General features: G+C 35.3%; 9 protein-coding genes and 1 pseudogene across 12 annotated transcripts; 6 read left to right on the top strand and 4 right to left on the bottom strand.

Annotated features, from left to right (window-relative positions):
• Positions 1–8,288: 8,288 nt before the first annotated feature.
• NRT1:2 (nitrate transporter 1:2) lies at positions 8,289–13,266 on the top strand. Its single transcript, XM_048105349.2, has 5 exons — positions 8,289–8,498; positions 8,657–8,753; positions 8,995–9,212; positions 11,584–12,024; positions 12,091–13,266. The coding sequence occupies exons 1-5, from the start codon at positions 8,496–8,498 to the stop codon at positions 13,051–13,053; spliced, it is 1,722 nt and encodes a 573-aa protein (XP_047961306.1). The 5' UTR covers positions 8,289–8,495; the 3' UTR covers positions 13,054–13,266.
• A 37-nt stretch (positions 13,267–13,303) lies between these two features.
• Positions 13,304–15,242, bottom strand: LOC125206780 (aldehyde oxidase GLOX pseudogene; annotated as a pseudogene).
• Positions 15,243–17,275: 2,033 nt separating this feature from the next.
• LOC125205654 (uncharacterized) lies at positions 17,276–22,178 on the top strand. 2 transcript variants are annotated; one of them, XM_048104715.2, is made up of 11 exons: positions 17,279–17,531; positions 17,932–18,147; positions 18,461–18,538; positions 18,652–19,202; positions 19,709–20,344; positions 20,476–20,630; positions 20,752–20,963; positions 21,041–21,168; positions 21,247–21,488; positions 21,574–21,677; positions 21,742–22,178. In XM_048104715.2, exons 2-11 carry the CDS (start codon positions 18,057–18,059, stop codon positions 21,804–21,806), a joined length of 2,262 nt encoding a protein of 753 aa, XP_047960672.1. In that variant the 5' UTR covers positions 17,279–17,531; positions 17,932–18,056; the 3' UTR covers positions 21,807–22,178. The 2 variants fall into 2 exon arrangements, with proteins under 2 accessions (XP_088917132.1, XP_047960672.1); XM_089061006.1 differs by having other exon boundaries at positions 17,276–17,531; positions 21,574–22,178.
• A 3,243-nt stretch (positions 22,179–25,421) lies between these two features.
• On the top strand, positions 25,422–29,416 carry LOC125205655 (serine/threonine-protein kinase PBL34-like). Its single transcript, XM_048104717.2, has 6 exons — positions 25,422–26,358; positions 27,254–27,588; positions 27,683–27,818; positions 28,052–28,188; positions 28,271–28,394; positions 28,649–29,416. The coding sequence occupies exons 1-6, from the start codon at positions 26,175–26,177 to the stop codon at positions 29,167–29,169; spliced, it is 1,437 nt and encodes a 478-aa protein (XP_047960674.1). The 5' UTR covers positions 25,422–26,174; the 3' UTR covers positions 29,170–29,416.
• Positions 29,417–29,592: 176 nt separating this feature from the next.
• On the bottom strand, positions 29,593–31,585 carry LOC125205657 (mitochondrial outer membrane protein porin of 36 kDa-like). The gene is made up of 6 exons (XM_048104719.2): positions 31,428–31,585; positions 31,266–31,333; positions 30,692–30,802; positions 30,488–30,574; positions 30,166–30,374; positions 29,593–30,009 (listed from the first exon to the last, which is right to left on the bottom strand). Exons 1-6 carry the CDS (start codon positions 31,480–31,482, stop codon positions 29,703–29,705), a joined length of 837 nt encoding a protein of 278 aa, XP_047960676.1. The 5' UTR covers positions 31,483–31,585; the 3' UTR covers positions 29,593–29,702.
• A 397-nt stretch (positions 31,586–31,982) lies between these two features.
• Positions 31,983–33,684, top strand: LOC125205656 (pectate lyase-like). The gene is made up of 2 exons (XM_048104718.2): positions 31,983–32,279; positions 32,436–33,684. The coding sequence occupies exons 1-2, from the start codon at positions 32,089–32,091 to the stop codon at positions 33,559–33,561; spliced, it is 1,317 nt and encodes a 438-aa protein (XP_047960675.1). The 5' UTR covers positions 31,983–32,088; the 3' UTR covers positions 33,562–33,684.
• A 950-nt stretch (positions 33,685–34,634) lies between these two features.
• Positions 34,635–37,031, top strand: LOC125204745 (Cystathionine beta-synthase (CBS) protein). Of its 3 annotated transcripts, none has more exons than XM_048103469.1 (6): positions 34,635–34,715; positions 35,112–35,311; positions 35,390–35,832; positions 35,914–36,180; positions 36,268–36,440; positions 36,529–37,031. In XM_048103469.1, the coding sequence occupies exons 2-6, from the start codon at positions 35,140–35,142 to the stop codon at positions 36,809–36,811; spliced, it is 1,338 nt and encodes a 445-aa protein (XP_047959426.1). In that variant the 5' UTR covers positions 34,635–34,715; positions 35,112–35,139; the 3' UTR covers positions 36,812–37,031. The 3 variants fall into 3 exon arrangements, with proteins under 3 accessions (XP_047959426.1, XP_047959427.1, XP_047959428.1); XM_048103470.2 differs by having other exon boundaries at positions 34,646–34,715; positions 35,138–35,311; XM_048103471.2 differs by having other exon boundaries at positions 34,678–34,715; positions 35,132–35,311.
• Positions 37,032–37,722: 691 nt separating this feature from the next.
• Positions 37,723–40,531, top strand: LOC125204747 (UDP-galactose/UDP-glucose transporter 3). Its single transcript, XM_048103473.2, has 7 exons — positions 37,723–37,946; positions 38,344–38,441; positions 38,521–38,651; positions 38,821–38,851; positions 39,348–39,451; positions 39,637–39,758; positions 39,935–40,531. The coding sequence occupies exons 1-7, from the start codon at positions 37,843–37,845 to the stop codon at positions 40,341–40,343; spliced, it is 999 nt and encodes a 332-aa protein (XP_047959430.1). The 5' UTR covers positions 37,723–37,842; the 3' UTR covers positions 40,344–40,531.
• On the bottom strand, positions 40,501–43,966 carry LOC125204746 (transcription factor MYB124-like). Its single transcript, XM_048103472.2, has 12 exons — positions 43,165–43,966; positions 43,031–43,077; positions 42,877–42,933; positions 42,722–42,794; positions 42,507–42,562; positions 42,250–42,426; positions 42,067–42,146; positions 41,832–41,977; positions 41,564–41,709; positions 41,312–41,484; positions 41,118–41,236; positions 40,501–41,039 (listed from the first exon to the last, which is right to left on the bottom strand). The coding sequence occupies exons 1-12, from the start codon at positions 43,255–43,257 to the stop codon at positions 40,929–40,931; spliced, it is 1,278 nt and encodes a 425-aa protein (XP_047959429.1). The 5' UTR covers positions 43,258–43,966; the 3' UTR covers positions 40,501–40,928.
• Positions 43,967–53,665: 9,699 nt separating this feature from the next.
• On the bottom strand, positions 53,666–55,235 carry LOC125204054 (homeobox-leucine zipper protein ATHB-13). Its single transcript, XM_048102593.2, has 3 exons — positions 54,877–55,235; positions 54,271–54,641; positions 53,666–54,152 (listed from the first exon to the last, which is right to left on the bottom strand). Exons 1-3 carry the CDS (start codon positions 54,998–55,000, stop codon positions 53,880–53,882), a joined length of 768 nt encoding a protein of 255 aa, XP_047958550.1. The 5' UTR covers positions 55,001–55,235; the 3' UTR covers positions 53,666–53,879.
• Between the last annotated feature and the right edge of the window lie 3,551 nt (positions 55,236–58,786).

Below are 58,786 nucleotides of genomic sequence, written 5' to 3'. Positions count from 1 at the left end.
TATTAATATTGATTAATAATAATAGTATAAAGAGTGGGGAGAATGAGAGAAGGTATTATAATATCATTTTTGGTACTAGTTTTGTCAATGCCCAAAATACCCTTTATGACACAAATGGAAAAATGAATTTGTTTAGAGGGTATTTTGGGGTGAAAATTGCATTAGGTACCAAAAATGTGATTAATAGGTACCAAAAATGATATAAAATAAAGACCAGATACTGTTTATGTGCGAAAGTGAAAGATCAGGTACCGTTTATGTAGTTCACTCTAAATCTTAATACTTATAAATATTCTTAATATGAACTTAAAATTGAATTTTATTCCAAAGTTTCATAACAGAAGCAAATTGGAATATATTCCATCTCAAGATTCTCAACCAAAAATTACAATAAAAAAAAATAGTTTTAATGTTTACATATGAATGGTAATTTTCGTGACAAGCAACACGGCGGCGTCAATGGAGATCGTCACGTGGCGAACAGAAGACTTTTTTGTTTTCAATTTCTAACGGAAAGCGACATGGTGGAACCCATCTTCTATGTTTTAATGAATCCATTAACTACGGATTATGATTGATCGCTGCATATATATATTATCGTGTTACTTCCACCTCAACATACAATTTCATATATGCCTATATTGTTTGTCGATGTATACTATGCTTATTCTTATTTATAAATTATAACAATACGATTATATGTGCTGTCTAGCTCTGACTTTTGTTTTTCTGTCAGAAAATTTAAATTTACTCATAAGCTTATATATCTTATTTTATTAAAAATAATGTTTTGACTTATATTTCTAACAGGATGAATTACTATATATGGTAGAATACGAAAGCAAAAAATAGTTCTATAATGATTAAATACGGCTCTTAAAGATAACGGCCGCGAACCGGCCGCGAACAGAAGTTTCATTTTTCATTTTAGTCTGTCCATATATAGGACTCCTGGATATTTTTTTACTCTCTCCATCCCAATTAAATTGAGTTGTATTACTTTTTGGGATATCCCAACTAAATTGAGTCATTTCCTTTTTTGACAAAAAATAAAATATTCAATCACTTTTACTTTATTCCATCGCCTACTTAACTCTCTTTTTATCTTTCCTACTTTATTCATCTCTTCTACTTTTTCAACACAATTTCTTAATCTTCATGCCAAATTTTTTGACTCAACTTACTATAAAAATATAAATGGTAATAAAGTTTCAACTCATTTCACTCCCATTTCATTTAAAATTAATTTAAACAATTGAACTATATTCACCACTTTTTTTCATCCACCTTTTTAAATATTTTTTAAAACCCATGCTATTAGAAAATGAGACTCATAATAGCAGATGGAGGAACCATATACTCCTAAGTGATAAGTCACAGGTACGTATGAATATCTATATACTCCTACTCCATCCGTCTACAAATAGGAGTCATATTTCTATCCGACACGGATTTTAAGAAATGTTAAGAAAAATGGGTGGATGCAAGTTAGTGGAATAGTGGTCTCACTTGTATATATTAGTTTTAAATGAGTACGTGATTGGAATGAATTAATGGAATGTTGGGTCTTTTTATCATTTATGGTAATAATGAACCGAGACTCTTATTCATAGACATACTAAAATGGAAAAAACGAGACTTCTATTCGTGGACGGAGGGAGTAACTGATAAGACACAGATACGTATGACTAATCATCCATATATATTTATATACTTGTACATTATTTTAGAAAATGCTACTACTATATTAGAGGAATAGAAGACCAACCGACTAATCTAATTAAAATTATCGTTGCAGATGAGGCCGACAACTTCTGACTATTTTCATAATTTATTAGTTACTCATATTTCGGAGCATCAATTGACTAGAAGTACTAAGAAATTCACCTCTAACAAAAATAAAAATAATTCAAGAAGTCTTCATGCGTGAGCAAAGTACCTGCTAATTAAGTAAACATAATTAAAATATTCCAGAAACTATATAATATAACATGTATCGAATAAGAAACGAAATCGTGTCGTCGAGAGCTGGACTGTATCGTTTACAGCATAAATTAATTTAAAAAAATATGCATACTTTAACATTCGTTCCTCATAACATACATTAATGTGTACCTATTGATGTATAATCCTTGAGAATTTGGATTTCTTCAACCGCATAACAACTGAAAAATATATTTTCTATAAAAAGTCAATAAGAAAAAAGAAATTTGTTTACCGTTATTGAAAAATCAAAGGATATTTTAGTCATTTTAATTTTAAATGGCTAGAAAAATTAGTTTCGTGTATATAAAAACAAAACACAGTAGTAGTATTTTTCACTTTGGGTTCTATCATAATTTTAATATCCTATGAATGTTGTATAATTGGTTGCCGTATTATGCGAGTAGGTTATACAGAAGTTCAGTTAAATTAATATAAGTTATTTGAAAAAATATTATATACTACTCCCTCCGTCTCGGTTTAGGAATGTCAAGTAGTTAAGGTATGAGTTTTAAGAAATTGCTGAAGTGTGTAATAAATGAAGTGGGATGGTGGAGTGTGTAATAAATGAAGTGAGTTAGTGGAAAGTGAGATGGTTTGAATTTTGGATTTTTCTTTTTTTTTATTTTTTATTTTTATGTAAATAATGACATTTGGGTGTAATTTTGATGAATAATGAGGTAAAATTTTATGTCCAAATATGGAAGATTCTAAGATCATGTTTATCAGCAACCACTCAACCCAACCCAACCAACCACTTTTTCAATATTTTATTAATTTCTATCTCTTCCACATCATCAATATTCATCCAACCCAACCATTCATATTTTTAAAGGTTTATCAATGACCACCCAACCACACTATTTTATATATATACATTATTTTTTATGATAATATTATTACTTGAAATATTTAATCTTGCAAAATTATAAAAAAAATACAATAAATGACAAAATAAAAATAAACAAATAAAAAATTAAAACTATTTTATTGAAATATGCAATTGAAGATATGTAATTGGTGCTCAAAACATATGGTGAAGAATAAACAATACTAAAAAAACAAGAAATTATATCAAAGAAGAAGAATTATATATGGAGAAAAATGAAATTTTTTTGGTATGTAAAAGTATAGCAAATGTGGTCTCTATTTGTAAAGGATGAAAAATCATAAATTTTGGTATAATTTTTATAATTTTTTAACATAAAATGTAAAAGATATTTATATTTTAAATAAATTATTTTTCAGCCAATGAGATTATACCATTTGACACTCTCATTGGTTGAAATGATAAATGAGGAAGGAGACCTCTGGTCTCATTTCACCAACCGGCCGACCGAGGTCCAAGTGAGAGAGAGGTCACCATTCTAAATTTTTTTAATTTTTAAATGGAAAACTATGACATGGCACCCAACTAGGTCGTTGATAAACTTAGTCTAATGTGACTCCTAAACTGAGACGGACTTTTATGGCAAAATGTAACTCTTAAACTGGGACGGAGGGAGTATAAATCTATTTTTTAAGTAGATTGTGAAGTGTATATTTTTAACTTTGTATTTGCAGAAATGAAAGACAAGATTGGAGACTAAAATAGTACTAAAATGTTAACCATATTACAAGGTAGTTATCAGTTGAGATTTCCAAATCTTAATTCAAATTAAAAATGCTCGGTCTCTGTTGAAAATGATAAAAAAAGAATAATTTTCTTGAAAGTTTTTTGCAAGTTTAATCTAAATAAATTGACAAAAAGTTGAATGGAATCCCATGTGACACTTATTGCGTGTGACTGAGTGTGACTAAATTTGAGACTTCAATTTCACATGTTTGTCTTTTTTCATGAAATTTTGAAAAATATATAAATATTAAACTCAGTAGTAAATCTACCTCTCAAAATCAGAAGACGAAAATAGGATCTATTGAGTTAACTTATAATCTAATAGTGCAACTAATCATTACTCGACTAAAGACAATAGTATGCTCTACTTCATAATAATTATTTGGTACGTCTTCTATTAATTAGCTTTGATGACTTAGATATATATAAAATATTATTTACGGCAGAAAAGTTGGATTTATGTTTGATTCGAAGGAATCACTCGACCGTTTTGAACATATAAACTTTAGACAATTTTAAGTGTTAATTTGAGAATAAAATGAAATCGATAAAAAAATATTACTCTTGTCTAAAAAAGACCTTTTCTTGTGTAACTAGATCATGCATTAGAGAGATAAACTGGTTTTGCATAGCTATGTTAGATGAAGATCAACAGGACATTGGTTGGAGCAAGTATGGGGCGATGAGAAAATCGACTTCAACTAGTTTACTGTTGAGATCTGCTTCAAGATTTATGAGATTTACAACTTTCGACACCAAGTGATACTTGCGGCCAAATCTATGCAAGTGTCGCTTATATGAGTGTGGCTTGGATTTGTTGTATGCTCTTGTCACCCAAGACTAGCGAGTTAATTAACATTGGTATGACAATTTCTTAGGGCGTCACTTTGTAAATTGGTTAAATCTTCTTGGATTTTTAATTACTCCACCTAGTTGCAAATGACAATCTTTTATGTGGGTTGTAGCGCCCAATTCCTATTGTCAGCAATATTTTGTTATGGTAGGTGGTGCCCAAGTCAGGACAATTAATGGTTTAGTTTTTGCTTTCATTCATGGGTTGTTTTTTTTTTTTTTTTTTTTTGTTACTAATGATCATCATATTTTTGTTTGAAGAGTTTGTATTGTTTACTATGTTAATGTCCCTTAATTAGATTTGTTATATGTTGTAAATTCAATACCTAGCTTTATCGGACCTGATATTAGTTAAATGATTTTCGTTGGTCCTGATATCGCTATTAGTTATCTGATTTTCGTTGGTAATTCTATTGTTGTACTCCTAGTTATACTGTCACCTTATATAGATTATGCTCATTTTTTACTCATTAAGAAAACCAATGACTGAATTAATTATATTTTTTTTAATAACGTGAAAATCTTTTCAAAATTGACCAATCATGAGCACACTCATTACTCAATTCCTTATTTTTTGAACATATTGTTAAGCTGTCATTTTAGGTATAGCTTTCCAACACTTCACTAGTAGAAAGGCAAGCAATATAATGACTTATCTAGATGGTATAGCCGTATAGGTTATTAATTATATAGATATTGCTTACATCTTTCTTTAAGATGCTACCTATAAAATTTGATATGACAATTCGTCTGCCCAATACTACAATTTACCTATTTTAACAAAATTATTCAGCCCGTGAAACACACCCAAGTCAAAACTCGAAATATCTCTAACAAGAAATACCTACCCAATCCCCTTTAATTAAATTAAACCCGACCTAATTACATGGAGTAGTAATTAATCAAATATCTTCTTTATGCATGCGAAATAAATGACATATAGTGGAAATCGCCCTAGCTTATTAAACTAACTTACTAACATAGCTAATTTCAACATTTTATAAATCAAACGAACTTATATATAAAACGGCTTTAGCTTAATTAAAATACTGTATCTACGGTCGCTTTTCCCACAGTTCTTGCCCAATAGCAAGATTTGCAAGTGATGGGCGGCTTAAATATGTAGGGTTTAAAAGCAAAGCTTTTGAACCTACTTGATCTAAAAAGATCTTTACTTTAATACAATCAAGATTCCATCTTGTGTTCCTTTTTATCAATACCTTATTACCTTCGGCATTTCCTTTTCTAACTTTTGTTTTTTTTTTTTATTTGTTTTTCTTTTTAAATTTTGGCGCAAAAAACGAGAGATCAGTCGTATACCCGTGACGTATATTGCTAGAGTATTTAATAGCTATTAACGCATGCGGTTTGGATTTTTTTTGTCCGTCCTAATATTATGTACGGTTTATGTTTGACGGAATGTGCGACGCGGAAAAATGTCGGTTCATAAATGCACCGATGGACACGGGTGGACTTAAAACACCTGCTAAGTAGTTTTGTACACTTTATAAGATAAATATATAATGTACAGAGTAGTTTTTTTTACAAGAAACTATTGAATATGGATGGAGGAACCGAGGAAGTATTATAAATATCGACCCTAGAATGATGCCCATGCACCTCATTAGTGAAATAAATTTGTAAAAATTAATGAAAAATATCTAATTCTTGTAGACGAACCAAAAGTATAAAACTAAAACTATTGAATATTTGAATGTGGATGGAGGAAGTATAATATATAGCGACCTTTAATATTTTACGTGTAAAACAATTGATTCATAAATTAATGCACAATTCACGTAACTAATTAGTGACAATGAAGGATTCATGTTATCTCTCATTATAAACTTTATTTTATATTAAACCACTCGCACACATACAAGGTGCGAGTTCAAATATTCCTGCATAGCATATTAACTATTCCAAACTTTTTTTTGTCTTTTTTGATTTTAAGCATTTTAATTATTCTTTTATACATTAAAATTTTTAGCTTTTCTATTTTCTTGTAAAATATTTAATCTTATTTTAATCCATTTTTTTTTATCTCTTCTCAACTTTTAGTAAAGCATTTTATTTTTATTTTTATATTTTTTTCCCCTAATGTACTCAACTTTTTGTCTTTGGATCTTTAAAAAACACAAACTTGCAAAAACTGAAATAAAATTTTCATAATATATAAATATAAGAACCTCCATTTTAAAGAGATATAAGTAGATTAGTATTCATTTTGTATATGGAGTACAATAAAATGTGGACTCAAATTACTATTAATTCTTTATCCTCCATAATCATCAAGGATTCCTCCTTGTGATAAGTCAAGATTAATCTAAAGAGGTCCTGATGCAACGCGTGTCCTAAGATTTAAAGAAACAATTCCTATTTATTAATATGTTCATCTATAAAACTAAGGCAAGTTGACTGAGCTATCACTTATTTCAACGGGGCCAAATTTCTGCGATAGAACTGATTCACAATATGCCATAAATAAGGGCATCAACGCTTTCACATTTAATATCCATTTTATTTTGGTCAAACGTCACAAAGGTATCATAACCTCTTTTTCTTAATTACAGATTTACAGTAAGGATTTGATGCTCCCTTTAATCAATTTCATCTCTTCTCCACTAGAAAATTCTTATCTCCTATATTAATACATAGACTTTTGCAATTACAAACATACAAAAATGTGTATTAGTATGTTATAAACCAAATTATCGTCAAATTGGGTAAAAGTTAGCGAATATGATACTATAGATTCATAAATAAAATTCTATGATGGAACAATACCCATTAGGCCATTAACTGTATATATATGAAGAAATTATCTTTTTGTGATTCATATTTTTGTCACAACACATATAAGCATGCCCGAAAGTGAAATACCAATTCACAAATGAGCTGTATGCTATAAAACATAATTAATTAGTTGAGTTAAATGTACTTTTTAGAATCTTTATAAAAGAGGTTAATTTCATTACATTTTGACTTTAATGCAGCCTAAGCAATGCTGATAAGTAATTTCTAATTAAATCCGTCATCTTTCAAGTTTACGCCTAATAACTTAATTTAGTGTTCTGGATGCCACCACAACAAGGATGGAGTTTTTCTTGGGGGTAAAATATCGATAGTGGAGGTAATTAATTAGGATTGGGATATACATAAACACCGACTATTCTCGATAAGAATTTAATTATTTAACAAAATTGGACATGATACTAAAATAGTGATGAAATTTGTAGAGTATATATTGGAAAAACGTACATTGTCATTTTTTCCTGATTTTTTCTATATATAACATGTAAATACTTGACAAACACCGAAAATTTTGGCCTTTCCCACCACTCAACTTAATTATTTGGATAAGACATCATTGTTACTAGCTATCTCATTTGAATCACTTTAGTAATTTGGATAGTATTTTTGGGAATAATTATCATTCAAAAAACAACTAGATAAATGGACCCTCAATCAAATGGCCAACAAGATGATTCCACAAAATCTTTAAATTTTTATCTTAAACTATTTCATTTTTATATAAGTTCAAAAGTATCTCGAGTTCGATCTCACTATTATTATTATGATGTTTAATCTAATTCTATTTTGTGAATAAAATTATTAGACAGATTGATTACCTGTTATACTGGAAATAAAATTCAAATGTATCCTAGTGACACGTGAGAAAGTGTAAATCATGGGGGGGTTTAAAAATTTATTGTATAAGAGGTTGTGGACCACCAAAATTACACAAAAGGAATTTGCCATGGTGTGAACACTAGTCCACAAATTTAAATGTTATTTGCATCTCATCACATTATAAAAATGATTTCTAGGAGATAGAAATTTGCTTAAAGGGACTTGGGCCATCTTCTTGAGTTGGACCCTTTTTCCCTAATTTCTCAAAAATCATCTCTCCACCTGATTTCCTTCTCACCTTCTCTCTTAAGTCTTATATATACATACACACATATATAACTCTCCATATAGAGGATCGATCCTTCCTTCCAACTCTTTCAACTTAGAGTGCACAAGAGAAGAGAAATAAGTAATGGTATGAGTCCCCTTTTTCTCTCCCAAAATGTTTTAATAAAAAAATGAATCCCTTTTTTTCATACTTGTTCACTCGGACAAATCTATGCACTGAAAATCATAGTATGATGATTTTGTTCAATTTATGTCGGAATCTAATGATTAATAGATGATGAGCAGGAGGTGGAGAACACGTGGCATGGCTATGTTGATTGGAGAGGAAAACCAGCTGCCAAACACAGACATGGCGGCATGCTTGCTGCCTCCTTCGTTTTGGGTACCTCTCTCTCTCTCTTTCATACACACACAGAAATACTGTGAAAAGGGATGGGAATTCTCTCATGATCTCTCAACCAACAAATTGCTTTTTAGCGGTTGTAAAACTTTTTCTTTTATTGAACCCAAAGATATATAGGAAATTGTGATTTTTTTTTTTGTGACATGTATTTTTCTACTGTATAATCAATCACCTCATTACTGCATGTATTTTTCATTTTATGAATAAAAAATGTGGGCAGTTGTGGAGGTGTTGGAAAATTTGGCGTTTCTGGCGAATGCGAGCAACTTGGTGTTGTACCTTGCGCAATACATGCATTTTACGCCGTCTGGATCGGCAAACGCCGTTACGAATTTTATGGGAACGGCGTTTCTGCTGGCGCTGCTTGGCGGCTTCTTGTCAGATGCCTTCTTCACCACATACCAAATATTTTCAATCAGTGCACTCATCGAATTTCTGGTAATTTTGTCTCCTTTTTTATTTTATTTTGTTCTAAATGCTAGATAAATTTAATTTCGTGATGTCACAAAATTTAGCTGTTTAGGAGTTGTCTGTATATCAATTAACGCCCACCGAAATCAATTTTTGTTGGGAAATGTGAAGAGATTGGATATAGCTTAGTAGGGAGTAGTATATTTCGAAAATAAATGCTACTCCATTTCATTAATGTGTATGGTGCCTTTGTGTCAAATTGCCAACATAGTAAATATAATTTTTTTTTTCTTTTACATGAAAGATTTGTGATTATATTTAGGAATTGGTATTGGTGCTGCTTTTATATATGAATTAAATTTAATTCATGAATCTTGTAAATTAAGTAATTTGCAGAACAAATTCTTTGAGGAAAGTTGGAAAAATTGTTGTGACAGCACTTGGCAACTTGCTATGCTTTCTTAATTGGTTGCAAGTGATTTTTGTGCAATCTTTATTTTCTTTATTCTTTTTCTATACTTTTGACTAATTTGTTTTTAAATTTGAAACCGCTTTTATTTTTTTATTTAAAAAGTTGAAGAACGACCAAAGTTTGTGATCTTTTGTTGAATAAATCGATAATGAAAACTGTTGAGAACATTTATGGTATCCTACTCAACTACAATTTCCGGCTATAATAAAAAAAATTTCTACCCAAATTAAAATTTCATAAAATATTGTTCTTTTTCACTAATTTAATTTGTCATAAAATATATTTCTTTTTCATAAAATATTGATTTTTACTATTGAATAATTGCATGAGTTTCATAAAATTGTGATGAAATATCTCGTTATTTAGTTATGTTTATAGATGGTGTTAGATGTTTAGAAAAACAAAGGTTAACTAGTAATCTATGACCATAACTTCTATGAATTTTAGATTGATATACTTTATTTATTTTTACTTGATTTTACTTTATTTATATAGCACCAAGTTATTTTTCCTTTCAAGTTATATACTGTATTAAGAAAGACCTTAATTTTTTATTTATCTTGAAATTATGTTTGTGCATCATAAAAGTTACCCCTCTTCCTAATAAATTCCTATTAGAAAAGTAATAATCATATTAGCAATAATCCATGTAAGTGTTGTTTTTTAGAAATCTATTTTTGTAGTAATACGTTTAGAGATGTGAAAGTATAATTTAGCATTACCTTTTATTTAAAATAAACTGAAAGATGATAAATAAAAGCGGCGAATGGCATTCATTAATTGCATGCAATGCATTTAGGTACAACTAGGATTAAAATTGACCCTATCTTTTTCTTATTTTATATTTTAGGTTTGTCACATTAAGACAAAAAGACAAACTTCATTTTCTCGACCCTTGATTTGAAGTTTGAAAATATTTTGCTTCCCAATATTAACATTTATGTGCCATAAAACCTAATCTCTTAACCAATGTCTTCTCGCCACTAGTCCATAATATCTTCACATTCCCTATGCACCACGTAATTCAGACATTTCTCTGACTTTGAGAAAATTTGAAAATCACTTTATCATAAATAATGCTAATTACATGCATTAAATGTTTTAGAATGCAATTTCTTGATTGGTTCATAATTTATAAGATAGCGTTATTAATTTCATGAAAGTGTTTTTTGTGCACACGTGGCTCTCACTCAGATGGTTGTTAGATTACGCCACGCGCACGTTGTTTGGTGACATGTACATGATGTTTATGTATCAATACTCATAAATACATGTCATGTTGTGTAATGTATTTTATACTTTTATTTTAATAATTATGAAATTTATCATGCAAAATTTTGTAATGATATTCTGTGGCACCTATTATAAGTGATATGTGATGACAACGACGTGTACGTGTACATGTCATCGATACATATTATTAACATACTGATAACACCAACATAAGTCATTTGTATACATGAATAAAGATAGTATTTAGTACACTAACAAAATCTATATAAATTCATGCTATATTATCTCTATCAAAGAGGGTCAAGATAATTTTTCTTAACTTGATGACCAGCATTTAGTCTACATCACATTTCATATTGACAAAGATTAAAGATGCATTATTGTGTGTACTATCCCATGGTATGTATAATATGTGCTGCTTTTTTCTTCTTTTTTTTCTTCTTTTTATCTCGACAAGAATATGTGCTTACTTTTATATAAAAGCAAAACTCCACTTGTAGTAGTTTAAAATAGGCGTACCGCATATTAAAAATAGTTGCCATTTGAAGCCCAAAAGAATTACCTAAGTACCAGTTGAAATTCAAAAGGTTATAGTCCGTAGATTTTGTTGTATTTGGACCTTTAATTTATTGTTATGTCTTTCTTAGTGTTACTTCTATCTTTAATATTGTTGGTATTTGCCAATGTGAACAGGGCCTAGTACTACTCACTGTGCAAGCACAATCAAGCTCCTTAAAACCACCAGAATGTGAGGCCGGAAGCCTGGATTCGCCTTGCCGGCAAGTTCATGGTGCTAAGGCTGCAATGCTCTTCTTAGGCCTCTACTTGGTGGCTCTAGGCGTTGGTGGCATCAAGGGCTCGTTACCTCCCCACGGGGCAGAGCAGTTCGACGAGAGCACCCCACAGGGAAGGAAGCATAGATCCTCCTTTTTCAATTACTTCGTATTTTCCCTGTCGTTTGGTGCCCTCATCGCGGTCACCCTTGTCGTTTGGATCGAAGATAACAAAGGCTGGCAATGGGGGTTCGGAATCTCCACACTCACAATATTGTTGTCTATTCCAATCTTCCTAGCTGGCTCCAAATTTTACAGGAACAAGATCCCTCAAGGAAGCCCTCTCACAACAATATCCAAGGTAACATTTTTTTTGACAAGTCCATCCATGAATCATGATTATAACTAACTAAACTGTGTGCAACAGATACTCATAGCCTCCTTGCTCAACACGGGCACGACTAACGCGGTCACAAGCATGGCTGCGAGCCCTTCTCCTACAACACTCCACGACGGAGAGAACAACAAAGAGACAACAGAGTCACCACTAATATTCGACTCTCCATCTCAGAGCCTCAAGTTCCTCAACAGAGCAGTTGAGAACAAGCCAGCTTGCACCGTGCTGAAATGCACGGTGCAAGAACTGGAACAAGTGAAGATTGTACTAAAAGTCCTCCCAATCTTCGGCTGCACGATCATGCTCAACGCCTGCCTCGCTCAACTCTCCACCTTCTCGGTCCAACAAGCCGCCACCATGGACACGAAAATCGGTTCCCTAAAGGTCCCCCCTGCCTCCCTCCCTGTATTCCCGGTCGTCTTCATCATGATCCTCGCACCCCTCTACGACCACACCATCATCCCATTCGCTCGCAGACTAACCAAGTCCGAGTCAGGGATCACCCATCTACAACGAATTGGTGTCGGCCTAATCCTCTCGGTAGTGGCAATGGCCGTGGCCGCGCTAGTGGAGATCAAACGCAAGAGAGTAGCGACCTCCTCAGGGCTGATCGACTCGACCAAACCCCTACCTCTAACGTTCTTATGGATCGCGTTCCAGTACCTATTCCTCGGATCAGCCGACCTCTTCACCCTAGCCGGACTACTAGAGTTCTTCTTCACAGAGGCGCCTCCCGCCATGAGATCCCTAGCGACGTCCCTCTCTTTCGCATCGCTAGCCGTCGGATACTACCTAAGCTCTGTCATCACGTCGATTGTCAACAATGTGACAGGCGATTCAACCCACAAATCTTGGCTCTCAGGCAACAACATCAATCGTTACCACCTTGAGAGATTCTATTGGCTCTTGTGTGTGCTTAGTGGCTTGAATTTCTTGCACTATCTCTTTTGGGCTACAAGGTACAAATACAGATCCGTTGGATCAAACAAGTAGCATTTTCGAACAAACTCAAATTTTGGTCATTTTGTTTAGAGTATGTAAATATGAATCCAATGACTTGCTTGAAGCAGTGAAGGAGATCATTTTACATACTCTGACTTTTTTTTTTTTTTTGCTTTTGTTAATGTTGCAAATGTTTTCATTTAGCACTTGTATAATAATCAGTTTCTTGATCTTGAAATGGAAATTGATTCGGCACATTGTTGAGTTCCCTGTTATTTATGAAATGAGCATTATAAAAAACAATACTTTTTATAAAAATTTAAGGGAAAAGGAGAAGCAAGATGGCAGTGAAATACAACATGAATTTTCTTATCATCATCTTCCAAAAATCGGCAGAAACAAAATATTTCCACATCAGTCCTCCTACTTTTACATTTTACTCATTTAGCACCGGCTCAGCTAATTCTGAGCCAAACGCTATGACATGGTACGCCCTGGTGCACCACAAACAGCATATAATAACCCGGCGGGGCAACATTGGCATTTGGCGGCGCGCGCACGGTGACCTTATAATCGAAGGAAGAGAGCTGTTGCACGTTCTCAATGTACAACACGAGCAGCCTCTGATTCATCGCGAACGAGTGCGTGGTGAAGGAGGGGGCCACCATTGTCACGATGCACCTCGCCACATCCTGAAACAGCCCCAGCCCGAAGCTGATGGCGAATTGCTGACCGTACGATACGACCCCGTCTGCGGGCCCCTCTATCGACAGGATCGAAGGGCGGAGGTGCGAGTACGCCGCGCCGAGATACGGCGGCGCGAACGCCTCCAGGCTCAGCTCCGTGGGGTACTCCACGCCTGTGAAGTTGTACCTCACGTGCGGGTTGCTCCCGCCCACTAACACGCTGCCATCTGGCAGCAACGTGGCTGCTGAGTGGTACAGCCTCGGGATCGTCGTCGGGTTGAGCACCGTGAATCTCCGGGTCGGGTCTGGCTCGTCGGGTCGGTACATCACCGGATTCAACACCGGGTCAGACGCGCACTCCCACCCGGCTGAGCCCCGGGCCGCTCCGTTTAGAATGATCACATCTCCGCTTGGGAGAAGCAGCATGTCGGCCATGACCCGACCCATCGGCATGTCCTCCATCTCCCACTTCGGGTCCGGATCCGTGACCCGGATCCTCCCGCATGATTTTGCCGCCAAATTGAATATACCTCTCATTGCCTTCAAATACGATCCACCCCACGCGCCGCCGCAAACCATCACATCCACCGCCACAGAATCGTTCCCCCCCGTCAGCTTCAGCGGCAGCATCGCGGAGGATCCGGTAGCCGGATACGACCTCTTCTCGGCGGGAATCGGCGGGAATTGTCTGACGATTCTGTTATTGTTGTAATCTAACAAAACGGAGCGGCGGTTAGCGAAGACGAAGAGGTTTCCGTCGGGCAAGAGGTGGAGGAAGGGGTAAAGATTATTCTCTTCCTTGGGATCGGTGGTTTCTTTGAGGAACGGAAACCTAACGGTGGCGGTGAATTCATTTTTGGGGAAGAATTCGTAGCTGAAAGCTCTTCTCCCGCCGAGGATGATGATGCGGCCGTCCGGTAAGATTTGATCGGAGGCGTACCATCGCTGGACGGTCAAATTCTGCTTCAGCTCGATCCAATCGCACTGGCCGTAGGTGCAGGGCATGAAGAGGCGGATTTTGTGATCGCCGGCGTGGTATCCGCCGGTTTGGATTAGGGTTCCGTCAGCGTTGAGGGCGCCGGAGGAGCACCAGACGTCGGTCTGGACGATGAGCGGGCGGAAGGTGTTGGTGGTGACGTCGTAGAGGAGAGAATGCGCGGAGCAGTCGACGGGGACGGCCTCGTCGTTTCCGCGGCACTCCCCCGGCGGGAGGGTGAGGTTGGAGAGGCCGAAATCGGTGCGGTCGAAGATGATGACTTTGTTGTCGTAGAGAAGCTGCATATGCATTGCGGATACGCCGATTGATTGCTGGAGAAGCATCCACTCGCCGCCGCCGGGGACGGTGGAGTAGTGGGAGATTTGCTGGCGGAGGAGGGAGGTGGAGGAGTAGTTGCGGTGGAGTTGGGATGACGTTGGAGGGTGGAGAGAGAGGAGGATGAGGAGAGAGAAGAGGGAATGTAGAGAGAGATTCTTGGCCGCCATTGAAGAGGTTTCTTGAGGCTTGTTTCTTGATTTTGATCACTGCAAATATTGTGGGCGGAATTCATGGTGAATGGAAATCCTAAATTCAAGATTGGCTATATCGTAATCTATTCCTTTTGGAATGATTTTGTCTATAAATATAATCGTGTTATTAATGTGAGTTATTTTTTGTGTTGCGATTCCCTCACTGTGCGAAACTACTTCAAAATTCTTTATTACTATAATTGATTCTAATATATGAGAATTGACATCATTTCGATATCAAATTCATTATTACTGCATAATTGATACTGTGCATTAAAGTGAAAAATAGCGATAATATCAAGGCATGCATGCATGCATAAAAGTAATTCAGTGTGAACATCCAATAATATTTAAGTGATTCAATGCAAAACATCCCTTTCTCTCTGATTCAAAGAGTGTGGTCTCACTAGCATAGAATTTGTCGATTCTTAATTAAATGATCAGAGGATTATATGGGGAATAGTCCCTACTTCTGTCAATGGATATCCTTGATCTAATAAAAAAAAATCCTTTAATTATCTTCTTTTTAAAGTTTTATGGAGTATTTGTATGATAGAATTTGTATTGTATATTTTCATCTTTAATTGGACATTAATGTGGTATATTTCCATCACTATATTTGAATTAGACCAGATCCATCTTGTTCTGCATATGCGAGTAGCTATGAAATATACTACTATATGGATTAAATTAGCTTATCACATTTTAATTCATGATAGTTGTACTTTAACTAATTAATACTCTGTATATTTTTATCGTTGATACATAAATCAAAATTTTAGAATAGGTGTTAAAGTACTACTCCTTCCGTCCCAAGATAAGTGACTTGTATTCTTTTTTGGGTGTCTCACTATAAGTGACTTATTTCCATTTTTAGCAAAAAGTCATCTCTCTTACTTTATTCTCCACCTACTTTATTCTCTCTTCTCTCCTCTACTTTTCCCTCTCTCATACTTTACTCTCTCCACTTTAACTTATTTAAATACCATTTCTTAAATCCCGTGCCCAAAAGAAGTAGGTCACTTATCTTGGGACGGAGGGAGTATCATTTATACATGTTCAATAAAAAAGTTTCTAAGTTTTTTGATCGAACTATGTACCGAGAATAATTTTTGCATCGGATTGGTTGATTCATCTGCATAATTCCATTAAACAATAAATAAGTTCTTTAATAGTATACTAGCTAAGTTTATATGTTTCACCACCAAATATTTGCATATAATGTTATTTTCGATGAGTATCAAGTATCAACAAAGGGTAACACGAATTTTTAATATGTGTTCGGTATACGAAATAAGAAATGAAATGGAATTATAATTTAATTTCAAATTCTTTTTTTTTTGTTTAAAATTATATACTCATGTTGTTCAACTGTAACTGGGACATTTTTAATTCGACACATGATTTTATGTAGAATTTTTTTTAAGTAAATAGAGAAAAAAAAAAGAGAGATAAAAAAAAGAAGAGAGAGTGAGTATTTAGAAATGTGTCATTTGAGTGAGATATTTTAAAAAAACTTGTCACTTAAAATGGGGCGGAGAGAGTAGTATGTGTGTGTGCATGCACAGTTCGTATAGTGTGTAGTATGTGAGCAGTGTGTGTAGCATATGAAGCCGCCTAATTTTATGTTATAATTATATGGAATTCCAATTATCTAGTTATGATATGAAATTCAAATTGTGAAATTGAGAAGAATTATTAATTGTAATTCAATTTCAAATTCAAATATTTTGAATACCAAACATTGAATTTGGAATTGAAAACTTCAATTTCTACCTACTCAATTCCATAATATTGAAAGAAATGTTAGTAATTTCAAACAACCTTACCACGAATTGAAAGAAATGTTAGTAATTTCAAACAACCTTACCACAATGTGATCGAGTTTAATCAACTTTTTCCAATTATTCTCAATTCCCATGCATGTTATCTCTAATTCTGTTATTTTCTTCGTTTAAACTTCAAAACCAAAAATATCGCCTCTAGCTAGCTTAAGAAAATAGCATTGTTTGCATGATAAAAAAAGAGAAGTTCTACCTTGTAAACAATAATTGATTACTCTCCTTAGAAACGTAAGACATAGAGGAATTTTTGGAAGTATAAGAACGACAAATTCTATTTTTAGCAAACCATAACAAAAGTATAGAAATATTTCCCCTATCAGAAACTAACTGGAATTGGAGAAAAATATGTCCACATTTCAAATTTGTTAAAAAATTAAATAATTAAATTGCAGTGAGCTCCGGCGATTCACCGTTATCCGGCGAACTTGTGAAAATCCGGTTCATTTATCGAACCGCATCGCCCGCCGTTTACGAAGCGCCAGCTTCACACGAGGTGAGAATGTTCTCGATCACTTTTGATTTTCGCGATCAATTGCAGCCTTCAATTCTCTTTGCTGCATGCGACTTAATTGCCTAATTGAATTGTAGAAGACGTATATCACTTAGTTTGTGCCGATTGTTGAATTTGGTTACTTTCTGCGTGATTTTTGATGTTGCTAATGTAGGTTTTAATGTGTGGAAATATATTTAGCTCATTGATGATTTAATTTTGGGGAAATTATAGTTTTTTTATGTATATTGCACCCAGCGCTTTGGCAAGTGAGAAAACTGGATGAAATTTCATTTTTACAATGAGAATTTGAAATAGAATGTTGGATTTAAATGTCGAGTTAGAGTATTCCAGTGTGTGTGTTTTCTGTCGTACAGTTTGTGAATTTGTGTTGGTGTTGCAGTAAGCATTTTGGTGGAGAATTCATCTTTCGCAGCGTTTAATGACCAGAGCTGAATTGTTCTTTAGTAAAAGGATAATGTATTGGGAGATTTAATTGCCAAAGATACATTTCCATAGAATGGCACCATGGAAGGTCTAAGTGGAAGGGGTTGCTTTCAAATTGATGGCGATATTGATATCCCTGAAGATGACGGATTGATAATCATTGCAGAAGATAGTATGGTCTCTTGCTTGATCTTAATCATTTGAATTAGTCAGTTATTCGTAAACTATTATAATACATGATTAGCAGTAAAATCTTCTTTAAGCTTAAGTTCTCTGTTTCACTAAGTGAGAAATAAAAGGATATATGAAAACAAGAGAGGATTAGGAATTTAGAATGTAATGAATTTTGAGCTATAGTTACTCTGAATGTTTCTACATCAACTTTCATTTTCCATATGATGATTTTGTTAAGTTCGGTTAGTTATTTCTTGCAAACATTAAAATACTTCTCCATACGGTTTTAACTACTATTTTGCTTTTCTCAGGAGAATCCCCTGACAATTGGCCAGACGTAGTGGATATACATTCCTACCACACTTTAGATCGTAACTTTGTTCTTGCTGGTATCTGTTCAATTTTTTAATCCTTTATAAGTTATACTAACATATTTCTAGTTTTCTCAGTTACGTTCAATATGTTGGTTTTGATTATAAACATTTGTCCATGTCCTCGGAAGGTGAACAGGTCCGATTATTAATATGTTTGTCTCCAAATAAGCGTGGTTCAGACACTTTTAGGCCTTCAGAGAATGTGGTTGGACAAAGGTCCTCAAGAGAAAATGAAAAGTTTGTAGGAGGTACGAATTCAGTTTCGCATTCACAGTATGCAAGCACTGAGAAGCCGAAAGATAAAAATGGTGAAGCTAGAGAGAATCCTCATTCACAAAAGAATGCCTCAACTGGTGAATCCATGCCTGAAAATGATGATCAGAGGAAACACACTGATCAGTTGTTACAAAGATTTAAAGATTCTCATTTTTTTGCTCGAATTGCGGAGTCAAATGAACCTCTTTGGTCTGAAAGGAGTGCACAAGAAGCATGTTTCAAGTTAATGGAGACTTGTAAAGAAAAGTTGATAGGAGATTCTTCAGATACTGCACAGACTCTGAAGGACAAGAATCCTACTACGAGTGTTGTGATTGACAGAGGAGAATTGCATTCCCCCACATCTGGGGGAGTTGCCCGGGGTGCTGCCAAGTGTTGCTCCCTTCCAAATGGAGAGATAGTGGTATGTTTTTCAGAACATGAAAAAGAGTTTATAGTATTTTGTCTTCTATTTTTTATTTTGTATCCTAGGAAGGTTATAGTTGCCATTGTTATTTCGGGTTTTAGAGGGGTACAGAAATGATACATGTTTCCTAGTCTTGACCATGCAAATTTGCAACCACAATACTATGGATTAACCATTTCTATTGGTTAACATTCTCATTAAGGAAATGTATGATATAGCAGATACATTATGTCTTCTTTGGTTTACTAGATAAACAATATTGTGGTGTTTTAGGATCAATCTAACTGTAAATTGTAAAATGAAGTACATAGAAGACATTGTGGCGTCTAACTAGAAGCTGTGATGAGGTGTATACCTTTGTGTAGCATCTGTATACTTTTCTGCTAGTCATGTCTTACATTATGTGTTATGGTTCGTTATGAATCGTCTTTTATTTTTTCTAAAATAATTTTCCTTAAGTTCTATCTGTGACTATTTTCTGTTTCATGTTTGGAAGGATGCAGGTGATTTTACAGGTAAAGGTTGGGGTTGAGTTTATGTCGGATCCGGTCATCGAAATACTTCAGCTCGACAAATATCATGAAAGAAAATCATTTTTTGAGACTCAGCAAGTTCAACCTTCTTTTAATAAAGATCCTTATAAAGAATTGCTAAATTGGTTGCTTCCTGTGAATAATGCTCGTCGATCTTCTGCTCGTCCTTTATCTCCCGAGTCGAATTCCAGTCCCTGCCCAAGCATGCGGAACTCAACCTCAAAACGCTCAGTGTCTGTATCTTCTGCCTCAGAGCTTTTTTCTTTTGGTCATGCTAGGAGTTATTCTATGTCCTCACTTCAGCTGAATAAGGGACTACCAGAAGCTGTGACGAAAACCAGTGCTAGATCAAGCTCTGTCCAAGAAGATCAGTATCAGTATTCATTTAGGAGTTTTAATGATATTGAGAATAGTGGACATGAAAAGCTACTATCTTTCCGTGGTGTGCCATTAGTGCCCGAAAGATTTTCCATTCAGTGTGGTCTGGAAGGGCTTTTTACTCCTGGAAGAAGGTGGAGGAGGAAATTTGACTTGATACAGCCGCTGGAAATTCATTCCTTTTGTGTTGATTGTAACACAAATGATCTTCTTTGTGTTAATGTAAAGGTGTGAAATCTTTCGTCCTCTATTCTTCACTCTCTCACATATCCCTCATTGCGTCTAGTTAGTTTAGTGGTGATGAGTTTGATCTCTTGCGGATTGAATTGAACGCAATGATATCTAAAATGTTTTTGCAGAATGTTTCTCCTGCATATGCCCCAGATGTAGTGGTGTTCATAGATTCGATAATGGTGGTTTTTGATAAGGTCTCAAGTAGCGGACCACCATTACCTTTACCGGTTACTTGCACTGAATCTGGGAATGACTACAGTTTACCGAATTTAGCACTAAGGTTTTTGTCTGCTTCACATCTGAAATTTGAGTTCTTGCATCTAGTGGATGATCAAACTTACTCTCAGCACTTGATGTCAAATTTAATGATATCGTCATCTTTTTATTTGAATTTTTTACAGGAGAGGTGAAGAGCACTCTTTTATTCTCAAACCAGTAACAATGTTATGGAAGGATCCAAAAGTTCAGACCCATAGTAATTTGAGACGGCGTCGCACATCAACTCGAGCTGCTAAATCGTGTCCGCTCCCCTTATTCAATACTGAGTGGAAATATAGCGAAGCACCTGCTGTTCAATATGCAGTTCTTGTATCATGTCGATGCAACTATACTGGTATAAAGCCTCAAACTCTGTAATCAGAATGGTGAAATGTAAGAGTCTTTCTTAACAGTATTTTCCCATATTTGTAGATTCAAAGCTGTTCTTTCGGCATCCAGTCAACTGGAAGCCTCATTTTGCAAGAGATCTCTTGATCTCTGTTGCATCTGATACGTCGAGCCGAACAGTTGCATCTCATGGAACTCATCTACCAGTTCAGGTATGCATGGATTGTAGCATTTTCCCTCTGTTATAAACTTATAAACCACAAACTTCATCTCAAGTGGCTCAATTTCAGGCTGTATCTGTTCAAGCATCGAATATGACGCTTGATGATCTGACATTGACAATCATGACTCCAGCACCAGCACCAGCACCATCAAAATCACATTTGAGTTCATTTCCAAATCAGGTTAAGGTCACAAAAGACAGACCACGAGCAGATTCTATTAGTAACCAACTTGCGCCCTTATTTGATGTGACTCCGAGCAGTGATCTGAGCTGCACGCACTTGTGTATGCAGACTAGAGTTCCACTAGGGTATGCTACATTATACTTTCTAACCTTATGCTATTGTTTTCAATTTGTTGAAAACGCCTTCAGAGTTGGTTAACCTGTGCACCAGATGCGTTCCTTCTCAATCCACCGTGGCCGTCAATCTTGAATTACTCCCTATGACAGATGGAATAATAACTCTTGATTGCCTACAAATCGGTGTTAAGGAGAAAGGTAGTGACTTCTCAATCGTGTTTTCCATTTGCTTTATGATTAAGCTTTCATTTGTGTACGACAGGCTGTGCATATAAGCCAAATCACGCGTTGAAGATTGTTGCAGCTTCATCCGCTCCTCTGTTATAACGTAAGATTAACTAAGTTTGTTTGTGCTGCTATTGTGGTGCTGGTCTCTTAACTGCCGTTGTTGCACTCGCGATCTCGACTCAATGTACGAGCTGATTTGAACTAACCGGCATAAATAATTAGTACTAGCAAAACCCTTTTCTTCAGTCGAGTGGTTTATACAGTATCAAGCGACACTTGGTATGAATGTTTTAGATCTAAGTCAGTGTGTGCTCTAAAAGTTCAGCATTTCTTTCAATATTAACATAGTCACAATGTGTAAATTTGATGTAATGCACATGGAATGGGATGATTTGCAATATTTCCTTATAACTGGGGGAATGCTTTGCAATATTTCAATTAGAGGTCAAGATGATGAAGAGATTTGTGACATCTCTACTTTAGATATAGTTAGAGAAACTTTCGCAACATGATTCATATGGTGCAATCACTAAATTCAAGGATTATGAGATCAAATCTCCAACAAATTTCTACATGGAAACACAACTTGCTTCTGCATCACTCATAGTCCAACCTCATTTAATTAGGTGAATCAACAACTGCAGCTCTGACCTTTTTGGCAACATCATGCCCAATTAAAAATTATTGTCCGTGCAAATAAATGAGCACGACCCTCTGTAAGTCTGTATCTATCAATCATGAAAAGTAACACTTCATCGGTATATAAACAATAAACTTGCACAGTTATGATGTTTTAAAAGTCAGTACCACAAGCTACTTTTCAGATTTACTATCATATTTATTGTTGGGTGAGGGAGGTATCAGAAATGACTAATCATGAACTGATTTTTTGTTAGTCTGTTAATTGTTGTGATGGTGCATTTTCGGAAAAAAGAGGATTATTGGGTCACAATAGTCAAATTGTGGAAGCAATTGTGGTGCATTGCGTAGTGATTTTCTCCACTTAATCTTTTTTATTGAGACAATTCAAGTCTTTTGTACTGATGAAAAGCAACCATTTCGAACTTGGGAGTTTTCAATTAAAGTGGTTAACTGGGAAATTGCATCACACCAGAAGCTAGTTCACTCTTCATCATTAATGTAAACTATTTTGTCACGATAATTTATATACTACTCCTAGTACTTATTTATAAATAAACATGATCAATTGCATAAAATAACAGTACTTTGAGTTTTACTCATTTTTCGATTTATAATATAATTTTAAATCTTGACATAGTAATTTTAAATTCCTATTACCGGTCGATCGAAGTCTGCTTGAACTTCGATAAAAGTTAGGCCATGTCAAATTGTAAAACAAAAAATTAAGTGAAAGTGATGTATATGTATTTATATAATACTACTATGTAAAACCAGTGTTATAATTCATTTGAGACTGAAAAAGAAGGGAAAGAGTAAGCCAAATTGAGGTTAACATTATCAACTTTTTTCTATAATTAAAGTGGGATGTGGACTATCCAATTATGAGATTTGGAACTCATATAATTAATTACATGAAAATAAATTCTTATTTTTTCTTAACTAAAGAAATTAGAAGATCGTAAGTTATATCAACAAAATAAATTACAATATAATCAAGGGATAGAGTTGTCTAATCATTAGTTAATCAAAATAAACAACAAATTCAACTCACTTCACATCAGCCAGACATTCATCGAATAATTAATTCAGGATGCATGTATGTTGTGATATGTTTAATAGAGTATAGATTTGTGTATTGATAATAGTATTTAACTAGCAGAGACAATCGCATTATTTAACTAACCCTAATCCTATCTGAAACACTGATTTGGCCAAGTAGAATAAGACCGGAATGATTCTTCTTTTTTTCTAGGAAGTAAAATTATAAAATTAAATGAAAAAAGAATTTGTATAAATCCAGGCGCACTCACGCGCGTGAGGCAGCCAATTTCTAAACGGGTGACACGTCATCCATATAGTGGGTCCCGCCTATAATTCTCTCACATGCCCGAGCTGCCCTTCAACTCCACTTCCCACTCCGTGAAAACTAACCGCTCAATCCCCCCGAAGTGTTTTCCTTTCCAATTTTGCCCCTCACTTTTTCCCCACTCCTTTGTTTGGTTGGAGAGAAAAAGTACCGAGTTATAAATGATTTTTTTTCTATCTACATTATCCACTTGAATTTGAATGAAGTATAATAACATACCAATATAGTCACTTTTTTACTTCATTTTCCAACTTTTTTTGGTACTTACAGAGCTAAAAACTTAATACAATACTTACTCAAATATTACTCTCATCTGTCCGCAAATAGAAGTCCCATTTTTTCATTTTAGTCCGTTCGCGAATAGGAGTCTCGGTTCACTTTTATCATAAATGGTACTCCCTCCGTCCCACAAAAGATGTCACACTTGTGGGACGGCACGGGATTTTAGAAGGTTTTGTTTTGTGTGTTAAATGGGGAGAGAAAATATAATTTTTATATTTATGTGAGAGAGAACTTTTTCCAAAAAGGGAAATGTAACATCTTTTGTGGAACAAACTAAAAAGGAAAGTGTGACATCTTTTATGGGACGGAGGGAGTATTAGGTCCCACCTTCCACTAACTCATTCAACTTACATTTCATTTAAAACTAATATAAACAAGTTGGACATTTATTCTACTCACTTTTTCTCATTCACTTTTCTTATCATTTCTTAAAACTCGTGTCGCCTATAAATGAGACTCCTAATGGCGGACGGATGGAGTATTTGTTAAGAGAGTTCAAATTTTGTCTTTCATTGTAGTAGTGCTACGTTAAATTAAACAAACTTTTTTTGTTGTTATTGTTGAGATATACTATGTGTATTTTTTATGTGAAAATGTTATTTCCTCGCTTCAAACATAAATATAAATAGAGAAACGTAATTTCACACATCGATATGTAATTAAGGATGAAAAACATCCACTGATAAAAAGGATGAAAAACTACTACTATAAAATTAAAGATGATAGCTATTGTAATTATGAAAAAGAACAGATAAGACATAATAAGAGTAAAATAAAAGACATGGTAATAGGTATGGCTTCCCATTCTCTAAACAAATTTGTTTAAACAGAGAGAATTATAGGATGCCTAAATGTATGTATCCAATATTCCAATATTTTAGTACTTATACTATTATCTATTACTCCCACTCCCCTATTATCATGATATAGGAGTAATTAACAACGTCAATTGTCGTTATATATACAAACACAAAATAGACTATAACATATCGATAATATAAGATTATATTATTACTATTTTTGTCTACAATCTCTTTGGATAATCAACTGAGTCTTGACATATTTCAGTGTATTTAAATATGAACTAAAGTAGTACATTTACATCACAGTGTATTTAACGAAATTAATAACATAGGACAGATTTAATCACACCCTTTTCCATATTCCTTCCAAAAATCAAATAAGAAAAAAATTAGAAAAAGACAAAACAACGTTTACTATTTGTTTCGTTTAGACAACCTGAGGGCAATTCCGGTATTAAAAGTTGCTGCCCGTATTCTCCGGGCAGGCTGGGATTTGCTTTATTAGTCTTAGATTCTATACAAAAAGCAACAAACCGATTATTCACACATTTTTCTGTAATATACTTTGCTTTTCTGTTTCATAACATTATTAAATTATTATTATTATTACACATCACACAACCAAACAAGTTAAGAATTACACTAATTTTAATTGTGAATGATTACTACTAGAATAACATATACTCCATTAAATTTACATTTCTATTTTTTTCTTCTTTCAGCAATTGAATTTGGAGCTGTCAAATTTTGTGTTTGGAATGCCTTTTTAGAAGAGGAGACATTTCTGGGGTGGTGGCACTGTTTCATTTTTATATACGGAGTACTCGTTTTCTTTATTTTTCCTTTTCCAAGTGAGATTGTAATCACTACTGCTATTATTTTTACCACTATTTCAACTTGATTCCAGCTTTGCTTGTTGCATAGTGCAAACTTCTCTTTTTCATGTATGTGATCTGCAATCACTGAGCTCTTCGTACCCCCTTCCCTCTGTGGGATTTTCAGCTCATATTTTCAACTGGTTTTCTCCAATTCTCCGATTTTTTGTTGTGGGTTTGAATTTGATAGGGGAAAAATCGTTTCTTGGAGGTAGGAGGAATATTCTGGTAATCTTTTGTGGTGTTTGGCTCGAGCTGCTTTTTGAGCTTCTTTTGTCCCCAAATTCTAATTCTTTTGGGGGATTTTAGAACAAGGAAGATATTGTTAATTGGAGATTTGGGTTTCTTCAAAAGTGGTCTTTGACTTAATTTCTGAGATGCGTATGAGTTGTTTGCGGTGATTCTGTGGGATTTGGATGATTTTGGAGTAGTGTTCAAGGGGGAGTTGGGAAATTTGGGAAATCTTGGAAGCTTTTGATGATTTTTGCTTCTGTGGAAGATGGGATTAGCTGATGATAGCATAAAGGTTGAATCTTTGGGTGTTGAGAACTCAAAGGGAAGGAAGAAGGGAGGTGATGATGCTGTGAAGGAGACTGGCTGTTGGATTAAACTGAGGTTTATTGGCAGCTGTATTTCTTCAAGATCTAAAGTTGATAACTCTCTTAGTGGCATCAGCACTCATGGTAAAAAATCCCCCCTTCTCTATTGATATAGTAGTTATATTCTGGTTGTTATTTAGTCCAATTTTAACTTTTTTGTTTCATATCTGTTTAGTTGATTTTGTGCTCCAGAGTTGTTTCTTTGTGATGGGCTTGTTTGTGATCACAATAATGTGTTTGGAGGGGATTGTTTTTGGTAGATCATTATTAGGTAGATTTATTGTTTTTGGTACTTTGATGTGAATCTTCTTGTGGGGATATTAAGGAGGTGGGAGTAGGAAGAGATTCTGTTAGCAACAATTTAGGTGGAGTGAGTGAGGGAGCATGATAAGAGCGTTGGCGAATGTTGGGAGTGTTTAGTCCTAGTTTGTTCATTAAGCATGGGCGCGGAGATAGAATTAGGTATGCAATATGTATAATGTATGTTGAATTTTTTAGTGGAATAAGTGGTTTTGTTTGAAGAATTATGTTCATATGAGGAGTTTTAGGGATCTTTGGTTGCCTTTATTGGGACATTAGTTTGGCCGATTTTGTAAATGAATGATATACGGAAAATACGAGTTTTGAGATTGACTTTAGGATTCATTGTTTATATTCAAATATATCTATGGAAAGGCCAGACTCTATGAATTCACACGCACGCGCGCGCGTGTGTATAGAAGTCGGTCCAAAATGCAGCTCTTGTTCGTGAATGCAGAATGCTTTTATCATGTTCTTCTAAGTATTATTTAGTAAACTATGCTTTAAAACTCTTGTTGTGCCTCAATTGTTCTGTTTAAATAAATATGGGATCTTGCAATATATGGTAAATCTAAATGATCAATCGTCAGAGTACCAGTTTAGGCTTTATTTTGATGATGCTGTTTGTCATCTATTATGGTATTCCATTAATCATTTTTTCATCTGCCAATTTGATCAGAAAGTAAATCTACGAATGGGACAAGTGTAGATAAGCCGGTTGCCCCGGTAATCCCATCCACCACCACTAGCAATGCCGAGAGCAATTCTTCAAGCAGCAAACTCGAAGAAGAACTCAAAGTTTCTTCCCGGCTGCGTAAGTTCACGTTTATTGACCTTAAAATGGCAACTAGGAATTTCAGACCAGAATCTCTCCTTGGCGAGGGGGGCTTTGGTTGTGTATTTAAGGGGTGGATCGAAGAGAATGGCACAGCTCCAGTTAAACCTGGGACGGGACTAACAGTTGCTGTCAAAACCCTGAATCACGACGGACTTCAGGGTCACAAAGAATGGCTGGTCTGATGCTTTCCCAAATTCTATTTTCATTGGGTGCTCGTGTTGTTTGTTGTATATGTATACGGTATTTCTAACTTGCTATTTTGTTTGGCAGGCTGAAGTGAACTTTTTAGGCGATCTCATACATCCTAATTTGGTTAAACTAATAGGCTACTGTATTGAAGATGATCAGAGGCTACTTGTCTACGAGTTCATGCCCAGAGGAAGCTTGGAGAACCACCTATTCAGAAGTATGCACACAGCCTTCTTTTGGTGTCTCGTTCCTGACTTCGTTTGTTTCAAGTTTTTTCGTTACTTCTTTATATGCATGTTTTATATATCTCATCTATCTCTTGCTGGTTGAAGACATTCTTGGTGTTTTATTCAAGTCGGACTTTCGAGTAATTAATATAGTTCACTAATAGTTTTATTATTTTTCGACATCTTTTCTAATAGCATCGTGTCTGACCATTGTTAATTCCAGGGTCGCTGCCACTTCCGTGGTCTATCAGAATGAAAATAGCTCTAGGAGCTGCTAAGGGGCTCGCTTTTCTCCACGAGGAGGCAGAAAGACCTGTGATATATCGCGATTTCAAGACATCTAACATCTTGCTAGATGCTGCAAGTACTTTAACCTTTGGTCTATGTATATAATTGCTAGATCTCGAGATTTTTGTTTGACGGCCCTATCGCATTCTTTCAGGAATACAACTCCAAACTCTCCGATTTTGGACTTGCTAAAGATGCTCCCGACGAAGGAAAAACTCACGTGTCTACACGTGTGATGGGAACTTACGGTTATGCAGCCCCTGAATACGTAATGACAGGTAAACGAAACTTCATTTCTCATTCGACCCATCAAGCATAGATTGTTTTTATTTTCTCGATCAAGCACGATTCTTTGTGGTTGTGTCGAGGTGTCGAACTCCATACAGTATGTTTACTACTATTAGGTCAATCTATTACATATTTTGAGCTCGTTCGATCTTGTAATTGTAATTGCCGAACTCTATGTATTTTCGATCTAATCTATCACCCAAAATGAAACCGTAAACCCTACATCGTCTCCGAATCTATGCAGGGCATCTTACGTCAAAAAGCGACGTATATAGCTTCGGTGTCGTCCTACTTGAAGTGGTCACAGGTCGGAGATCAATGGACAAGAACCGGCCGAACGGGGAGCATAACCTCGTGGAATGGGCTCGTCCGCATCTAGGTGACCGGAAACGCTTCTACCGTTTGATAGATCCCCGCCTCGAAGGCCACTTCTCCATCAAAGGCGCCCAAAAGGCCGCCCAGCTCGCGGCCCGTTGCCTAAGCCGTGACCCCAAAGCCCGGCCTCTGATGAGCGAGGTCGTCGACGCCTTGAAGCCTCTCCCGAACCTCAAGGATATGGCGAGCTCGTCGTACTACTTCCAGACGATGCAGGCCGACCGGGTCAGCGCCAGCCCAAACGGAAAGAACGGGCTGAGAACGCACGGGTCGTTCTCAAGAAATGGGCAGCAGCAGCACCCGAGAAGCCTCTCGACAGCGAACGGGTCCCACGCCTCACCGTACCACCAGTTTGCTCATAACTCGCCGAAACCAAACGGTAAACAATAGCTAGTTTGTGTTGTTGATGGGGAAAAGAAAAAGGAATTTGTGTTGTTGATGGGGAAAAGAAAAAGGAATTTGTGTTGTGGTAAGAAGAAAAACGAGATTTTTAGTGTTGTAGATAGTGTCTCTTGCAAGTTGGGGCTTCAACCATTCCTCGCCCTTCAATTCATACACTACCAAATGTTTTTGATTGATTTTCTAATTCATTTTTCCATCTCATTCTTTGTTGGATTGGGATGATTTCTTGTCAAAATATGACCACTTTTATATCTAATGCAAGTTCTTCTGTTGTCGAAAAAATTGGACTTTGTCCATTTTGCTACAAATTGAAAATAACGTTAATTATTAGTGCAACAATTTGTAAAATTTGACTTTGAAAATTGACATGAATAAATGGATAACATAATAATATACAAGATGATTCCAACATCACTTCAAAAAGAATTATTAGCATATAATCAATAAATATAGTCTTTATTGCTAGCACTGTGTTACTCAAAAAAATATAAGCTGCGGCCAACAATTTACCTCTGAAATACTCATGGTCTTATAGCCACAGCCAGCCCAATCTTGGCACTCTTCTCTATAGCTCTGGTGTCGACCTCGCCGGAGATGGTGATGAGAGATCTCGGGCGCCACTCGTGCTGCAGAAGCGCGTTCACCTTGCCGTAGTTGTTCACTCGAGCCTTCACTGCAGTCGTAAGATCCATCATGTGATGCGCCCCAAAGGTAAGGGTGTTCTCGTGGCTCTTGAAACCGTGGGTAAACTCCGCTCCCACCGTTGTGTTTGTCAGCAGGCTGACCAAGTGGAAGTAGGATGCGGTGACACTCTGGCCCTTGTCGTTCCTGGAAAAAGAGCATGGCTGTCAGGGACCCCTTGTAACAAGATATCCGAATGAACATTGGAACTCAAGAGGACAGATGAGCCACATTTCCGGATTCAACGGTATCTTTGGATCGTGATATACGCACGAAAAGTTTAGTTTAGAACTGAAGACTCACACCATCAAGGATGCAATGAGGTCAGTACTGATGAGACTGATCCCACCATTCAATTTGGTGAAATTCCCAGTAGCAGTGTTGAAAGAAATGTCTGCGCCAACGGTGGCCTGGTGATTCCCGGCCACACCAGAGAAGTTGACAGTCGGTTTGGCAGTAAACCCGAGGCTTGTGCTGATTCCAGCGTACTCATGTAGATATTGAAGCTCCACCTGTCATCACAAGTTACAAAAACCTTGAATTCAGTCCGATGGCACTGCAATTCCCTCTGTGACAGCAAAAGAAAATCGAAGAACGCTATCAATATACTCCTACTAGTACGAACCTTGCCAGACTTCTGATCTGGAGCAACAAAGCTAAAGATCGCCTTTACACCGGGAGCAGGCTCGTCAACAGTAACAGTTGTGAACACCTACAATGTTAAAAGATGTAGGCCGATAGTGACAAATGTGAATGAGAACTGTATGTGACATTTCATGTTGTTCATAGCCATAAGCATTCTTCAGCAAGAAAAATCAAAGTGACTAACATTGGAGCTGGTATCCACTTTCAAATCTGTTGTGATGTTCTTATTCTTTAGAAGAGTGCTAATATCAGCAAGGAACAAATCGCCCTTCTGCGTCCCAGACGAGGTAATGGCCTGTAAGATCATTAGGAACAGAAAGGGAACTGCTATCAAAATACTAACAAAGAAAGCATTCTTATCATGCAAAAGAACATTGTGAAACACTATTTCTGTATTGTTTCCATAAAGCAAAGCCAATGCCACATAAAATAAATCAATAACATATTCTGGTCTGTGTATAAATAGAGTCTAATTTCATAGTATTATTTTAATTACTAGAATATTCAGCATTTTCTTCATCCAAAACTATCACATTTTCTCTGAGGCTTAATTCAGTCCAGGATTCATTTTAAGTTTTTTGATCAAAAGCAGCAATTAGGGCAAAAGCTTCCATGCACCATTAACGGATTCTAAATCCAACACCTAAATATTGTTTCATCTATTCAAATCAAACATATGAAACATTATTCGATTCAATTGAGATACAAATTTCTGCACCATAAACGAATCAAAAAGGGGGAAATGATAAGATACTAACCACCCCATTTGAGGTCAAAGTACTGAGAGTGAACTTCCGATCAGCCTGATAATCCCTGTAAAGAAGATCTGAAAAAAAAACAGAAATCCACGAAAATCGAATAAACAAAGGAATTCGTTCATAATATAATGCACAAAACAAATGTCACAAAAAATAGCATGCCTCTGGCTTTCTTGCCAATGTCGGAGTAAAGGCCTGGACCCTTGACGTAAACCATTGTATTTGCAGAGGGAAACGAAATGAGTATTTTTGAGAGAGAGAGGTTTCTGTTATTGGCTTCGTGCTCATCGATTTAGCTATGCAATTTCCTGATCCTAATTTGTTGCGTCAAAAAATATGCATATTGTTAAACATTAATCATTCCAAAATTATTTTTAGTATGTGCCTCCACCTACTTGCTTTATCACTTAACTTTTTATTTCAACTACTCCATTTTAATTTAATAACATTTGGTTGTTCTGTATTCTCAATTCATTTTTATTTTTGTTATAAATTTATGTGTAGACCATTAGCACACTCCTAGATTTAAGAATAATATAGTCTAAATTTGATGGCAACGAACATATAACCTTAATATTTTCTAGGGAAAGCCACATTTTGCGCGCCAAAATCAATCTCAACTCTCCACTCCATATGTGGTCTAAAATCATCTTATTTGTTTTTACAAAAAATGCTACTTATAAATAACCGTGTTGTTTGTTTTTTTGGAAATTTGCACTGTTGTTGCTGCCGTGATTAGCAGCAACGAATCATTGGTGACGATTTATTCCAGTGGTTCACTACTGAGGACATTATCAAAAAAAAATAAAAAAAAATTACTCCAATGATGCCGACAAATTATAAAAAATGTATATTAATTTTCTGCATCTTGCTACCGATGGTAGCTCAGGCTAAAATCGCCGACTTCGACGAATACTTGCAAAAGAAGGCTGCAGAATCCTACGAGGAATCCTTGAACTCATTCGATCCCAACCCTGAGGGTGTGACCGATGATTTCAACACGCTTGTTGGCGAGTAAGTCTGTCATATTATTTGTCAATTTCAAAGTTTATGGGAAAAACTTAACTTTTGAAAGTTACATACTAATATCCCTTTATATTATCTTGCACATAATTAAATTACAAATATATCCTTTGTATAAATATTTAAAAATCTATCCATCCATGGTAGGACTATGATTGTTACATATAATGGAACAAGGAGAAATCTAATCAATGAGGAGGGGTGCAAGGCTACTAACCCGATCGATCGCTGCTGGCGGTGCGACCCAAACTGGAACAGGAACAGAAAGAGGCTAGCCCAGTGCGGTGCCGGATTCGGACACCGCACAACCGGAGGCAAAAAGGGGAGATACTACGTGGTGCACGACCCATCCGACGACGACATGGTGAACCCGAAACCGGGCACCCTCCGCCACGCGGTGACACGGAGCGAGCCGTTGTGGATCGTCTTCGCCCACAGCATGGTGATCCATCTGAAGCAAGAGCTCATCGTGAGTAGCCACAAGACGATCGACGGGCGTGGGGCAGTGGTCCACATAGCGGACGGCGCGGGCATCACGCTCCAATTCGTCCGCAACGTGATCATCCACAACATCTGGATCCACAACATAGTCCCCGCCAACGGCGGCACCATCCGAGACGCGGTGGACCACGTGGGGCTGCGGACACAGAGCGACGGCGACGCCATCACCGTGTTCAGCTCGAGCAACATATGGATCGACCACGTGTCGCTCTCGCGCGCCACGGACGGGCTGATCGACGTGATCGAGGGGTCGACCGCGGTCACCATCTCGAACTGCAAATTCAACCACCACAACGACGTGATGCTCCTCGGGGCGAATGACCAGAGCTCGAAGGACTCGATCATGCAAGTGACGGTGGCGTTCAACAGATTCGGGATCGGGCTGATCCAGAGGATGCCTCGGGCGAGGTGGGGGTTCGTGCACGTGGTGAACAACGACTACTCGCACTGGGAGCTGTACGCGATCGGGGGGAGCGCGCACCCGACCATCATAAGCCAGGGGAACAGGTTCAGAGCCTCCAACTACCGTTACACGAAAGAGGTGACGAAAAGAGACTACGCGCCAGAGAGCGAGTGGATGAAATGGCAGTGGAGGTCGGAGGGAGATCTGTTTACCAATGGGGCCTACTTCAGGGAGTCGGGGCCGCCGTTGCACCACACCAAGAACCCATTGATGAAGGAGAATTTGATCAAGTTCAGGCCGGGGTCGTTCGTCGGGAGGCTCACGCGCACCTCCGGAGCGCTTAGATGCCGCAATTACCACTATTGCTAGATCATTGTTTCTCTTTTCTCTACATATTCATATCAACTTTTATCCTCGATCCACTTGTAACACACTAATTTTACTTGTAACAATACTCTTACATACTGGAAATTTTTAATTTTATTATAACAATACTCTCTACTATTTCAATATTTGCTGTATAAATCAATTTTGTGCATCTCATTTTTCCTTTAAAATAATTTGGTATCTCACTTTATAATTACTGTAATTGGTTTAATTTTGTGATTATAAGCCCTGTACGTAGTTTTGTGTACCATCTTTTGTTTTAGCAGAGTACTAGATTATGATACGAATCTCAGTCTCTCATACCATATTTACAATACATATGCATGGTAGGGGATGGGAAAGGCCCTGATTCCCAGCTGTATCACATTTCTTGCCTATATAAAACTAGTAGGATTTAACTAGTAATAGAATGTTACTTTCAATTTCAATCATATTATATTTTGAGTATTTTTTTCGATTTTTATTTAAATTTTTATGTAATATTAGTGAAAAAGTTCAGCATACTTTTTTTTTTTTTTTGACGATTCTTTGATAATCATCTAGTCTTATTGAATCAAGGGTAAATGGTTTGGTTCAACTTCATTTAAGAATCGATTAGCCGAAGTTTACTTCTAATGGAAAAAGGAATGATCAACCGAGCTCAGGATTTCTTTCCACTAATATAAATATTGCTAAATATCTGTGCATCGTAAATTTATTATGTTGAGCAAATTTTCTACGTAATCAACATAAATGTATATAGTGATTTAATACTAAGTTATAATTATAAAATAGAGACTCTTTCAATAATCTAATCATACAATATCTGTATATTTTAAACTTTATCTGGACACATTCATATCAAAATGTCATCTTCAATTTCATCATAAAATGCTTAATCTGTAAAACTGTCATGTTAAATTCTTCGGCAAAACGTAAATTTATTTATGAGATCGCTAATTCTTGTCCCAAAATAGAAATTGAATTCGATCATAGCATGTACGATGATTATGCCCTGACACGTGTAGATGCTGCAAACACATGGCACGACCATATTTTTTCACCGAAAAAAATGTGGCAAGAGAAAACTGAATCATTTGTGGAAAAAACTGCAAATTTTGTTATTCAATCGATTTCAGAGCCGATACCGCAAGCAGGTAAATTCTGTTCCTCAATGTCTATCTTGATTCAATTAATTAGTGGTAAATTGGAATCTAGGTATAGTATTACCATTTGTCATAGGAATTGTTATAAAACAGATGCATTAGAATTCCGTATGATTTTTAGAATTTGATATAATTTGCTTGTACTCCTATATTTTTCAGATCATATTGTTAGACTTAGATCGATAATGAACTAACCGCCCTTTGAAGGAAAAAATTGTGTATAGAAATAGTGGATTATTCGAGAATCTTATGATGTTTCTCTTTAGATCCTTTGTTTGTTAGGCAATAATTTAAATAAGTAAGGTTTATATGTAAATGTAACAGACTTACAATGTTTTTCTATCAACATTGATTTGAACTAATGAAAGTTAAATTATTGCAAAAAAGGAGTATATAATTGTTCGAAGTGACAGAGATGGCGGCGAAAGCGAAGCAAGAGTCAAAGAGCGGGAAAGAAGAGAGCTTCGATGCCTACTTCGATATGGTGCAGAGCAGAAAGAAGCTCCCCTGCGCATTGCAGGAGAAGCTAACATCTGCATTTGCAAAAATACCCGCCTCGTCCTTCCCCAAAGTCCCCGGTGGGAAAGGTAGTGAACGTCTCGTTTTAGATGCTAGTCGCTAGTCCTACATAGGCCGTGTCGTCTGATGACTTGCGAATTTTGTAGTTATCGAGATTCAAGCAGACATGTCCATAGGCGATGCCCTTAAGGTGTTATCAGAAACCAACATTCTCTCGGCTCCTGTAGTCGACCCCGAGGCTAGGGATAGCAAGGATTGGAGGAATAGATATTTGGGGATTGTTGATTACTCTGCTATAGTTCTCTATGTGATGCAGACCGCAGAAATCGCAGCGGTGACCTTATCCGCCACCTCAGCTGCTGCTGCTGGAGTCGGGACTGCTGCTGCCGGTACCATAGGCGCCTTAGCATTAGGTGCCACGGGTCCCCTAGCCGTGGCTGGGCTGACTGTAGCCGCAGTCGGTGCAGCTGTGGCAGGGGGTGTGGCTGCGGACAGAGGAATGGGGAAAGACGCTGCCACTGCTGCGGATAAGTTAGGCAACGATTTCTACAAGGTCATCCTCCACGAGGAGCCTTTTAAGTCGACCACGGTATTGCCTCTTCCTTAATAAGTTGTGTGAAATGGTTTTCTGTTTTGTGTGACAGATCTGTGTGTGGTTTTGCATTGATAGGTTAGGTCGATCCTTAAGTCGTATAGATGGGTGCCTTTCGTCCCTGTTGCTCCGGATAGCTCGATGTTGAGCGTTATGCTTCTGCTCTCTAAGTATAGGCTAAGGAACGTCCCCGTGATCGAGCTAGGGAGTCCATCTATCAGCAACTTCATTACTCAATCCGCGGTGGTACATGGCCTCCAAGAATGCAGGGGAAGGGACTGGTTCGACTGCATCGCTGCGCATCCTATATCCGACCTCGGGCTTCCTTTCATGTCCCCAGATCAGGTAAATGACTAATACTAGTTTGGGGGATTGGATATGTTATCCATTTCAATTTCTTGATTTGTTATGATAGTTTTTGACTCGTTGTAGGTGGTGAGTGTTCGGGACAATGAGTTGGTTCTCGAAGCCTTCAAGAAGATGAAGGAGAATCAAATCGGAGGCCTTCCAGTCGTGGAGGGCGAGTCAACAAAGATCTTCGGAAACATAAGCATAAGAGATATTAGATTCTTGTTGCTCAAACCTGAGCTATTCACAAATTTCAGGTAGAATATTACCAACTTATGTGAAAGGAAAATGTTAATTTAGTCATTGGAAGTTCTTATTTGGAATGAATTGTTATGTCAATTTCAGGGAGCTCACTGTGAAGGACTTCATAAAGGCAGTGGCTTCGACCACAGACGACAATGGAAAAATTGTGACACCAATCACGTGCCAGTCGAGTTCGACTCTTGGCACCGTGATAGACACGTTGGCCTCGAGGGCGGTCCATAGGATCTATGTCGTTTCAGGGGAGGGAAAGCAGGTGCTCGGAGTAGTTACCCTCAGAGATGTCATCTCTTGTTTTATCACCGAGCCTCCGAATTTCTTCGATGATTACTTTGGTTTCACGGCTAAAGAAATATTGAGTCGATAAACGAGGAGATCTCTGAAGAACCATGACCGTTCTCGTTGCGTTTTGCGATCGGTCGGAATGGAGGCAGAGAGTAGCCAGGTATCAGTTATCACCTAGGATGTAAATGCTTTTGAGGAGGTTTTTTTTTTTTATTTTTTATTTTTTTAATTCTCGTGTTTGTATTTCTTTTACTGTTGGATATTTGATTTCGGATCAAGAGGTGTTGTATTTCTTTTGTTTAGTGCTATAGTCATAGTATGTGATTTTGAATTTAATGGGGAAGGATTTTCGCAAAAAGGAAAGATATAGTAATTCTAAATTGTAATTCTGTTATTTTTTTAATTAAATTTGAATCAGAACGTTAGACGATTTCAAAGGATGTTGCTTTTAAAAATCAAAGATAAGTTGATACGATAATCAAGCTCAAAAAGTAATTTGTTCACTAAAATTATTTCTATGTGGAGGGAAAATTATTTCAAAGGATTAAAATTAGTCATAGTTACCTATACCACTTACCAGTGCACCATAAAATATAGTGGTAGTAAATTTTAGTTCAATCAAATTAGAAATATGGAGTATCCCTCAAAAGTAAAAAAAAATGTTATTTTGAATTTAGAATCAGACAAATATGATTACTAGTATAAATTTTTGTTAGGCATAAATTCGTTAAATTAGAGCGGCCCAACAACAATAACTAAACTCCCAGTGAGTACGTTGATTAGCAAGTCTAATATTGTCGACCCGACCCGATCCGATCCGGAAGCAATGTAGCCGGTGATCACGTGCCCAAGTTCAACTAAAAGTTCCGCGTCCTTCCGTCCAATCAGATCCCTATAACAATATCCTGACCAATTAGAGACCGCCATGTGGGAAACCACGTAACTCCTGGTCCCACAAGTTGTCTTCATTTCAAGCTTGCACCTAAAAAAAATAAAAAATCGAAGAAATTGTTGAGTACATAACCGTAAACAGAAAATCAAAGGTACGAGCGAGCTGCAATTTGGTGATCGGCGAGGGCGGCGATCTGGTGGTTCCGTTATATTCGGCGGAAGATGGAGTCTCGCGGCAGTGGAATACACCGCGTTTTTGTCCTGGCTTTTTGCGTCGCCGGCATTTGGGCGGCTTATATCTACCAAGGGGTTCTTCAGGAGACTGTGTAAGCATTTAGAGTTCGACATTTCTGCTCCAGTTGTTGTGGAAATTATACTTACTTATCTTAAATACGACTTGCAAATGTATTGTGGTGGATGTTTCTTAATTTTCATGGTTAATTGGAGAAATGTGAAAGTTGAAGACCGAATTTAGGTTTTGGTTTGAAGGAAGCTGAGTTTTCGTCGCTATGAAAAATCATTTGTCAATGTACTAACTCTTTGTGTGTGCGTGTTTGTGTGAAGACATAGTGATAGAGAGAGATGTTTTTTCATGGGAAATTTTGTTTACTTTTATCCTGAGGAATGCTATGAATTTATTTGTTCGTTGATCTATTGTAGTTTTCCCCTTTTAAAACTTATTTTCGAAATTATGCTTGAATTTTGATGACAATGTTGTTACAGGTCGACAAAAAGATTTGGTCCTGATAAGAAGAGGTTTGAGCATCTGGCCTTCTTGAACCTAGCACAGAGTGTTGTATGTTTGATATGGTCATTTATAAGTAAGTTCATTAGTTGATTACTTTTCTACTCTCTTTGTATATGCTGGGATGCTTATGTTTTTAAATTGCATATTTGAAGTGAAAAGGCTCTGGTCAAATGGTGGTGATGCTGGAGCTCCATGGTGGAGTTATTGGAGTGCTGGAATTACAAACACAATTGGCCCAGCTATGGGGATTGAAGCTCTTAAGTACATAAGTTACCCTGCCCAGGCATGCTTGAAATTCTAAGCATTCTGATCTTTGTAGATTTTAGTTCTTTTGGTTATATGATGATTTGTTTAGTCATAATTGATCTTACTACTATGTCCATTTTGAAGTACTATTGTTTTTATGTCTTAAGACTTAAGAGGATTGTGAATTAATGATTTGATATTTATAGGTGCTGGCTAAATCCTCAAAAATGATTCCAGGTGAGTTGATTTGTATTTCTGCTTATTGAATGAATGGTTGAGTTTCCAATCATCCTATATCATGAAGCATATAAGGGCTATAGAATTAATACACTCTTGTTTAATGAAAAAAAATCTATGCTTATAATTGCAATTTAAAGTTCTAATCATCTAATTGGAAAAAAGAGAAGTTATGAAAGAACTGACTTGTTCTGTTGACTTGTTACAGTCCTGCTTGCAATTTAAGCCTCCCCTCATTTATTACTTTTGAAATCAAACTCTTAAAGTGGAATGTCATAATGCAGTGAACTTTTTAGCCTTATTTTCTTCAATATTGTACTACTTATTTAGATTTTAGAAAGAAGACGAGTATGATATTGCAATAGAAGGATGTTCTTTGAATGTTTGGCTGGTAATTTTGGGAGTATATTCATGAAACTTGTGATCATACTTTTCTTTTGAGGGTAAACTTGTATCATCCCTACCTCAATCTTATGAGTTGCTTTTCCTTGTGCAGTCATGCTGATGGGCACGTTAGTTTATGGGATTAAATATACAATCCCAGAGTATATCTGCACATTGCTTGTTGCTGGAGGTGTATCCACATTTGCACTTTCAAAGGTAGATATCCGAGCTTCACAGTAACAAGTCTCATTAGAACAGATAAAATCTTTGATCAATTGCCAGAGGCCATTATTATATAGTCCGAATTGGAGCATGTTGACCTTATATGTGATGCAATCCTGAAATACAGATTCCATATTTGAATGTGATTTTTATTTGGTTCCACATTTTGCACCCCTCAGACCAGCTCGAAGATAACAAGCAAACTAGCACACCCAAATGCTCCAATTGGCTATGGTCTTTGTTTTCTGAACCTTGCTTTTGATGGATTCACAAATGCGACTCAAGATTCGATCACAGCAAGGTAAATGAATTTTCCTAGCCCTCGTGATCTGGAACTCTATTAGTATAAGGTCTGTTCAATGCGTTATGCGTATGCTTTGAAGTCTCCTTAGGACGCATTTCCTGCCTCACTCTCAAAATGAACACTATATGTTAAGACACGTTTGGTGATATATGGATGTTAATATTCCTATTCAGGTACCCGAAGACAAGTGCGTGGAACATAATGCTAGGCATGAACTTATGGGGGAGCATCTACAATTTGGTATTCATGTTCGGCTGGCCAAACGCCATTGGGTACGATGCTATCGACTTCTGCAGGCAGCATCCGGAGGCAGCGTGGGACATCCTACTCTATTGCCTGTGCGGTGCAGTCGGCCAGAACTTCATTTTCCTAACAATAAGTCGATTTGGCTCCTTGACCAACACGACAATCACCACCACCAGAAAATTCGTGAGCATCGTGGTTTCTTCGTTGTTAAGTGGGAACCCACTCTCCGAGAAACAATGGGGGAGCGTTGCAATGGTCTTCTCCGGATTATCCTACCAGATTTACCTGAAATGGAAGAAGTTGCAGAGAATGCAGAAGAAGAGGAAGTCCACTTAAGCGAGCTCATGATTTTTAGACTCTACATGTAATATTTCTCCTCTTTTGAGATACAAATTCGATGTAAAATTATCGCTAAAGTCATTACATGGTAGATATAGAATTGGATTCTTGTATCCGTGAAATTGTAGATTCTAATTTAGATGAACAGATGAGATCAATGTTGAAGAGAATATTTTCACTACAAATACATATCAATTCACATGGCGAGGTGCCATTATATAGTTACACAAAAGAACTAAGAATTCTATGTTTGTTACATCTATACAATAAGGCTTATGTAGCCAATTGGAACAGTGGATGTCCATATATCCAAGTTCCATGATGAGGCAAACAAATAAATAACTAACATTATAAAAAAACAAGACTAGGAAGAGAAGAACACGAGGATGCAGATCACGAAGATCGATCTTCAGAAGCTGGAGTGCTTCTTAGCATTCTAGGCAGTAAGAAGGCAGATCTTCGCGGGCCTATCTGTAAAAAACACAGGTCGAAATGGCTGCAACCCAATAACAAACAACTCCTAAACGATGAAACAGAAGACCTCTACACGAAAAAAGGTTATTCTGATGCCTTGGTGATTGATCATAGACAATGGAGGAGGGACCTCTTGCATGATGGTGCCTGAGAAGGATTCGCGACTGTGCTCTGAGACGAAGACTCCAGTCCTAGAGTTTTCATCAAGAAGTGCTTTTCCTGCACAGATTTGGTTCACTTGGTTAGCAGAGAAAGAAAAAGATGTTGAAAACATACATTTTTTGTGTGGATTCTTACACTTTCTGAAAATTTTGGGCTAGGAATTGTTGCTGCTAGTGCTCTGAATAGTGGTGTCACATGAGTAGGAGAACTGAATTCATCTTTATCACCTTTTTTCACATTTGTTTCTTCAAATGCTGAAATATTTTTCGCTGGATTAAGACAGATGTTTTCAAATTTGATTTTTTTATAAAGTTAATTATGTGTTATACCTTCATTTTCTGTGCTTGTCACAGAAACACAATGTTGATCCATCTTTTCTTGATGCAATGCGGCAGTTTCTTCCTCACATTCTCCCCTTTCGTCGCGTGGCACATCAGAGACAAGCGTCCATCCTGTGCTATACTCAGAGCTCGCTGGGGATGACTCGTACACGTCGACCTCCCTGCACAGAGATCAGAATTGAGAAGGCGAATTAGGCAACTCTTCACTCAAATCTAAACCTATCTGCCCCACGAAGTTACCTCCGCGATGACCTACTGCCTTCATCAGAGCTTCTTATCCCCTCCTCCAACGCCTTGAACTTCTCTAGATGAAAATCAGCATCAACATTTGTGATTTTAAGCAGTTGTTGGCTTTGCTTGCTATGTTTCAGAAAATCTTGAAGCACCTGAAGCCATGTTACTATTCATAAATCATATCTTGAAAATGTGTGTAAATTCTATTTTTATATCTTGTAATCGAACCCGGTGGCTCATCGTTATCCAACTGCACAGTGCCAAAACTACTTACCATCCAAGCATTTTCAAGGCTCTGATCTGTCTTCTCTGCTTTGACTTTGATTGCAAGAGAACTGAGAAGTTCTGCTTGCTGCAGCAATGCAAGCACCTTCGGATCGTCCTTTCTAAGAAACGTTTGTGCGAATTCGCTTCCCACACCTGCATGAAATATGAAACGAAAGCAAAAACTTTGTCATTTTGCAGTTCATGAGATCAATCAAACTACACTAAAGGTCCCATGAGCTCACATTTAACAACAGATTCCTCCTTCAAGTGATCTATATTCTCTCCTCCTTTACAGTTTTCTGCAATAGTTGAGATACAAGCCCTGCATCAGCATCACCAATAGAAAATGTCAATTACCAAGAAATATAAGCAGATCAAATCATAAACATTTTTCACAAAAAACAGATGTTTGAAATTCACCATACCTTATCTTCTTAAGAGCATTCTCAGATCCTTCATTCGAATTGAGCCCATTCCGAAAAACAACCCTTTTGTTGTTCAAGTTGACATAAGAAGTGGTGCTGTTTTCCTTCGCCAGGGCTTCTCGCTTCGCCCTTTTCTTGCAGAGAGTGGTGAATCTATTCTTCACAGCATTATCGGTTCTGCAACAAGACAGAGTATAACTTTTTTTTGCATAAAATTTGAAAAGGAGACGTATATGGTTAAGGATTCGAGTCTTTACCTGCCTGAAACCACCTTTGCTATCTCGGTCCATCTGTTCCCGTAAACCCTTTGCGCCTGCAACAGCATCTCTCAATGAGATTATCTCATGCAAGGAAATTCAAACTTTTGGGAATGCCGCCATCCAATAAATAACAATGTACACAAAAAAAGATCATCCATTCTTGCAAAGTACAAAAGTCGAAAACAAGTGAGAATTCAACACATTTGGTTCACCTCGCACAAGAGCGTGTCTTCCTCCGGCGACCAACCTCCTTTCTTGAAATCGGAATTCAAATAAGTGAACCATCTATCCAAAAAAAAATCAACTGAAATCATACAAAATAGAGGGAAAAAGGCGCCTATCACCATCAAAATAAATGCAAACTAACCTTCTCCTACATTGTCTCGTAGTTTTATCCTTGAATTTTGATGCAATAATTCCCCAACTATGACAAAAGTCCACACTCATTAAGCCTCTTTCACAAAGAAAACATTCAAACACAATCATATTATTCCAAATTATAAAAAACAAATCATTCTTACTTTTCAGAGCCATGTAAATGAATCTGCTCACGCAGAATATCGTCTTCCTGTGAGCAAACCAACCCCTCAATCAAATCAAATGCATGCTAAAAAAGTAACTAAATATAAAATTAAAAAAAAAATAAAAATACTACCTCTTGACTCCAAGAAACTATATGCCTTTCCTTCTTCTTCAACACCTCACCAAATTCTGCATCAACATTGCTGTTCAACTCCTTATTCTTCATCTTCACCCAAAATCCCAAAATTTTCTTCTTTCTTGCATGCTCAAGAAATATGAATTTTTTTGTGGATTGGGAAATATATAACAAAGGGCCGTGAAAAGATCAAATCTTTTGTAACCCCTTTTGTAAAAAATTTAAAAAACTCAAACAGTTGGGTGCTTGAAATAAACTGCCTAGGATTCTACCCTTTTGTAACTACACTCTCACTCTGTGAAGCAAAACATCAAACACTTTAACAGAAATCAGCTCCTCCTAATATAGGATCCCATCTCGAACGCACAAAACCCCTTGATTACACCTCACATAATAACATAAATGTAGCAGCAAACCTATCTATAAAAATGTGCCTTTACTAGTCGCATCGAGATTCGAGAAAGGAGGAGGAGTATAGAACTTGCAAGACAAGGTATGCATACGAGGAATAATATAAAAATCAAAACTTTTTTGAGTAGCTATATAATGTTGAGTGGTGCAAGTGTTGATCAGATGTGAATATTTATTGATTAGAATCAAGTGATTCTTGCTTGTGTACGCGGGGATGAATGGAATTTGAAAATAAATGAATAAAAAAAAAGAGAGTGGAATAAAAATAAACGCTGAAATCCACGGGAGGTGTAGTTAATGATGAGAGCAGAGAGCAACCCCACACCCTCACTATGTGTATTGTGTGGCCATTTCTCGATTGGTTGGCTACTTCTTCGTGTTCCTGCATTTTGTTTTGAAAATTAGGTGCTCAACACTCCTCTGTTTCACATTCTCACACTTACAGGGGATTATTCTTTCAATATAATTTAACTTTGTTAGATAAACTTTTTAGCAATTTACAATGATTACATAATTTATCTCTATTGTTCATTTTATAGTCAAATTAAAATTTCGGAAAGTTGATGCGAACACATAAGTTTAGAATTTAAATATCTTAGTTTGATAGTCAATTTTGTTAGAAGGGGGTTTGGTTGAGCTTATAAGCTCTTTAAACCAATTTTCAAGAGAGTATTAAAATTTCCATAAATACTTGGCAAATTAACAACTTATGTGCTATAAAAATAAGCTCCTACATTTTATAAGTTCCTAAATAATAAGTTTGTCACTCCCAAATTGTTTTTTTCATGACCTCATATCCAATATATTTTATTAAAATAATAAGTAGAATCTTTAAATTAATAACGTTTTCTTTATAACTAGGATTTTCTTCTTGTTACTCTCTATTCTTTCTTAAGTTGATAAGCTATATATTGAAACATTATAAGTTCTTACATTATTATACTATGAAACCATTGAAATAGCTTATAAAATGTTAAAATAAGCTTAAACAAACATATTTGGTGGACAAGAATCGGAATTGTGGAGAATACTTGTTAGTGAGTTTTATCAACTTAAAGATTGGTTTTTCGAAGACTAAACATTGTTAGGCATCTAGTCAAGATTTTGATATTTTTTAGGTTTATTTTTTTAATATTGTTTCAGTTAGTGTTAGTTTGAAAATCAGTTTGTTGGAACTTTAGTAGGGTGTTTTTGGCAATACAATGTGTAATAATAGAATAGTATATTAGGTACGTCAGTTTGAAATAATAAGGTATGGAGTATTGGATTTGGGCAAAAGCAAAGCAAGCCACGTGATGCTTCGAATGTTACTACCGTCCCAAACTTTGGTCTTCTCTGACTATTCAACACTCTGATTAACGGTCAGATTTCAGTTTTTTATTGAAATTTTGTCGACAATTTAAATAGGAATAATATACAATTCCGAATTCGAAAAATTAAAATTTTCCATTTAGGCCCGAATTCAAGATTTGATTGGCCTACTTATTTAATGGGTCGTGAGTAATCTTTAGAAACTATATATTTTATTTTGAACATTATCATAAGTATATCTGGACACAGAGAAAGAATAGTACTACTACTACTATTGATAAAATACCATTAAACTATAACTTAATACAATGTGTAAAAAAAATAAGATGAAGCATGGATGGCCCAATGATGTGGAAGTAAGCAGCTAGCTCTTAAATAATTGAATTGTGGATGTGAAAGCGACTATGTAAGTTAAAATTAAATTATTTATTTCGTGTGACTAGGACGTCTAATTTCAAATTGTTGTGGCCTTGTGGGTCATACCACAGCAAATCCCCTAAATGATAAATTTAACAATATTAATAGTAATAATAATTTGTTTTGAAAAAAGCCTAGCTAGTCCCATATAATTGTGAATCATACAAAGTATATATTTGATACAGACAAGTACCAGTGTCCCAGTGATTTGTTTGAACTCAAGTGATTTTCTAGCTTAAAATTTACTAAGTTACATAGCAATGATTTAGTCGTATCTAAAATATGAATCATGTTTCTACCCAAATACATGAAACGTCTTAACCATAGTGGTTGCAGCGGTGGTGGTGGTGGCTTGTCCCACAATAAAAGAATATTTGTATTAAAATATTTCAATATAGCAACTAATTATAGAACCCTATGTAAAAAAAGGCAAATTAAAGCTCTACCTATTTCATATTCCATTATTCTCTCCACTTTGCTAAGTTGAATGATACATTTCCGGACTTTAAATTTTAGCTACATGTGACACTAAATGCCACCTCTTCAACTATTACTACCTACAATTACAAACACAATATATATATGTCACACTTTCATAAACATGAATTTTGCACTCATAATTGTGCCTTTGTCATTTTTCCAACTTTCTCCCACTTTATGGCAAATCATCTTCCCTTTTAAACTTTTGTAAATCGACTTATAAGATTCCGACATATAATGACCGATGACGAGATCAGTATTTTTATGGAGCGTTGTGAATTCTTTTTGTGGATTAAGATTGGAAAATTGATGTTTTGTGATGGTCCAAGATGCCCAAAATCTATGTTCAAAATACTCATTGCAAGAGCCGAAATGCCCTAATCATGAATTTGACGCCAACTATATATTTTTATGTTTAGGATTTTCAATTGTTGAATGGCGCTATCGATTTGGTTTATGGGTCTTTAGTTAAATGAACTACTAAGAATCGGTCTTCACATGAAATAATCTTATAATAATCGTTTTTATTTGAATTGCTCTTATATTACAAGATATAATCATATGCACGGAGCTAAATGTAATGATCATGAGTTTGGGTACAAGAAGATGACATTAATTACCATTGATTATTTAGGTACCTTAGATAATTAGCCTCCTCGAGACTGAGGAACAGATCAAATGAGTCATTTGAGATTCAAATTAAGATGATAGCAAAGATTACAAAAATGGGTAAATGTTAAAAAAACCGTGAAGTTTGCTAAAATTCCGGTCTATCCCGCAACTTTAAAAAATGGTCAATTATATCATAACTTTGACATTTTTCTCAGTGCCCCGTAGTCAATGATTTGGGGGATATTATGTATGCTTTTGACAATAAAAAATATCATGAAAAATATCATGCGAACAAAATATTCATCTATTTAAACGGCGTCATTTAATACATTAGTTAATTTACATATATAGGCATTACATTAATAAATTTAGAAAGGTAACATGATGAACTTTTTTGCTATAGGACAATTAAGAAAAATGTCAAATTGTGATATAATTGGTTATTTTTAAAAGCTGCGGAGTGGACCAAAATTTGATCAAACTTCATGATTTTTTTATTGCCATTTGTCATAAAAAAAAATTCTAAGACCTTTGGTAGTTTAAATAAACAAATTATTATTTGTTTCACTATTTAGATGCTTTTAAATTGAACGAACGATTCAGTCGGAGACATCCCATTAAAAAGATCATCAATATAAACACATAACTACATAAGCTCAGGGTTCAACATAAAATAAAATGAAAAATCGAGTAACACCATATAAAAGATCAAAATAATTATTCCACCAAATTCCTTCAAAATTCAGTAGGCATCCCCCTAAAAATATTCCGAGATAAGAGATTCAAATACCTATTTCAAATACTTATAATAGTAGTGCTATTACGTCATAATAGTAGTGCTATAATAGTAGTGCTATTACTTTGTATTACGTCAAATACAAAGTAATTCCAATATAAAAAAAATTCATCGCTCTTTACATTTTATTTAGATAATACATTAAAAATGTGACTTATATATAAGCCCTTATTTTGTGCTCACGGGAATTAATATTAAGTACTTCAACACTATTTTTCAGACAGTACTATATTTCTAGAATTGCACATTTTATGTACTCCCTTCGTTCCAAGGAAGATGACACCTTTCTTGGGTGGCACGGGATTTTATACAACTTTATTTTGTGTGTTGAGAGGAGAGAGTAAAGTAAGAGAGATGAAATAAAGTAGAGATAAAAGTGTTTTTATTTAAGTAATGAGTTATTTTTGTTGGGACAAACTAAAAAGGAAAGTGAGTCATCTTCAATGGGACGGAGGGAGTATTTCATAGTGTAGTATTAGAAATTTAGAACATAGAAGTCCCACAAGATAAGCACAAGGTACACCATCATTGATTGAAGAAAGGAGCGTGAAAGCGAGGCCCAATTCCCAAGGAGATTGATTATGTGGAGTGTGGGCCTTAGTTATAGGATTAAAAATCAATTAATCATCATTAAACTTAATTAGCGCATTTATCATCTTTATAATCAATCCAACTCTACAAAAGTTATCCAATGAATTTTTCACAAAATATGTTTTTCAACCATTAATAATTAAACTTGGAGATGTTTGGCTATAGGTAATCCTGTGTTGTTGAATATAGTTCTCATAATCATTTTATAGAAGAATAAAAATGTAATTATCCTTAATACATATAAGGATGTAATAAAAGGGAAAACTAGTTTTATTTATTGTTGGATGTCATTTTATTTCCTCGTCAAAGTGCGGTTGTAATCTCTCGATACATTTTTCCATAGTTACACTAGCATGTTAATAAAAAGAGGACAGGGGTGGTTTAGCATAAAATTTAAGACAATGACACTAATATTGTCTACTATTTTCAACATTATATAAAAATTGCTAATTGAATAAAACCCACTAGAATATTTAGCCGTTATGAAGTGAAACTACTAGCTGGTTATCGACCGTGCAATGACCGATAATCGAACCGGTTCACGGTTCTCTCTCTTATCCTACATCATTAATCTAAACCATGAAACCTATTTTTCCATTTCTTTCTCTAAGTTTTTGGTTGGTTAAGTCATTCTCCCACCTAAGTGGGGCATTAGCAGCCTGTGCTTAGCGCCCCTAAGCACGCTGTTGGTTCCATGCTTATGCGTGCATAAGCATGCGGATGAGGTCAATGACTGCATGCCACATGTTGCCAAATCGGTCTGGCCAGTTGTATTGTATCATGATCCGGATAGCTTTTTCAGTGGTTCTAATAGGTTCAGTACCGATCAGATTTTTAAAACATTAATTACAAATAATTGATTAATTGTAGTATTTTTTTTATAATTTTCAAGAAAAACACCAAAAGTGAAAGTCCAGCCCACACACTTCTCGTTTCACAAAGGGACCCTAAAAAAATCGAAGTAACGTTCCTTTGTTTTTAATAATTTAAGTTAAATTAAATAAACATGACAACTATGGTATTATGTGCAAATTAAAAGGGATGGGTATTGTGTACACTATTTACATTAATTTTTCATTATATATCATGCGTTATGAAGAATAAACAATATCATTATCAAATGGTAATATAGAAAGATGGCATGCGTTTAGATACTTGATCATGTATTATTAATTCTTTATCACCATATGTATACTACTATGTGTTTAATGTTGCATTATATTTTTGATGGAATTAATTCAAATGTCGCTCTCTTCATCACCTTTATACATATCTTGAATATTCTAAGCAATTGCTGAATTAAAATAGACTAATAAGCCCATATTAAAAGAACAAAGTAGGTCAAAAGTCCCCACGTGAAGCAGGGCAAAAAAGATCTTAAAAGGAAAGGTGGTGAGAATCCGATGCCCTATTTTTTCTACCATATTCTATTTGGCCTTTTGCCATCTCTAGATTCATATATTATCATCAATAGAGTATGCAGAATAAATACATTTATTGTAGTAATAGAGTATGTAGAATAAATACATCAATCACCTCACAATCTTTAACAGTTTTCAATAAAGAGGTAGTACAAAATGCCTGTAATAGCATAACAAACACCGCATTTTTCTCTGAAATTCTACGTGCCTTTGCTTTTAATTTCTTTATTTCTTTTTCAACTTCACATTTGCTTGGGTATTGTACCTCACTTATATACAATAACTTTTAAATCATATAGCTACACAAATATTGCTAGAATAAATAACTCCACAGTAAGGAATATTGGCTACTTATCTGACCTAAAATGTGTACTCGTGTCATATTTTATCTTATCTCATAATCCCTTATCAAACTACCCTTAGTGATGGGCCTCATAGAAATAGGCCTATACAAATGTGATGCTATTAAACAATAAGTTTAGTTTATACCATTTCTTATCATGCATTGATGAGTTCATGAGAATCTAACTTGTGATCTTTACGATAATCTCACACACTCTACCCTACACCTATTAGGCCACCCTCTGCTTTAGGGGTACTTTGATAAGGAAAATTGACAAAAATAATTTATGAATTATAAATTGCTCAATTTGAGCTATTTGATCATCTAATTCCTCATATATTCAATTTTATACACCTATTTATTTGTTGTCACTCAAAAGAAATGTAAAGAGTGCATTTTGACGTAAAGAAGAGAGAGTGGGCTCATGAATAGAAAAGGAGAATGGGCTACTTTTAAGGCTTTGAAATGGTCCAGTTTCAGTAACTAATGGAACAGCCTTATTAAAAATACCGGACCTAATTACTCTTTAATGGGCCAACCTATTAAATATTGTAGCCCACCTCTCCAAACAGCTGATATGACATACTTACATGGAGTAGTAAAAGATCATCAAATTTTGGTCAATACCATAATTTTCAAAATCTGGAACAGTAAATCACAAAAGATGAAAGTTTTCCAATTATCTCATCTGCCTTCTTTCCGGCGATATAAATGATGATATGTCAGCCGACTTTTTCTTTATGGCAAAATGCTACAATCTGACCAATCTGTTAGTAAATTTTACTATCGGTGTTCCTCTGCCGACAAAACTATTTACGAGAGAAATATATATTAGTCAACTTTAATGGTGGATTTTGGGTGTTTAATTTACTAGTACACAGTTTTCTGTTGATAGAATGATAAGAATTTGTTGTAGCGAAAAGTTAATATTTGAGTGATTATAGACCAATTTGGTCTCAGATATTTTTGGGTCAATTTAATTTCAAGTTAATTGATACTATTTCTTATTGTATAATATTATACTATAGACAATTCATTTAAAAAGTTAAAAGCGGGAAAGAAAATGGCGAACTTACTGAAAATGAGGAGGGCTGCTTACATAGGATTTTAAATTTTTAATTGTACTTAAGAAGAATAATGACTTAATGATTATCATCGACAACAATTAATTGTGGCCACGTTCCTTCTATTAAATACTACTAATTCTGTACTGAGAGAATCAACCTCGAAAACACATGTTCATAATTACTTTTTAGAATCTCATTAACATTCAGCCAAATTAACACTTAAGTATCATTTTTTCATTTTGATCGAGCTTATTGCTAAATATTTTTATCAAAGATTCGTTGACATAGACTCAAATCCATCGTCTGCAGCAGCCATTAGAATGTAAACCCTTTTAGTTAATTATTTTTTATTTGTATATTTCAATTGCTAATTACCTGATCATGTTTCATGTGTTGGTCACGGTAACATGTCTTCATTAAAAATATACTTAAAAATAATTTGCTCTAGGCAATATATGTACTTCCTAGCTAGGTTTATTGAGATAGTTATTTTATCTCTAAAATTGTGACGACTAATAAAAATAGCCCTACAACTATCAAAAGTGCTTCAACAAAAAAATTTCAAGAAGTAAAGATAAAATAATCTGTAAAATTATGTGGTTTTAAATCTTAAACTCTATAACCATAGCTTATATGCCAAATGAGTTATCCTACATAGATACATAAAAACACTGGTCAATTTAAAAAAAGAAATGCAAAAAAACCTCTTGAATTGTGATCATTCACTATATATAGAGTAGTGTCGAATCAAAAGACAAAAATAATGAAAATTGGATTCATGTAAACTCGAAAATGCCAATCATATTTAATTAAATTAACTTCTTTTACCACATATCAAAATATAAAATTCAAGCTGCCCTTTTGTATGACATTGTTTTCGCAATATTGAAGTTTTATTAAATAAAGCGACAGAATATTTCCTGGTATTATCTGTTTCACACTTATTTATAGAAATATGCGAGCAATATGAAAAAAAAAATTTAAAAATTTCATCAACTCTAACAAACCCTAATTTTTATTTCTGGTGCGAATGCAGAGTGCATGTGGCCACTTGAGCAGCTTTACTTCAGCAATATATTTTTTATATACTTATTTATTTCCACTAGATTTAATTTCAGAATCGCATCTCAAAAATTGATATAATACAAAACTCAAAAGTCTTCCAGCCATTTTCTATTGATTGTGCACATGATCCCAGATTGATCTTCCTTTTTTCTAATAGTAGTATTATTTAATTTGCTGTTCAACAATTATTAAATTTGTAAATATCCTCAAGATTCGTAGCTTCCACGAATTTCAGTTGTTAGAATATAGGTACTTCATAGGATACCTAATCCTTATATTGTAAAAAGCCGACAAATGTTGAAAGAGCACTGTAAAATCTAGCATGATGATGCCTTAGATGATTACTATCCGCTATATATCCAATCCATTCTCGTTTTGGCAAATTGTTTGGATTTTGGAGTTCGTTTGATACTGAACAAGATATGATTTTTAAGTCACTTGTTAAGTTATTCGTAATCTTTTTTGGGACAATCTAAGGTAAATTAGACATTTCTTTTTTGATAAAAGACAGTACCTTTAATCTTTATTACTTTATTATTTATGTTACTTTATTATCTCCATTTAACTAATTAAATACCACTTTCATAAATCTCATGCTGAAAAACAAATATCTCATTAACAAGGGATAGAAGTAATATTTAATTAGTTATTTGTAGGTTAGTTAAGTCATGTTTTAAGCTAATTTTTGTAGGAAGAAGAACAACACTGAATCATCAAATCCCAAAAATCTAAGAACTGACGAGATGATTAAAATCCTTATCACTGTCAATCCGAAGAATAATAATGAGTTCACAAATTCAACACGAAATATCCAAGGATGAACCAAATAGTGAGTTAGAAAGAACGGACCATGGGCTGGCCGAGATTATGAACTTGAACATGACCTCAAATATGTTATTCTACTTTATTCTCTCTCCATTTAATGGATAAAATAACACTATATCAAGATCTTTTGCTAAAAGTAAACCGCCTAACTTTAACGAGACATATGGAATATTAAACTCTACAAATACTACCCATGAAATTAAGGAGGCATTTTCTAGAGTAAGAAATTACTACCTACCAATCAAAACTATTCATCAATTTTTGTTTATTCTTATGAAATCCCTATCTTTCACCACAATATTAAATGGTGGGTCTCAAATTCGAAACTCGGAAAATTCAATCCTCGACGATGGATGAGTGAGAAAAGCCAAAAAAAGAAAAAAGAAAAAAGAAAAGGTAGATGATGAATACAAGGCTGGATATTACATCATTATCACTGATACCCCCTTGTAATGAGGGCTCCATTTCGAGAAAAAATCCAATCACTGCCCATCCATCCAATCCTGACCATTTTTCGTACCTTTACTGAAAGCTGCCTCTCAATTATTTCTTTTATTTTTTCTATAAATATCCCTTTTAATTTCCAAGCTACCATACTGATTAAATTTACAAAGTTTAATTAGTACACAAGATAAATCTTCCAATTAATTACTGTATTTGTTTTACTAGTGAAATCAAGATGGGTATATACTTATGTAAGTTATGCTTTGTGATTGTTGCTATCGAGTCTTGATTTTCATAATGTTCATAGCTTCATATTTTAGTCCAAAAAATCTACAAGCAATATAAATGTGGGAATGCTTGCAAACCGAGAGAGAGGGAGCATTACAAAGTCCAAATTGATTAGGTAGCATTTTGTTTGACAAATTTGCAATTTGTATTGAATTGGAAGTGGATTTTATGAGTGACAGAGATGAATGAATGTTATATATGAAGCTTTGCTGTCAGCATAAGCAAGAAAATGATTTATGCAATGTCTTCTTCACGAGAATTAACATTTTTCCAACTTTCATTGTTTTCTTCCTCTTCTTATCTGTTTGTCATCTTCCTCCCCTCGAAACCTGTGCTTGATTCTCTCTCCCTCTCAAATAAAACGAATCTATCACACTTTGAAAATTAATTGCTCAAAAAATGAATAATACTAATAAAAGTATAAAACTATATCAAGAACATTTTACTCATAAATTTGACCCGAAAAGTGTCGCAACCGTGCGATATTAACTTTTACTAGTAGTAATTTGTACAACAAATTAAAAAAAAAAAAATCGATGATCATCTCAACAAAATATTCAATTACTTGGCCCATTAATTCCTTCATCTCCATAGGCCAATTCAAACAAAGGGTGCAGATTTAATCAAATCATTTTCAAGATTTAATTAATTACATTAAACTGGTGTTGCTCTATCCATGGCCAAAATCCAGGTTGATCATCCATCCCAACAAACATATTACACAACCCCTCTTCCTTAACCGCGTGCTGCATTTCCGGCCTCGTCGCGGCCGGGGGAAATAGCTGCCTCCCCCCTAAGATCGGGCTCTCGATCTTCCTCTCCGAGCTGTTCTCGCTCCGGTTGCTGTACGAGCCCTCCGTCTCCTTGTTCAGATTGATAGATTCCGTCGCCTCCCTCTTCTTCAAGGCTACTATCTGAATACAGCACACCCGAACTCACGTTAGTATGATATTATCTGAAATTGCACTTATATATATTTTTTAATTGAATACTACTTAAAATTAATAAAACAAAAAAATTAAAGAATTTTACCTGAGCATGGAGCTTGTGATTGTGCGTGTGAAGGGCTTCATTCTCAGCTTTAATTGCTTCAAATTGTCTTTTCAAAATCTCGTAATCTTTTTCTAGCTGCTTTGTTTTCCATCTGGCTCTCCTGTTTTGGAACCAGATGGCGATCTGGCGCGGCTGGAGCCCGAGGGCTCGAGCCAGCTGCATTTTACGTTCGGGCTCGAGCTTGTTCCCGAGCTCGAAATTCTTCTCTAGGGTTTTGACCTGCTCCATGTTGAGCCGCCGCTTCTTCTCCCCAATCTGTGACCCATCGTCGGAGAACTCATCCTCTCCGACGTTGTTGTCGCCCGAAAACGCCATCGTTTGAGGCCTCTTCGCTAGCAGTGAACCCACTCCTGCAACGTTACATTTTTCCACCTCTTTATACGCATATCAATTTTATTGAAAAGTTAAAGAAAAATGCTAAATTTTTTCCTTTTCCTTTTCCTAAAGTAGGAATACAAATTTTCAATATTCCTCGATTGTTTCGAAAGTTGTCAAAAGTCCTTACTTGGTGTTTCTCTTTTCGTCCAATTTAACACACACACAATTAGAGAGAGAGAGAGAGAGAGAGAGAGAGAGAAATTGTACCATGAAAGTCTTGAGGGGGGAGAATTGGAGCTAAAGAAGTTGAAGGATGGGTGTGTTCATCTTGATGAGGGATTTGGAGCATGAAGTTGGAGTGGAAAAAGTCCATTTCACCACTACGAATCATGAGCTATACCGGTTGTACCATCTGCAGTCCGAGTTGTACTCAAATGTTGATCATGATCTTGATGATTGATGATCCAACCGCCGCCATTCTCCAAGCATTAATTCATTTCTATCTAATGAATGTGTGCTTATATATGTGTGAAATCAGCTTCAAGAATTGGTTTTTTCCTTTTCTAGTGCAGTGTATGTGAACGAGAGAGAGAGAGATAGAGAGAGAGAGGGGGGGGGGGGGGGAGAGGGATAACAAGAGAGAGAGTATTTCAATTTTGAGAAGTGGGGTTTTGATTTATATTAAGCTATTTTCGATTTTATTTTGAGATTAGATCAATTGGCGAATAGTAGAGAACTTGAAAGAGAGAAAAATACAGCGATCATTTTTTTAAAATAAGAAGAAAAATGAAATTGCGTATTTTAAATAGGATGTGAAGTGGGCTGCATATTTTTGACAGTTGTCCTTGAAATTTGCAGTGGTTTGATTCCTTGCTAAAGAGTTCATGTAGTACATGGTTTTTAAAAGGAAGTTGGTCAGTTACAAGATGGGAAAAGAAGAAAATGATTTAATTTTTGAAAAAGTGATCTTTTTTTTTCTTTTCTTTCTATTTTTTTTTTCTTCTTGTTGGCTGTCTATTTTACATTATATGGATGGAGGGTTCTTAGGATACTAAAAGAGTGCAGGGGTAAACATATTTCAAATATAAGCGTTCTCTTTTAAAAAAAATTTGAAATTCTACTCCCTCAATCATTAAAATAATCTCATTTTATTATTTTAGAATCACACAAAATTAGTCCACTTTCTATTTTTACAAAAATCTTTTTAACACACATTATACTACAAATAAGGTGGATCATGCATATTATTCATTACCGTTACTTTAAAAAAAAAATCATTTTCTCTCTCATACTTTTATTAATTTTTGCATTAAAACATGTTCCTAAAGTTTCTATTTTAAAGGACGGATAGAGTATAATCTAGCTAGCGATCAGTAGTCATAAGTCATTTCGTGCCTAACATTTATTTAAAGATCTATAGAAAAAATAATACTCCGTGCTAGTACTATTTTTATTTTTTTTTCTCAAAAAGATATTTTGATTCAGAATATTAAACATGCAAATTCAAATTAACTATTTATAAAAGTTCAGTTGGGAGATACTCTACTTATTACGTAGAAGTTAGAACAGATATTTTGGCTACAATCTCTCCCAACAGACAAATAAAACCTATTCTAATTTTATACTCCCTTTGCCCCATTAAAAATGAAACGTTTTCCTTTTTTCGTTGTCCCATTAAAAATGAAACGTTTTCTAAAATGGAAATAACTCTATCTCTATTTTTTCATCTCTCTTACTTTATTCTTTCTTCATTAACTCACAAAACAACACTATATAAAATCCCGTGCCGATTTCTAAATGTTTCATTTAAGTAGGACGAAGGGAGTGTATATTTGGATTGATGTTATTTATTTAGTTTATTGTAAAGGCATGCTAGAAATTGCCCTATGAAATACTCCAAAAAAAATACTTCTTTCGTCCTTGATTAAGAGTCACACTTTTCGATTTCGGTTCGTCCCCAATTAAGAGTCACACTTCATTTTTACCATAAATAGTACTCCCTCCGTCTCAGATTTATAGTCACATTTAGTTATGGCACGAATTTTAAGGAATTGGTGGAGTGTGTAATTAATGAAGTGAGAGGTGAAGTGTGTAATAAATGAAATGAGATGGTGGAGTGAGATGATGGAATGTGTAATAAATGAAGTGAGATGATGAAGTGTGTAATAAATTAAGTGAGTGGGTAAAATTTTATGTCCAAACATGGAAAATTCTAAATGTGACTATTAATGTGGGACGGACTTTTATGACAAAATGTGACTATAAATCTTGGACAGAGGGAGTAAATAGGTCTCACATTCCACTAACTCAATTCACTCACATTTTATTATAAAACCAATATAAAAAAATGGGTCCAACATTCCACCAACTTTTTCAACTAACTTTTCTTTACATTTCTTAAAATCCGTGCCCGGTCAAAGTGTGACTCTTAATCGGGGACGGATGGAGTAGTTTATTATAGTCTCAGCTATTTGATAACCCTACTATATATGCTGTTCCTCGGTTGTCCTGCTACCGTCCAACTGTCCATTTCCCATTACAGTACTCGACGCTTTTTTCTAGTTACTTCTTTCAAATTCTTCTTCTCTATACCTTTTTTCTATAATTAAATAAATGCTACCACATTTTGAAATTTATCCCCAACTGAATATTAGTAATCATTATATACTAACACTACTTTTAAGATCAGATTATTTTCTCTGCTTACAAACACGCTACTTTTATTAAAACTCATGTTACACCTTCTTAGGTGGATTGTAGGAGAACTAATAGAGTATTAATTTTCTAAAATTTCAAATTTGATGTTCATTTTTCTTCTTTGTATTCTAGTGTATGTTGGCTCATACTGGCTTTTCATTAATATACACTATAATGAAACATCTTTTTCATGCGATGGAATTATTAATGAAACATCTGTTTCATTTTGATGATGCATGTTGTGAATCTTATTCTTTCTAATGTGTTATATTCGTCGATTTAGAACAAACTAGGGGGATATATGTATGCCCTGCAAGAGCTACATGGTGGGTGGGGATCCATGATATTCACATATTATTGAAATTTTCTTGAGATATTTTAGTAATTTGATGTTAAAATGCAATTTTAAAAAATTTATTATTTAATTTTTCAATTTTTGTTATTTTGTTTGCTTTAAGATTAATATCAAGAAACTATAATAAAAATATGATTTTTGGAGATTAGTTAACTTTTGTTACGTTAAATTTAGTTTTTATATATATTTCAGAAAGGAATTTGTTGAGAAAATTGTGAAATAACCTTTTGGACCTCCAACATGATATGTCTAGCTTCATCACTATATGTGTGTATTTATTAGTTATTATGACCGAGAGTTGGTAATGTGCATCGACTTCTAGCTCGTCTATCATGTTTAATTTGATCTCTTGTTTTATTTCATCAATATATAATAATATATTTTTAAATAAAAATATTTATATTAGTTTTCAAGAATTAGAAATTTGAAATCTTATCATTTCCCTAAAGCACCAAAAAAATGTTGAGTGGACCCTACTGTCTAGAACACTTGGCCCAATCAATATATTATGAATTTTTCAAATCAAATGTCACCTGTTTTAATCAGATTAACAATTTCTAGTCTATTAGCCATATCTATAGTGTATCTCATATGTATGATTTGCATCGTGTTTCACAGTCTAGAATAACTACTGTTAATTTCTCAGTCACAGAAAAATATAAGAAACGAGGTACCCACCGGAAAGCGATCTTTGAACCCAAAGTAAGGGAATGTTTGGTCGTGAAATTTCATAATTTAATTTGCTTCTTTCCACTTTATAATTTCAAATTTGAAATGACTTTGAAATCTAATAAATAAATACTTCATCCGCACCCATGAAAATAGAAACTTTTGGGAACAGTACGAACTTTATACGAGATTGGTAAATAAGGATACATAGAGAAAAAGACAGTTGACATAATGTTTATAATTAGTGAAACCTACAACATTAGTTCTGTAACTTGTGGTGCAAAAGTTTATTTTTTAAAAAATATTGACAAATTTTAGTGAACAAACCAAAATTATAAAAGTGTAGTAGTAGTACAATTTTTTGAGGAGAATGTTGACCTTTGCAAAAGGCATCGAGGAGAAAAAGACAAATTTGTACAATAAAATTAGGTAATACTTTCACATGGGTGAAGAAGA

This window comes from Salvia hispanica, chromosome 6, assembly GCF_029641045.1.
Source record: "Salvia hispanica isolate PSC_SH4W2 chromosome 6, Shi_PSC_v1, whole genome shotgun sequence".
Classification (NCBI taxonomy): domain Eukaryota; kingdom Viridiplantae; phylum Streptophyta; class Magnoliopsida; order Lamiales; family Lamiaceae; genus Salvia; species Salvia hispanica.
The sequence above is the reverse complement of the archived record's forward strand: the minus strand, read 5'-3'. Positions and strand labels throughout refer to the sequence as shown.

What these genes read in the sequence shown, in the direction of transcription:
- NRT1:2 (XM_048105349.2), top strand. An exon ending in GTGCACTCATCGAATTTCTG is followed by an intron (nt 9,213 to 11,583) that starts GTAATTTTGTCT and finishes CAATGTGAACAG; the next exon opens with GGCCTAGTACTACTCACTGT. An exon ending in CTCTCACAACAATATCCAAG is followed by an intron (nt 12,025 to 12,090) that starts GTAACATTTTTT and finishes TGTGTGCAACAG; the next exon opens with ATACTCATAGCCTCCTTGCT.
- LOC125205654 (XM_089061006.1), top strand. Translation starts at nt 18,057, where the DNA reads ATGGAAGGTCTAAGTGGAAGGGGTTGCTTTCAAATTGATGGCGATATT. An exon ending in TTCTTTGTGTTAATGTAAAG is followed by an intron (nt 20,345 to 20,475) that starts GTGTGAAATCTT and finishes ATGTTTTTGCAG; the next exon opens with AATGTTTCTCCTGCATATGC. An exon ending in CAGACTAGAGTTCCACTAGG is followed by an intron (nt 21,489 to 21,573) that starts GTATGCTACATT and finishes CCTGTGCACCAG; the next exon opens with ATGCGTTCCTTCTCAATCCA.
- LOC125205655 (XM_048104717.2), top strand. Translation starts at nt 26,175, where the DNA reads ATGGGATTAGCTGATGATAGCATAAAGGTTGAATCTTTGGGTGTTGAG. An exon ending in TAGTGGCATCAGCACTCATG is followed by an intron (nt 26,359 to 27,253) that starts GTAAAAAATCCC and finishes CAATTTGATCAG; the next exon opens with AAAGTAAATCTACGAATGGG. An exon ending in CCCTGAATACGTAATGACAG is followed by an intron (nt 28,395 to 28,648) that starts GTAAACGAAACT and finishes GAATCTATGCAG; the next exon opens with GGCATCTTACGTCAAAAAGC.
- LOC125205657 (XM_048104719.2), bottom strand. Translation starts at nt 31,482, where the DNA reads ATGGTTTACGTCAAGGGTCCAGGCCTTTACTCCGACATTGGCAAGAAA. An exon ending in CTTTGACCTCAAATGGGGTG is followed by an intron (nt 30,803 to 31,265) that starts GTTAGTATCTTA and finishes ATGATCTTACAG; the next exon opens with GCCATTACCTCGTCTGGGAC. An exon ending in CAGATCAGAAGTCTGGCAAG is followed by an intron (nt 30,375 to 30,487) that starts GTTCGTACTAGT and finishes TTGTGATGACAG; the next exon opens with GTGGAGCTTCAATATCTACA.
- LOC125205656 (XM_048104718.2), top strand. Translation starts at nt 32,089, where the DNA reads ATGATGCCGACAAATTATAAAAAATGTATATTAATTTTCTGCATCTTG. An exon ending in TTCAACACGCTTGTTGGCGA is followed by an intron (nt 32,280 to 32,435) that starts GTAAGTCTGTCA and finishes CATCCATGGTAG; the next exon opens with GACTATGATTGTTACATATA.
- LOC125204745 (XM_048103469.1), top strand. Translation starts at nt 35,140, where the DNA reads ATGGCGGCGAAAGCGAAGCAAGAGTCAAAGAGCGGGAAAGAAGAGAGC. An exon ending in CAAAGTCCCCGGTGGGAAAG is followed by an intron (nt 35,312 to 35,389) that starts GTAGTGAACGTC and finishes CGAATTTTGTAG; the next exon opens with TTATCGAGATTCAAGCAGAC. An exon ending in AGCCTTTTAAGTCGACCACG is followed by an intron (nt 35,833 to 35,913) that starts GTATTGCCTCTT and finishes TTGCATTGATAG; the next exon opens with GTTAGGTCGATCCTTAAGTC.
- LOC125204747 (XM_048103473.2), top strand. Translation starts at nt 37,843, where the DNA reads ATGGAGTCTCGCGGCAGTGGAATACACCGCGTTTTTGTCCTGGCTTTT. An exon ending in ACATAAGTTACCCTGCCCAG is followed by an intron (nt 38,652 to 38,820) that starts GCATGCTTGAAA and finishes TGATATTTATAG; the next exon opens with GTGCTGGCTAAATCCTCAAA. An exon ending in ATCCTCAAAAATGATTCCAG is followed by an intron (nt 38,852 to 39,347) that starts GTGAGTTGATTT and finishes TTCCTTGTGCAG; the next exon opens with TCATGCTGATGGGCACGTTA.
- LOC125204746 (XM_048103472.2), bottom strand. Translation starts at nt 43,257, where the DNA reads ATGAAGAATAAGGAGTTGAACAGCAATGTTGATGCAGAATTTGGTGAG. An exon ending in CATTTACATGGCTCTGAAAA is followed by an intron (nt 42,934 to 43,030) that starts GTAAGAATGATT and finishes CTTTTGTCATAG; the next exon opens with TTGGGGAATTATTGCATCAA. An exon ending in GCCCAAAATTTTCAGAAAGT is followed by an intron (nt 41,040 to 41,117) that starts GTAAGAATCCAC and finishes AAATCTGTGCAG; the next exon opens with GAAAAGCACTTCTTGATGAA.
- LOC125204054 (XM_048102593.2), bottom strand. Translation starts at nt 55,000, where the DNA reads ATGATTCGTAGTGGTGAAATGGACTTTTTCCACTCCAACTTCATGCTC. An exon ending in CCCCCCTCAAGACTTTCATG is followed by an intron (nt 54,642 to 54,876) that starts GTACAATTTCTC and finishes GTAACGTTGCAG; the next exon opens with GAGTGGGTTCACTGCTAGCG. An exon ending in ATCACAAGCTCCATGCTCAG is followed by an intron (nt 54,153 to 54,270) that starts GTAAAATTCTTT and finishes TGCTGTATTCAG; the next exon opens with ATAGTAGCCTTGAAGAAGAG.